This window comes from Triticum urartu, chromosome 7A (assembly GCF_056163025.1).
Source record: "Triticum urartu cultivar PI428250 chromosome 7A, HENAU_Tu73, whole genome shotgun sequence".
Classification (NCBI taxonomy): domain Eukaryota; kingdom Viridiplantae; phylum Streptophyta; class Magnoliopsida; order Poales; family Poaceae; genus Triticum; species Triticum urartu.
Window position 1 is genome coordinate 638,705,175 of NC_141879.1, and position 72,089 is coordinate 638,777,263.

The 72,089-nt window shown below is 45.3% G+C and overlaps 2 protein-coding genes and 2 long non-coding RNA genes across 6 annotated transcripts; all 4 read right to left on the reverse strand.

The window, feature by feature from the left end:
- Window positions 1–200: 200 nt before the first annotated feature.
- LOC147960940 (uncharacterized) lies at window positions 201–3,683 on the reverse strand. The gene is made up of 2 exons (XR_015612089.1): window positions 3,394–3,683; window positions 201–471 (listed from the first exon to the last, which is right to left on the reverse strand). It is a non-coding gene; the product is annotated as an uncharacterized LOC147960940 (long non-coding RNA).
- A 3,502-nt stretch (window positions 3,684–7,185) lies between these two features.
- Window positions 7,186–23,690, reverse strand: LOC125522340 (glutathione synthetase, chloroplastic). 3 transcript variants are annotated; one of them, XM_048687400.2, is made up of 13 exons: window positions 23,195–23,690; window positions 14,153–14,322; window positions 13,986–14,061; window positions 13,711–13,841; window positions 11,990–12,112; window positions 11,835–11,915; window positions 11,613–11,693; window positions 11,456–11,525; window positions 11,113–11,234; window positions 10,619–10,758; window positions 10,350–10,542; window positions 10,149–10,276; window positions 7,186–7,506 (listed from the first exon to the last, which is right to left on the reverse strand). In XM_048687400.2, the coding sequence occupies exons 1-12, from the start codon at window positions 23,510–23,512 to the stop codon at window positions 10,153–10,155; spliced, it is 1,629 nt and encodes a 542-aa protein (XP_048543357.1). In that variant the 5' UTR covers window positions 23,513–23,690; the 3' UTR covers window positions 7,186–7,506; window positions 10,149–10,152. The 3 variants fall into 3 exon arrangements, with proteins under 3 accessions (XP_048543357.1, XP_048543355.1, XP_048543356.1); XM_048687398.2 differs by lacking the exon at window positions 23,195–23,690 and adding an exon at window positions 18,425–19,372; XM_048687399.2 differs by lacking the exons at window positions 7,186–7,506; window positions 23,195–23,690 and adding exons at window positions 9,904–10,077; window positions 18,425–19,373.
- A 1,235-nt stretch (window positions 23,691–24,925) lies between these two features.
- On the reverse strand, window positions 24,926–28,509 carry LOC125525435 (uncharacterized). The gene is made up of 2 exons (XR_007291298.2): window positions 26,594–28,509; window positions 24,926–25,221 (listed from the first exon to the last, which is right to left on the reverse strand). It is a non-coding gene; the product is annotated as an uncharacterized LOC125525435 (long non-coding RNA).
- A 32,427-nt stretch (window positions 28,510–60,936) lies between these two features.
- On the reverse strand, window positions 60,937–61,933 carry LOC125519209 (uncharacterized). Its single transcript, XM_048684082.2, has 2 exons — window positions 61,527–61,933; window positions 60,937–61,439 (listed from the first exon to the last, which is right to left on the reverse strand). The coding sequence occupies exons 1-2, from the start codon at window positions 61,893–61,895 to the stop codon at window positions 61,056–61,058; spliced, it is 753 nt and encodes a 250-aa protein (XP_048540039.2). The 5' UTR covers window positions 61,896–61,933; the 3' UTR covers window positions 60,937–61,055.
- Between the last annotated feature and the right edge of the window lie 10,156 nt (window positions 61,934–72,089).

Here is a 72,089-nt window from a genome sequence, read left to right on the forward strand (position 1 = left end):
AGTTAAGTGCGTCGATGCAGTAAGCTCTATGATGGTTAGGATATATTGGTAGGAAAGGTGGTTGAATTCCCATGCCACTGTGAGTTGGTAGCGGGTTGACTCGGGGAGGGTGGCGGGGGTATGTGTGACGTTTCCGATTTGACCGTACACTAATCATACACGTAAATGTGTATGATCAAGATTAAGGACTCACGGGAAGATATCATAATACAACTCTAGACACAAATTAAAATAATACAAGCTTTATATTACAAGCCAGGGGCCTCGAGGGCTCGAATACATAAGCTCGAATACAAACGAGTCAACGAAAACAACAATATCTGAGTACAGACACAAGTTAAATAAGTTTGCCTTAAGAAGGCTAGCACAAAAGTAGCAACGATCGAAAAGGCAAGGCCTCCTGCCTGGGACCTCCTAACTACTCCTCGAAGTCGAACTCCGCGTAGAAACATCTTCGGGATTCTCTGGCTCCTGGACTCCAACATATGATCGCAATAGCCGGGAAAGGGAAAAAAACAAATAGCAAAGCAACCGTGAGTACTCATCCAAAGTACTTGTAAGCAAGGATCTACACTACATATGCATTGGTATAAATTAAAGAGGTAGTATATGTGGACTGAACTGCAGAATGCTAGAATAAGAGGGGGATAGCTAGTCTTATCGAAGACTACGCCTCTGGTCGCCTCCATCTTGAAGCATGTAGAAGAGAATAGATGGTAAGTTCACCAAGTATCATCGCATAGCATAATCCTACCCGGTGATCCTCCCCTCGTCGCCCTGTGAGAGAGTGATCACCGGTTGTATCTGACACTTGGAAGGGTGTGTTTTATTAAGTATCCGGCTCTAGTTGTCATAAGGTCAAGGTACAATTCCGGGTCGTCCTTTTACCGAGGGACACAGCTATTCGAATAGATCAACTTCCCTGCAGGGGTGCACCACATTTCCCAATACGCTCGATCCCCTTTGTCCGGACACACTTTTCTGGATCATGCCCGGCCTCAGAAGATCAACACGTCGCAGCCCTACCTAGGCACAACAGAGAGGTCAGCACGCCGGTCTAAATCCTATGGCGCAGTGGTCTGGGCCCATCGCCCATTGCACACCTGCACGTTGCGTATGTGGCCGGTGAGTAGACCTAGCAACCTCCATTACAAAGGAAGTTGCGTTAGGCGGTCCAACCCGGCGCGCGCCGCTCAGTCGCTGACATCACGAAGGCTTCGACTGATATCACGACGTCGAGTGCCCATAACTGTTCCCGCGTAGTTGGTTAGTGCGTATAGGCCAGTGGCCAGACTCAGATCAAATATCAAGATCTCGTTAAGCATGTTATTTTGAAGTAACCGCGAACACCGACCAGGGCCAGGCCCACCCCTCTCTTGGGTGGTCTCAACCTGCCCTGTCGCTCCGCCTCAAAGATCCACCCAGAGGGCCGTCGGGACAAAGGTCCTTTTAGCCCCCAATCTGTGAATCACTCGCAAGTACTCTACGAGCCGACCCGACTTTAGTCACCACATGTATCATGTATAAAGTATATAGTATATACCCATGATCACCTCCCGAGTGATCACGGCCCGATAGTATAGCATGGCGGACATACAAGAATGTAGGGCCACTGATGATAAACTAGCATCCTATACTAAGCAATTAGGATTGCAGGTAAGGTATCAATAACTGTAGCAACAATGACAGGCTATGCATTAGGATAGGATTAACGGAAAGCAGTAACATGCTACACTACTCTAATGCAAGCAGTAGAGAGAAGAATAGGCGATATCTGGTGATCAAAGGGGGGGCTTGCTTGGTTTCTCTGGCAAGAAGGGTTCATCGTCGATGTAGTCGATCACAGGGCTACCGACAACGGTCTCGGGGTTTACCGGAAAGAAGTTACGGAGGGGAACACAATAAATAACAGAGCAATCAAAGCATCACAAAGCATAACATGGCAATACGTGGTGCTAGAGGTGACCTAACACAGTAGGAGGTGATACCGGCGAAGGGGGAAAACATCCGAAAAAGTATCCCCGGTGTTTCGCGTTTTCGGACAGACGGATTGGAGGGGGAAATTTGTGTGTTCATTATGCTAGGGATGTGTGGCGGACGAACGGGTGCGTATCCGGATTCGTCTCGTTGTTCCGAGCAACTTTCATGTAGAAAACATTTTCATCTGAGTTGCGGTTTAATTACTATGATTTTTCAAAGTTTAAAAGATTTTTTGAAATTACTTGATTTATATTAAACGAATTAAAAACAGAATACACTTTTTATACCCAGGAGGGGCTAGCCACAGTCAATGACATGTGGGGCCAGGGGGCTGGGTTGACCCAATCAATTAGTCCAGTCAGCAGTTGACTAGTCAACTATTGACTGGTCAAACCTAGGCAGTGGGGCCCATGTGTCATTCTCATAGCTTTAGTATTTTCTTTTTTTTTAAGATAACTAGAGGTGGGGTCTACCTATCAGTGTCAGGGGTACTTAAATTAGTTTATATATCTAAACTAAGTTAATGGCCTTGGGCCCACGGGTCATTGGCAGTGGAGGGGTCAATGGTGTTAGTTTAGGGGGGGTTTAACCTCCTAGTTAAACCGGGTCATCCCCCGTGAGCAGAGGCCAAGCCGGCGGCGACCTCGGCTGTGCACGCCCGGGCCGGAGGGTCCTTGGCGATGGGCGGCGGGCGGCGCCGGAAATGGCCCGACGCAGGGCAGAGGCGGCGCGGTAGCTGGGCGAGGGCCCTGCCGGTGAAGGGGCAGCGCGGTTGCGGCCGGCGAGCAGGGCGCAGGCGCGGCGTACGGTGGCGACGGCAGCGTTAGAGGCAGATGGCGGGGCACGGAGCGCCGGTGCGCGCGATGCGGGGCAGGGTGATAGCAGAGGGGTGAGGCGGAGGTGCAGCAGCAAGGGATGCGGCAGGGCGGAGCTCCGGCCGAGGCGGTCTCGGCGAGCATCGGCGAGGCACGGCACAGGGCGGCCAGCGGCACGCGGCGACAGAGGAAGCGAGCAGCAGCGAGCGGAGTAGGAAGCGGCGACGGTTGCTGCAGGGGCGAGGGGCGAGAGAGAGGGGCGCAACCTGCATCGGTGCGGGGTTGCACAAAAGGGCCATCCGCCGTTGGAGTGGGGGAAACGCCGGGCGCGGGGAACCGAGCGAGCTGCGGACGGCGGCGGCACAAGCCAAGCAGCAGCAAACAAAGCAGCGGCAGCGACTAGGCGTAGCACGGGCGGCAGCGGGTGGACGGGCGCGCGCTAGCGTGCGTGGGCGGGCACGTGCGGCAGCAGGCGCGCGTGGGTGCGGGGTGGCTCACACGACGGGGCTCAGGACGGGCGCGGTCATGGCATGCTCGGGGACGGCCCACGACGACTGAATCGAAGCGAGGGAAGGGGATCCGGGGGGGAGGAGCTCACCCTGGTTCTTGTGGATGATTTTAGGAGGTCGGGGGAGTCTCGCAGCAGCGGCAACGACGACGAGGTGGTGGCGGCCGTGCGTAGAAGATGAAGATGACGACGGCTACGCAGCGCCTCGGCTCGAATCGATGCCCGGAACGGACGAAGGCAACCTTGGTGGACCTCCTGGACGTGCTCCCGAGGGACAACGATGATGGTGGCCGTGGTAACAAGGGTGAGACAATGGTGACTGCAGAGCTTTCGAGCTCGAAAATGAGCAGATAAGGAGGGGGCGAAGGGGGGATCCAGGGGGCTGGACAAGGTGGGGGCTTGGGTTTCGATCGACGTCATTATAAGCCCAGGCGGGCAACGTGGAGGGCATCCACGGCCATGGCCGTCGTGGATGTGCGCCACGCACACGCTCTGTGATGTAGTGGGAGGCAGGGGAAGGTTTTGGTGGGCTGGGCCGTGTGGCCACTTATGGCCCAGTGGCACCTTAGATTAGGTCTGTTTCACCCTTTCCCTTTTCTTTGTATTTTTAGATCCTATTTTGTAATAGGTTGGGCCATCAAATGAATTTTGTTATATATGAAACTTGGCACCTAATTCAAGCACAATATTTTGGAGTGGCACATAAAGTTTGGAGGCAATTGGAGTTAAGTAAATAACTAATAATTTTGCAAAGGCCATTTTATTTACTGTTGGAGCACTTATTAATTTCCTAGGGTTTTATCTGTGACTCAAATGATGTTGGTTTCTACATCGTAATTCCTTAGTGAATATTTGCAACCTAACGAACATTTTTAATTCACTGTTTTATGAAACTATACTTTGACTTGTTTTTTGAATTTGTATTTGAACTAATTTTGAAATGAGTGAGGTTTAGCAAAATTTTAATTACGATGACCTGGCATCATTAACAGGGGTTTACTGTAGCTTAACTATCGGGGTGTCACGGTATGGGTCCACTTGAAGTTGAACCGACCTGATACCTATGAGGACAATGATGGTAGATATTTATGGATCTATATATGGTAAACGGGTGAATGGTTGTTGGATCCTTTGAATACAAGGTTGCGTTAGTGCTCGATCGGATCCGACCACTCAAAGACAAGGATCCTCTATTTGGCAGCCGGGGGGGGGGGGGGGGGGGAGTGAGAGCCCATATCTTCCCAATTTTCTAGTTTCAATGGAGAGAAGAACCTATAATTAGCTTTTCGGGAAATTTCCAAACGACAGAAACCAAAAACGAGTGGAGGTTCGATCTCTCTCCCAAACCAATTGGGGATGGTGGAATCTCTTCGTCTGATGACATAAAAACATCCCTTTCCATGTCTTCGGATACAACCCAGAAAGGCTGTAATGATGAAGCTATAGGAGAAGAAAAAGCGTTGGGGGGGGCATGATTGCGGGAGGTGCTTGATATCGGAGAGGCGGGGGTAGGGATGATGGGATCATCCTCCTCTAATGCGCAGGGATATGCTTGATTTGGAGTTTAAGATGATATATGAAATTTGATTCAACAAGTGTGGTGATCCAGCGGCGGAAGCTCGTCGCTACATTATGCATGAGATTTTTATCATTAAATTGTCGATGAGTGGGGTGTTAAATTCTGGGGACGTGGTGGGTGATGCACAATTTATGACCGGTCTGTCAATTAAATAGTTATGTTTTGGGCGAAAATGCTCTTTAGAGCTCGGGCTCCATGGAGCCCGAGTTTGACTTGATCAAAATTCAAATTTTCACATTTCATTTAAAAAAACACACACATACTTAGACATAAAGCATATGTGTGTAAATTTTCAGGACGAAACACCTTAAATTGAGTGCTACACAAAAAGAACAAATCTGAGGCTTTTTAGTAGATGCACAATTCATCCTCAAAGTCCATGAATTTGTCTTTTTTGCAGAGATCGCATTTTAGGGTATTTCATCCTCAAATTTTACATACATACACATAACATCCTTGTTTACTTGTATGATTTTTTTCAGATTTTTTTGAAACTGAAAAGTGCAAATTTTGAATTTTTCAAAAAATCCAGCCACCATGGAGGCCGAGCTCCAAAACGCCCTACTCTGTTTTGGGGCTCGTTGAGGCGTAGTTACCCAAACAACAGGTGGCTTGGCTGCCCCCGAGCAAGTGGAAACCCTATATTAAAGCGCAAGTTTGTCGTTTTTGCCACCACTGTCTATTGAGATAGGGTCACCGGGTTAGTATCCTCCTGGCTTAGCCCAGGGGCGGAGCTGGGCCCCGGGCACCCAGGGCCCAGGCCCGGGGCATGGAATTTCTGCTAGGCTGTTATATATGTATGATATTCTGCAGGCCCGGGGTACAGCCCAGTAAAATGAAGGACCAGAGCGTCATGGGTTATCTCACCGCATGCCAAGGGACGCACGCACGAGGAGACCTCCCACTCGCGCACGCATGTGACAGGAAAATAGGAAACTGACGGACGCACGCACAACACGAATCTGTCGATTTCTCAAAGAAAGAAAAAACCCATCACGAATCTGTTAGGAGACGCCAGCGACCGCGTAGCCGCCGCCGATCTAACTCGCATGCGACGCACGCAAGATCAATCTGCAAAGTCCAAACTCCAGCACTTGCGCCGACACCGCCGTCCATCGGCGTCTCGGCCACCGCCGTACCGCCCTCCTGTGTGGCTCTGCGCTGTTCACCCAATCGCCTGGCGCGCCTAGCTTCTTGACTGCCATACCTACCTTGATATTTTTTTGATGCTTTCCCGGTTTCCCCTCATGCTTCCACTTGTATCATGTTCTACAATGTTAGTGTGAAATCTGTCTTAGTGTGTATCACTCCAAAGTAAAATTTAATTGGAATAATGTGAGTATCAAGTCATATATCTAGTGTATTATTGAACTCATATTTATCTAATTGCCCATTTCATTTCATATTGTAGAAAGAGAAGATGAAAAGATTTTTTTCACCGGTCTCCGGAACGAGTGTGTCTACACTTATCTTTTCAGATGGAGGGAATCAAGCAACTGAGGGGGTGAGTTTTTAGATTTATATCAATCATAATTGTTTCACTTGATGTTTACGCCTTCTCTTATGAAGTTTTGCTTTTAATGTCTTGAAGGTGTTGGCCCTTCTTCCACCGATGATGAGGTTATGTGAGGCACTGATGAAGCAAACCATTGATTTGATACTCTTTTTTATCACATACTATTCTTTGTAGTTCTTCACATGTTTTTACCTATTTTGTTGTATCGTTAAGCATTGAGCTAAAATTCTTAATTTTTCATGCAATTGAGCCATATTTTGTCTGGGTATCTTTTGTGGTAGCTAAAAGCCTTGTAAACGTCAAGTTTTTAACTTTGGGAAAAAATCTTTTTTTTGGCCCGGGGCTTGCTCCAATCCTGGCTCCGCCACTGGCTTAGCCTACAAATCTATTGCACAAGAGTCTTTTGCATAGGAGAGAAGGGAATAAATCCCCGAGACACCACCTCACCGGGAGAGTGACCATCGAGCTATCCTGGCATGAAGACCTTGCCATGTTTAGGCTTAAAGCATCTGCTCGGCACCTCTAAGTGGGCAATGAATCCACCTAGTGTTACCACTAAAAGGCCAGAGATGGCAGCTGACGAGGAAGGTCGAGCTTCCTCCACGTCTTCGTTGGCGACACTCACAATTACCCCACATCTTTAGTCATTCCCATCCACACACCCCTAGATCAATAAAAGTAGAGAGACAAACCAATGTGGTGATGCCCTCTCACATCGTCTTCCCAATATCCAAATCAGAGTTGTTCACTTACTATTTGGTCCATACATGTCAATATTCCCCCCTCCTAAAGATTATGCCCGATTATTTGCCTTTTGGTTATTTTTAGAAAAGGAGGTGTGTTACACCGGGCATCAACATCGATTGATGCGCATAGCCATTTATTATACAATTTTTAGGGCATTACATAAATAGATAAAAAGGACACAACCAAGAACAATACATTTGTACATAAGACTCTCATGCATTACTAAACCTAGTTCTATGCTACCATATAGCCCGTACGGCCATCTCCAATTGCTGGCATCCAAAGTCTAGAAGCCCCGAGCCTCCACATGCTGATGTAAGTACTACATATGGATCCGGTGCGTAGCTCGTGGATAACCGGCCTGCAAAAGAAATGGAAACTTTGTCATTGTTAAACATAAGGCTAATAATATCACTTGGATTTCAGCCTTAAGTTTCTCATCCACCCCACACAACTAATTCCCTAACATATTAGAGATACTAGTAGGCGCTGGAATATTAAACAAGACATGGACCGTCTACGATAACAAGCGCATGAATGGGCACAATAGGAAGAAGTGCTCGATTGTTTCATCCTCGTCACGAAAACATCACTTTTTACTACAATTCCAGATATATTTTGCTAAGTTATCCTTAGCCAACATGATTGCCCCGCAAAAAACATGATTGTACAAATATATACCTACTAATAAAGCAAGGTGCGTTTCGCCAATTTTTTCATCCGTTCACCGCCGAAAAGAACTTTTTTTGCTATCCGAGGTGGTACTAATTTTCTATGCCTTTGTTTGCTAAAAAAGAATTTCCGTACATGGGCTGCGCACTCTGGCCCAGCGAAGCCAGCCCACTTATTTGTCTGGCCACGCAGCTGATGAAATACTATTTCCCGCACTCGGCGATAAATAGTCGAGTTCTACACAGGACAACGAATATTGGGCTAGCCCATTTTTCTTTCTTTCTGTGTTTTACTTTTATTATTTTTATTTTCTATCTTGTTTTTCCCTTCCAATTTTATTTTTATTTTATCATTTATTTCGTAATTTAAAAATTCTCAAAATACATTCAGAATTAAAAAACAATTTTTTGAAAATGTTCAGAATTCCAAAATTTTCTTGCTATTTTAAAAAATATTCAGAACATGCAAAAAGTTTCAGATTTTTGCAAAAAAAATACTTTTCAAAATTATTCGAGATGTCTAAAAAGAAACTGGCATTTCAAAAAATGCATCAAATTAAGAAAATATTATTGATTTATTTAAATTGTCACAACTAAAAATGATCTTCATTTAGAAAAGATACACATTTTCTAAAAATCTTATGAAACACATGTTCCAATTTAAAAAAAATCAAAAATTCAAATAATGTTTTACTTCTATTTTATTCTCCTTTCCCTATCTCTTTCTTCCCTTCCAAGTTTATTTTTCTTTTAGTATTTATTTCTTAAATTAAAAACTCTCAACAAAATTCAGACTTAAGAAAAACAATTTTTTGAAAATGTTAAGAATTCCGAAATTTTGTTGCTATTTTGATAAATGTTCGGAACATGCAAAAACAATTCCCGTTTAGAAAAAAACAATTATTGTTTTAAAAAATTATTCGAGATGTGTTAAATGAAAATGGCATTTAAAAAATGCTCCAAATTCGAAAAATATTCTTTTTTAGTGAAATTTGCACAATTAAAAATAATGCTTTGTATAAAGATACACATTTTCTAAAAATCTTATGAATCTTCAACGCATGTTCCCGTTTTAAAAAAATGTTCACAAAGTCAAATAATGTTAATGTTTTTATAAAGAATTTGGTATTTTCATAAAATGATTTTGAATTTTAAAAGATGTTCCTTTTCTTATTTTGTTCGTGTTTTTTTAAAGTGTACATAACTAAAAAAAACTGTTCCGTATTTAAAAAATTGTTCATGTCTCCTAGAATATTTAGAAAATTCATACCTTAAAATCCCCTCGATCGAAAGGATTGAAAGGAAAAGTAGATTGAATAACTCATGTGCCTTATGTGACGTATGGTGACGTAACAAAACTCCTAAATGCTCTCGATTAATGAATGGAAAAATAGCGGATTGATTCTTTCACACGCGGCGAAACCGAGAAGCTAAACGTTCTTTTTTTTCGTGTGCACATAAGATTTTGCTTGCACATATAATTGCACTGACTTTAAATACATAATATTTATCTTCCGTTGCAACGCACGGGCATATGTGCTAGTATATACCAATCCAAAATCCTGATCTTAAGGGGGACTTTTACCTTCCTTTTTTCCCAATAAAATATTGTCATTTGTCAAATCAGCGTACATATACTAAGAGGCGTATCTCTGAGCCAAAAATCCTCGCCAAACCTATCATTGTTACCATTACCAACTTGGAAGGAACCCTTTGAAAGAATTCCACTTTAACTCACACGAGACCTTTCCAGAATGGAGAATTTGTAGGTTTCACTATCACTTGTAACAGCGTTTTGGAATTAGTGATTTAATTCGCAACAGCTCTTACTATATATATGCCCATACCCATCATTTAATAGTTTGAACATTTGGTGAGCAAACATTTATTTATTTTATCTCCGAATCTCCACCCTGAGACCACCTGTGTCTTAGGTCGGAAAGTACTGTTTTAAATAGTTAGCTGTACGTTATTTGCGCCAGCTTATGATTGTCAGATTAACAGAAGAATCTGGTTTTGTAATATTCCAGTCTTTTGCGACCTTCCTTATGTACCTTGGAGAATGACAACATGAACATCGACATCCCTTTCGCTGTCGAAGTTGACTGGAATATTTTTCTTAAACATGTCCTCTATACCATCCCACTCCTTATTCAGGAGCTTACAGATGTGGAACCAATATAATGAAACAGGAACGTCCCCACTTCGCCTTTCTGATAGCTCACATGAGTAGGCTCTACCTTTTTTAAATTCCTCTGGTCCTGTTCAAACTACCTATATTCGACATGTTTTCATATATGATAAATGAAACATAAGTATGTAATGTATTTACCTTGTCATGTCAGAAATATGCTATTCAAAAACGCATATCCAGCGACCACCCCACCTTCATTTAGTGAAGCTGCTTTCGTCCTCAACAAATAACCGCACTGATCATTTATAATGACCTTGTCTTTGTTCCTATATCCATGAAATAAACAATTTTATGAAGTGTTAAATATGTCAAATATTACAATGGCTGATAATGTATTACCTCAGGTAGGCTCCAAATATTCCAAACTCAGAAACCACATTATCCCTAACAAAAGTTCCCTCACGGACAAGATAGCTGGGGGATGTTGGTGGGAATATCCTTTGCATTAAGATGTATGCTGCAATTTCATTGCTTCCATCCTTCCGAAGGCGAATCAACGTTTCACGCAGATTATCACCGTAAATGTTGTTCCCTGAATGGAATATCAGGTTTACTCATCGATCATTAGTGTCCAACATTTTGGCTGCGTAGTGAGATTGAGGTAATACCTCCACCCTCCCTTTGTGGTTTGAGAACAAACAACTCCGGTGATTCAATAGCGGAATTGACTATATTGTCAGTCTCCAAACTCCACAATCCTGCGAAGCATTTTCGTACATTTTCGATGTCGGATTTGTTGTCAAGAAACCTAGTATGAAATGCAGGGTCAGAATAGCAATCATGTGTAGAAGGAACCATTGATAAAAATAAATAGCAAGTACCATTAGATATTTTGTTTTATGTTCTTTTTTACTTGACTTCCAATTATCTGTGTAGTCAAACTATCTGAACTTCTGAAGTTTGACCATGAATGGACTGAATGCTATATAGACTATTTACAAAGAAATCATATCATTATATTAGTTTTTTTCTTCATATAATTACATTTTTAACAATATATTATTATTACAGTAAACCTGATAGTTACATTTTTATTATGTGGTTTGGTATTAAGTTTTAGCGAGTCATGTGTCACTATGCAACAATAATGAAATGGGATTACCTTTCAAGCACTTTTTCCTTTGCCAGTTCTTGCTGAATCTTCTTTGTACCGACAAGATGGTGTGCTATTGATGGGCACTTAATAGAAGAAGAACGCTCGATCAAGAGTCTTGCTCTCCATTCCTTCAAGAAAAAATGCAGCGGTTGTTTGAATAGCAGCTACTTCAGTAATTCTGTTGAACTACGGTAAACAGTACTAGACAAAATCAATGCTGAAGTTTTATGTTTGTGCTTGCACATCTATGTTCAAAGTTTATATCCCATCAAAAGAATGAACCATTCAACACATCAAAAGATTAACCGTATATCAAGTTTAATCATAGTAAAACGAAAGATAGACATACAGCTTCTGATGGGTAATCAGCCGGTGAGTAGCCTGCCCTGAAGTAAACTACTGCAACTGGGCGTCCATTTCTGAATGACAAAACAAACAGAGTTATATGTTGCTCAAATCATGCATGGCGACATCGCAAGTAACATTCTTGTAGAGAGAAACCTTACATCACGAGCGTCCCATCAGGACGAAGATCCCCCTCCGCTTCTATTTCTGCCATTGTCTTGCGAATAGTCGTGACCCCATACGTGAAAACAGAAGTTAAGGAAAAAAATTATACATATGCATGTTGTGACCTTTTTTGAAATCGAACGAGATTCCTTTGCATTTTGTATTAGTGGCATTTAGTATAAAGCTACAAGATGGCATTAGCATAGACTGAAGGATATATTTCTCTCAGCGCGACCGTGATCCAGTACTGGTCATACATGTACCTTTCTTCTGCTTGAACAACGACCAGAACTACTGCGCTGAATGAGGAAAACTTTTAGTTAGTATAGAAGTCTTAAGAAGGTACATGTCTGCATCAAATTAAACACGTAACCTTTGGTTGTTGTACTCGGCCCATGCAGTGGCTAATGCTTCGGCGTGCTGGGTTATCGCAGTGTTTCCAACAACACTAGCTGGATCCAAACCAAGTTCCCTCTCATGGTGTCTGATCAGATTTCTGCACGTTGCATTCAGATTGGTATTGTCATCAAATGGTTCAATCAGCTACCCATTTTAAAAAGGCAAGAGGTATTCACGGGGTGACCTCCCCCCTCCCCCCCCCCCCCCCCCCGTGCGGCCGCGCCGCGCCGCACCGGGGCCTCCCCGCCTGCCCCCCTCTCCTCCCCGCCGCCGCCGCCGAGGGCATCGCAGGCTAAGCCCGCAGGCCGCAACGGCGGCGGCGGCAATCTTCCTCGGCTGGCGATCGGATCTGGGTGGCGGCGACCCACTCCGGCCGATCCAAGGGCGATGGCGCAGGCCGGTGGCGACCAGGGTTGTCGTGCTGGTGGCGGCGACAAAGAGATCACGTCGATGGTTAGGAGTGTCCGATCTGGATCCCATTCGTATCTGGATGGTGGTTACTCGAGCCGTCGTGCGCATCATTTGTTCCGGCGCGGCAAGCGGCCTCTGGACTAGGCACGCGACACGGGGACGTCAGGGGCTCCGGCCCTTGGCGTGGAGGTGGTGGCCATCTTCTTCGCCGGAGGTGGTCGGCTAGATGGTTGTGGATTCTCGCATCCAGTCCCGGCGTACAGTGGAGAGACGGGGCTGCCGGTGAAAACCGTGCTATGACTCGGGTCATGGCGGGCGATGGCGGCGTTTTTGCGTCGTTATCTTGTTGAAGACATCGCCTCTGCAGCTTCTGTCGACTTGCCTGCGCTGCTCTGGGTGAAAACCTTGATCCGGAGTTTTCGGATCGGACGATGGCGGTGCTTTTGGGGTGTCGTTTTCCCTCATGGGGGCATCGTTTTTTGAGCAGCAGCTGGATGCAGGATCAGAGGACGGACTCTTTGGTGGAGCGGTGCGGCATCTCACTCATTGATGGCGGCAGGTCTCGGCGGCATGGCGCTGTGGTGACTCTGCGTCTGATGCGCGGAGATGGACTCGCGCAGAAGGGTGACGCGGTTTGGCGTCGACGGCAGTTAGACCGAGCAATGTAGATGCAACAGTACAACTCTGAAGATGGATTGGTGGCAGGTGGCTGCGGCGGCCTCAGACCCGGCAGGCGTCCTGATTGAGGAGTGCACCGGACTAGTAGGTGACCCATACCCGGCAGGCGTCCTGGATGGGACCTCAAGTCTTAGATGTTAGGTTTGGCTGCAAGGTCTGTTTGGTATTAGGCCAGACTATCAGCATTCCTTCATCTCTTGGATAGGAGTAGCGACACTTTTGTTGCCTAGACGGTTGCTTCAGTCTTACTGTTGTATGACTTTGTAAGGTCTTGTGTGAATAATTAATAAGGTGGCTGCATGCATCGTCCAGATGCAGAGGCCGGGGGTCCTCCTCCATTTCCAAAAAATCAAATGGTTCAATAGAAATATCCAAATATACTTCCACAACATATGTGAGAATTTGCGCAGAGACAATAAATAAACTCCGATATACTCCCTCCGTTCCTAAATATAAGTTTTTTTAGAGATTTCAATACGGATTACATACGGATGTATATAGACATATTTTAGAGTATAAATTCACTCATTTTGTTTCGTATGTAGTTTATATTGGTATCTCTAAAAAGACTTATATTTAGGAACGAGGGAGTATATGGAATCTGACCTGTGGAGCTCAGATACACCACAAGCAAGACCATTGGAGGATGTGGAGATCGTGTTGAGCTCCACTTGAAGAAGCTTGTCCGTTGCCCCATCTACCATGTAGTCTGACCTGGTTAGACCCAACTGAATGTCCTGAAATATGTATCCAAAACCACATCATTGTGAGTTTTTGATAAAAATCTCATTGCTGGAGTTAACCTAAGAATAACATTTAGTTGGATAGAGTTAGCACTTAGTAGTAACCTTATACATTTCACGTGTAAGCAACACACTTACCTCTTTCTTGTTCAGTTCCATCATCTTCGAGTGAATATCTAGAAGCCTCCTAGTGAATGGATCCACTTCTTTTGTCCTGGATGAGAAATATTGATTTTCACAAATTATTTGAATCCAAGAGCATATACACTTTTAAATTCTGATGTTTGATTCTCTGAGAAAATAACCTCGCCAAAGTCTGCTGCAAGAAGTCTCCATCGAGGCTGACACGGTGAACGAGCTCATTGAAAAGTGGAGCCAACTCAAGCGCCTGCTCCCAGTAAACCTTTGGGAATGACATTGGCAAGAGAGCAAACGGAGCATGGAGCAGACCAACACCGGGTGCCTTTCCTGATCTCTGCATGCACCCCGTGACAAATTACGTCACAATTCTAAAAAATAATTCGTGAAAAACTCAAAAACCTTGTGTCTCAATGCATTGATAGAAAGATGAGTTTGTACAAGCATGAAGAATGGCGAATGGCAACACCCAAAGATTACAACATGATGCCTCTAATCGTTGGAGACTATCATCATGGGAAGCAACGCCACGGCACCCCTTTGTACCCACCGCCGCCCATTAATTGCCTCACTTTTGTCTTGAACATGTGAAGTAGGTGAGCTAAGATGAGTTGAGCGATGTCAAAGATGATCGTGTTGCGATGCTTTCAAATGCACCAGGTTTTTGTCAATCTTTCACATGCCCATCCAAAGAAAACCTCTCAAGTTTTTGTCAATCTGCTTATGGGTCTTCTTATTTATGACTAGGAACACTAATTGGCGCAGATTTTTGACAAAGAGTAAACTTTTATTAGCTCAAAATGAAGCATCAAAAGGATACAAACATAATGAGCATACATGACCTAGTTGACCAAAGTGTTGCGTCCTGCCTTTGACATCATCTACCATCATGGATGCTCTGCAAGTGGGAAGGTGATTCATGATCTTGTCGATCAAGGATTGGAGTGCCTCACTCGAGGGCTTCCTGATCGGCAGAAGAATCCAGAGGTATCTGGTCGGAAAGGAATAGTTCTGGCTATAAACCTGGGTGCATTGCACCCTTGATGAACAGTAAAAATGAAAAAAAAATCTGAAATTTGTTGCATCTGAGATGCTCAAATACTTTAGGTTCTTGCAAAAATTCATGGAGAAATGACATCCAAGAAGCTTCACACAAGAAAAACAAAATCAACACTCAAAAGTGCTCAAAGCTTTGAGCACTATTTTCGTTTCTAGAGCTCCCCTGATGTCATTTTGCCATCAGATTCTCCAAACGTAAACATTTGTGCATCTTTGAAGCCACAAAATTTCTGACTGATTGTTTTTGTTTCTTTTTATATATATTACTGTCAATCAAGGGTGCAATGCACCCAAGTTTACAAAAACCAGTCTCGATCGGAAAAGGAACTAGCTGACACTCAATAACCGATGGAGACAACGAGTCACCGAGTCAGGTGCCGAACACTTGACAAAGCTATAACCTCCCGGGGCCTCATCCTCTGAACAACCGATGGAGTCACCAAGCACATAGCAAATCTGTAATGATTGACCTGTTACAGTAAAACGAAGGCAATCCCCATGAGACCGTCCATGGCATGAACATTTTACACTCTTTCCAAGAGCAAAAACATTTTGCACGCAAAGATGAACAACACTAGCTAGGCCAGTTCATCAAGCTATTGTGCTGCACCATTCATGCGTCCTTTAATGTTTCTCCTCCCAGCACTTTATCAAATTTATTTGGGACATGGTTAAATGAGGTAGGTCCTAAGACAGTGGCACATATTCGAGCAGGAGTGTGTGCATTACTTTGGGCCATATGAAATTGTCGAAATGATGTTGTCTTTAACAGACAAACTACCACAAATTTTGTGCAGGTTATCTTCAAGGCGTCTGCTTGGATCCATGTGTGGTCGTTACTCAGCCATGCAAACCACAAGGAGCTTATGGATATTGGGTGCAACCGTTGGGAGACGGTCACAGGGGATACTTACAAGTTACAACCGGTTTAAATGCCGGTCCAACAATAGGATATGTGTCTAGTCATCTTAACCTTTTCGTTTCATCGGATTGTTTGAGACCTTGCTTTGAACCTGTTATTTTGTTTAGTAAAATAGATGTGTGCATCATGTGATGCAGAGGCCGAAGGTCTTTCTCCTTTTTGAAAAAAAAGCCAGTTCATCAAGCTACCTTGACGTACGATTAATTTGCATGGCCGGACGAGAATGGTCCCTACGTCTACTCTCTATCACCCATATGCTTCTAGAGTAGTATAGGTTGATTGAGAACCAACATAAATCAATCCTCTCTTTGCCTATTTTTAGTGTGTGGCATTAGTTTAGTCCCAAAATGCACGGCCAAATATTCCCCTTTTGTTGCCATCACCAGCAGTCACTGTCGTTATGTCGTTGTTAGTTGTTACACCAACAAGTTGGTGCTCCTCGTGCGCCTCGTGCGCCTTTTTTTAATTGTGCTGAGAGATACATATGGATCACAAATCGTCTATCTAAAAAATTGATGTGGATGGCAATACTCCTATATTGGGCAAGTTGTTTTCGTGCGGGTCTACCAACAATTTCTTTACCTGGCATAATTTCAGCTTGTTGGAGTTAATTAGAACCTGAATCTCTAGTTCTCTTTCTTCCTTTTTTGCAGGGAGAATCATTAGATGTTCTTCACTTTCTCCCCAGAGGTGTGTCAGCTTAGTTTCTTCAAAAAATGAAAAAACGAAGCCCATCGATGCAACAAATTATAAGTACTCTTCAGTGTAGTACTACCTAATCATTTCAAACTTCACCTCTAAACAAATTACTTAATGGACGAGGTGCTCATAGGAATAGTGTGTGCGTGTGTGCATTGATAGGGGTGAGTCACTAGTAGAAAAGGGGGCTTTGGTCCAGGCCGGGTAAGCCCATTAGTCCCGGTTCAGTCCAGAACCGGGACCAATGGGTGCATTTATCCCGGTTCGTGCGGCTAAGGCATTAGTCTCGGTTCACCTGGGCCCTTTAGTCCCGGTTCGTGCCAGGAACCGGGACTAAAGGGTGCGATGCCCATTAGTCCCGGTTGGTGGCACCAACCGGTACTAAATGTTAGACCTTTAGTCCCGGTTGGTGCCACCAACCGGGACTAATAGGCTTTGAGGCATTAGTACCGGTTCATGGCACGAACCGGTACTAAAGGTCCCATTTTCAAACTCTCCCCCCCTCCCCCCCGTGGACCGCCTTTTCAGTTTTAGAAAAAACAAAAAAAATGATGGAAATGTCAAAAAAATAAAATAAAATAAGTTTCCCATGTGATATGTGGTCTAGTTGTTGGGAAAATTTACAAATATGAATTTCGACTTTATTTACAAAATCTCTCTGGAATTTGTAAAATGGGCATAACTTTTGCATACGAACTTGGATTAAAAAGTTTTTTATATGAAAAATCATCTACTCGAAAAGTTACATTCAATGGAAACCGCCTACGGCCTGTTTGCAAATTTGTAGAATCCTCAAATTCCAAAAGGAAAAAAAGTTATGCTCAAATTTCAGTTTTTTAAAATTTTCATTAAATCTGGTCAAACTATGGTCAAACTACTTATTCAAGAAGTATTAGTGTTACTAAACAATTATTCAAGAATATTAGTGTTATTAAATAATTATTTCAGTTTTTTTGAATTTTGGTCAAATCTGGTCAAACTGTGGTCAAACAATGGTCAAACTACTTATTTAAGAAATATTAGTGTTACTAAAAAATTATTGTTTTTTAGAACAATAGTTTCAAAGTCAAACAGTGAAATGTGTGACTTCATGCTCAAGCTAAACTCCTGAGGGTTAATAGGATTGACATCTTACTATTGTTAGGAAAACAACGAGTGCAGACTTCGAAACGAGGGAGAATAGAACCCGGAAGTTAAGCGTGCTCAGGCTAGGGGAGTGGGAGGATGGGTGACCGTTCGGGAAGTTAGAGGATTTTGAATGATGAGGGGTGATTAAAGATTAGAGGTTAAAAAAATTTAGAAATTTGAAAATAAAAAAAATCAATTTTTTTTAAAAAAAATTTAAAAAAATTTAGAAAATTTCCTTTAGTACCGGTTGGTGTTACCAACCGGGACTAAAGAAGGACTAGTGTAAGTGTTAAAAACGCTCTTATATTATGGGACGGAGGGAGTAGTTACTTAATAGACGAGGCAAATCTTATGCCTCTGTTTCAAAAAATAATAATTTGTTCCAAACTTCTATGAAGCGCATAAATGGTTTCTCGAGCTTCTATCAAAACTAAGCCAGCCGGTCAAGTATGCAAAATAAAATGATTGCTCGTTTCACAATCATTGTATGCTCCCGCAAACAGCCACAGATGTATCAATGGTAGTACAGGAGATTACTGCGTTAATAACCATGCAGCTTGTGCTCTGCAGTCTGCACTCGTAGCAACGGGCAAACTCCAACGAAAGAAATGGGCTAGGAAGGTCACGTCACCGGGTGGTTCTTGTCGCCGACGACGAGGCCGTGCTGCGAGCACCAGACGAGCGCCTCCTCCACGAGCTCATCCACCAGCTCCGGCGGGACCGCCAGCTGCTCGAACCGCCTCTCGTCACCCTCCGACGTTGCCGCCACGGGCGCTGCTGTCCGGACGGCGGCGCACCGCGCAGGACGCAAGCACGACGAGGGCGACGTCCTCGCGGCAGCCACGGAGCGTGGGCACACGGCGATCACATTGGCAGAGCCGCTCAGGCTCGCAGCGCAGGGCATGGAAGCGCTGGTAAATGCGTTGGCGGCCGCCATGGTCAATCGCCGGTGGTCGTGGGGGTGTCTTGCTTGATTCGTGGGGTTCCACACTTCCACTGGAGTGAGGAGCAAGCGGAAGCAGCTCATATATAGAAGAAAGTGGGGGCAGATGAGATGGGAGAAGAGAAGGGGCAATTATATGAGGTATACATGGAAGGCATGTGTTATGATAGAAACGAGACGTGGATGCACGTAACGTAGGGACAAGCAGGGAGAGTGAACGTCAGTGCTCATTAGCCACGCGTGATGATAGTTGACAATGTCGCACGCGGATCGCCACACACCGATTCAGTCCACATCATCCCTTCCAAGTGAGGTGACTTGCTGATAAGTATTTTGTCGATCCAAACAAATGCGTGTCTCCCTGCCTTCCGTTGTTGTGGTGCAGAATTTCAGATTATTGCGCCAACATCGACCACCAACCCGATTATTCTCAAGGCCTGATGGTAGCGAACAGGGCAATGATTACGAAGGTTGAGAGCCTGACAGGAAGGAGTGTGCTCCGCGCATTTGGAAGGACTGGAATGCTACAATTTTCATGAATGATCACAGTTCCGTTACAGCCTATTTTCAACACCCGTGAGGATATGAGAGTTAGAAGGCTGGCCTCTGGCAGAGTAGTGTGTAGTGCAGGATGTTGGACCACCCCCATTTGGAAGGACTGGAATGCTACAATTTTCATGAATGATCACAGTTCCGTTACAGCCTATTTTCAACACCCGTGAGGATATGAGAGTTAGAAGGCTGGCCTCTGGCAGAGTAGTGTGTAGTGCAGGATGTTGGACCACCCCCCCCCCCCCCCCCCCCCCCCCCAGCTAGGCAAAGACTAGTGTATATGGAGCATATATTGGTTCGCTTCTTCTCCTCTAATAGATACTACCTCTATAGCTAATTAAATATAAGACGCTTTTGTACAAACTACAAAAATGTCTTATATTTAGTTAGAGAGGAAGTGCTAGAATGCTCCCGTGAAGTTTTCAGAAAAAAAGGTGTACTATCATTTAGTTAGATTTGTCAGTTTACAAACACCCACTCTCCCTCATCCGTTGTAAGTGGTGATGACATCGATGCACATGATGACATGTTGGCAAACTACTCCCTTCGTTCGGAATTACTTGTCTCGGATATGAATGTATCTAGAACTAAAATACATCTAGATACATTCATTTCTGCGACAAGTAATTCCGAACGGAGGGAGTATGTCTTAATAGTTGTAATGCTCGTGTTTCTTTTGAAAATAACAATAATGAAATGACTGTGACAGGTTGAACTCAACTAGCAAAGTCAGCAGGTGGCAGCACGCAGTGCTTCAAAGTAATCATATGTTTACTGAATTTTGAGAACAAAATGTAGCTGGCGCAATTATGATCGCCTTGAGGAGCTAGCCAATAGTTTTACATATATATCCCCTCCAAATCTACGCGGTTCAGTGGTGGGCTGGGTTTGATTCGCTCTTGTTTTGGCTAATGGATCTGTTGTACTTTTACTAGACAAAACGAAGCCAAAATGACAAACAGGTAGGTGTACCCCCATGGGACGGTCCTGCATGCATGGCATACACATTTTACACTCTTTTCCAGAACAAACCATTCTAGAATCCGTCGCCTATCTAAAAAATTGTCTCCGTCAACCTATCACCCACATGCTTCTGAAGTAAAAGATGTGATTGAGAAATTTTCCTATTTTTAATTGTGGCATTTTTTATATTAGTCACACAATGGCATCGACAGGTTTCCCTTTCTTGCACTGCTGCTCTGGCCCTGTCACTAGTCGGTCATTGTGCTACTTCGCTGTCACACAAACTAACAAGTTGGCAAAGCTGTGACTAGGACACGAGCCCCCCTCATGCACCTCGTGCGCCTTTTTTTATGCCCCAGGATATGTGTGGAGCAACCGTCTATCTAAAAGTGACGCAGACGTACAATCCATCCAGCGACGCATCATACCATGTTGGGCCCTCGATACTGGACAAGTTGTTTTCATGCAGGTCACCCCTCAAAAAAAAAAAAGCGACCCTCGAGAATCAATCAGTGGTTGGATGATCAGAAGGGTGTGGTTGTATCATAGTTTTGGGTACCGCCTGAGAAAAACGGATACAGAGCGGTAACCGAGTTTCTCGCTGCCCCACGAGAAATACCTATCCCGAGCAAAAAATACCGAAATTTTTGAATAATCTGAATTTGAATGCTCAAGGTCAAATAAATTGTCTTTGTTTCTCTTTTGAGACAACTCCCTTACTTTGGCGTAGTGGTGACCATATGTTATTCGCGTTGAGAGGTAGCTGGTTTGAGTCCTCCTTCCGCATTTTTTTGTTCTTTTTGTTATTTTTCAGAATATGCAGTAAAAAACGTGAAAAAATGACGGCCAAAGAATTGAACTCAGGACCTCTACACAGATAAGAGCATCTTCAATAAATGGTTCATATATAAAAATACCTAATTTTTGAATCGTTTTGAACAAAAAACGCTGCTCCAACAGACGGTCCATATGCAAGAAAATTTGGACCGCGGGCTCCTCGTGATATAAAATACAACACCCAGCGGTGCAAATATACATCACAAGATGCATCTGGTCCAAAACCAGCCGCCGCCCGCGAACGCCCAACCGCCACTTCATTTCCTTTCCCGCCCGCGCCCGTCCTGCCGCCCGAAGAACAGGCCGGCCGGAATCCGCCGCCGCGACCGCCCAAAACCTCGCCGTCGGCGCCGCCACCATCCCACATCCCCGCCGCCGTCGCCCCCGTCGCCTCCCCGCCGCCGCCCGGACGCCACCGAATCGGGTGGCAGCCGGCGCGGGATTCGGTCCCTCCGGTGGTTCGGCTGCCGCGGTAGGCCTTCGCCGGGTCTTATAGGCTGCCGCCGACCTCCTCCCGTCGGCCGTGAGCATGTCCACGGCCGTTGCACCGGCCACACGACCGCCGCACCAAGCCCTCCACCCGGCTGCCGAACTAGTCTTCGCCGCCCGCCGAGCTCCTCTTGGCCGGCCTCCTACCTCATTTCTTATCACCGCCGCCATCCGGAGCCGACCGCAGCCGTCCGCAGCAGCCAATCCAACCGGTGGCCAGCGGCTGAACAACAGTCGGGCGGCTGCTGGCCAGTTTTGGACCATGAATTCGGACCATCTATTGGAGTTGCTTTTTTGGACCATGAATTTGGACCATCTGTTGGAGTTGGCCTTTTTTCGGAGCTCCAAAACGCGCTTTTTGGCGGTCCAAAATTTACATTTTCGATTTTGGACCGTCAAAATTTGGACCATCTATTGGATATGCTCTAATGGCGCACGTAGTGGATATCCACTGAGCTATACTACCTCCTTTCTGAATCAGATTAGTTCAATATATTATTATACCTAATTTAAAATTGTTTCAATTCAAAATTCAATGTAAATTTCGTTCGAATTTTTTTCGGTATTTCTCGGTAACCGTGGTTATTGGGAATATCGCCCACCCACAAGAAAATTTGCCTATTTGGGATCCAAAACCTTGGGTTGTATCCCACAAGGGCTCAAATCCTATATTGTGTTCTTTACATTACTGTGATGATGAAAACAATCTTAAATCAAACTATGGCAACGTGTTCAGTAATTTGTTTACCTTATGTTTCGAAAAAAGAAGACATCATTTACATGTCATAGTTTCAGCTCGCTAGAGTCTTACTTAGAAGCTGAATCTCTTGTTCTCTACTAGCTTTCCAGATGGTTGTCGGCCTAGTTTGTAAAAAAAAAAACCTTGCAAAGCCCATCTATTCAACTTCTGTGTATAGGCATGCAAATTTGGAAGCTTTAGGGTTTCCTCCAACCATGCTTGCTTCAACTAAATGAACTGAAGCTTGAGAATTTACATCACTTCTAAAAAGTTAATTCATTTCGTTGAACTAAGGTGGGGCAAGGTATTTCATTGAACTGATAGTTTGAAATTTACATCGATACCTATATACAATAGACTGTACTGAACTGTTCCATAGTAAATGGTCATTCAAACGAATAAATGGTTTCTCCAAATTCGAATATGCAGAATTTTAATGGTTGCTCGTTTTGCCCACAAACAGCAACAATTATATCAACGCAAAGCTATAGATATCCGTAGTTCGGTAGTTGGATAAGAGATGGGTGTGCGTCAATAGTGGTGGGTGCTTTTGCACTCGTGGTAATAATAATAGGATGTGAATATCCAGTGGACGTCAGATTTTTAGGCTTGGCAAATTGAATATTTTTCATGAAAAATTATGTTTGCCCAGGTGACAATTTTAGTTGCGAACATGGTAAATCCACCATGGATGATCATTTTTCTGCCAGGAAATTACCATGCTCCCAAACTAAATTTGTCATACTCGCATCAACATAAATTGCCATGAAAAATATTTGATTTGCCGTGTCAATTTTTTTTGTCATTTTTGTAATAATAAACAGTGACGGTAAACTCCAACGTATAGGAAATGTGCTAGCAAGGTAAGGTCACGTCACCGGGTGGTTCTTGTCGCCGACGACGAGGCCGTGCTGCGAGCACCAGACGAGCGCCTCTTCCACGAGCTCATCCACCAGCCCAGGCGGCGCCGCCAGCTGCCCAAAACGCCTCCCGTCGTCGCCCTCCGCCGTTGCCACGACGGGGGCTGCCGTCCCGACAACACCGCACCGCACGGGACGCAAGGACGACGTCCTGGACGTTGGTGCCGCTGCCACCACGGAGCGCGGGCACACGACAGTCACAGAGCCGCTCATGCTCGCACCGGCTCCGCGGGACACGGAAGCGCCGGTGAGGGCGTTGGCGGCGGCCATGGTCATTTGTCGATCGGGGGTGGCTGCCTGGGTTTCCTGCTTGATTGGTTGAGTGGAGGTCCTCCAATGGAGTGAGGAGTGAGCGGAAGCAGCTCAGAGAGGAAAGAGTGGGGAGATGAGATGGGAGAAGGGGCAGATGAGGTAGCTAGCTCATAACGCGCATCCAGCGAACCCGTGGCCCATGGCATAGAAGAAGATAGAACGCATGTGCTCTGATAGGGAAGGAGACGTGGGTGCACGGCACCTAACGTAGGGACAAGTTCGCTGGCAATGCGAGTGCATGCATGCATGGCTCGCTCTCTCGGCCGGTGGGTGGCGAGTCGGCGTCAGTACCGCGCGCTCACTCGCCACGCGTGACGATCGCGGATCGCCCCAAATCGATTTCTCTCGTGTCTCACCCCCTTTTGGCCTAGTTGCAGTTGATCGCATATCCCGTCCAAACGTACCCGGCCCTCGTTGAGATCTTCTCCAGCGCGACGGCCCTAGGCAGCTGGCAGTGGTGTGGGATCGGTTCCGTGGCTCCGCGTTTGCTGTGGCTCGTCGGTAGGTGGGTCTCCTCAATTCCACGTATTCTCTGGTTGTGCTTCCTCTTTTTCTTTTTTCCTTTTTTGGATAGCGATATTTTAAAAAATAAGACCAACCTAAGGGCTAATCCTGGTTGGCTTTTTTTATAGGAAAACTCCGCGAGTCAGAGCCGAGGCTCAAACTCGGATGGGTTGGCTGCAACTCCAGCAGCACAACCAACGGGTCGACGCCCCGTCCTCAGGATAGCGATATTTGGTAACTAGAGTATGTGGCAGATTGGAAATCTACTAAACGAACCTGCCAGCAAGGCCGAGCGTGCTCCCGCGCGAGAGGGCAAGCGCGGTACCACACGCCAGACCCAGACAACAGATCGTGGCCCAACAGGAAACCACACACACCCCAACCCCATGCCGAATCATACCACCACTCCCCACGCCGTCCGCACCACCACCCTTCCCCCTCTACTTCTTAACTCCGACGCAAGTAAACTCCCCCCCCCCCCCCCCCCCCCCCGCCCAGTCTCTCAGATCGACACCAAAACACTACCGTAACTACAGATCGGGAGGATCAAGAACAATCCCCAGTGGCCTCTTCTCTTCATCCTCTATAGACGGATATCATCAGCTCCAAGACGGGGAAATTACCAGGGATCTGGCAAAAGATTCACCAGGAAACATCAACCACCCTAGCAAGATCAAGTTCATCCTCATACTCTCAAAAAAAAATAGCCTAGCAGAAATTTACCACCGCATTTGAACAAATCCTACCAGTCCGTGCACACTGTTATCACCAGCTATATAGATCAACAGCTCCCCCACCCTCCTGTTTCAATTTTGTGATGATGTGAATAGCAGCCCAAGAAATCAGGAATGTTACCCATGTAAGAACTAGAGATAAAAAAGGAACCTTTAATGATCACAAAATCACATAGTTCTAGACAAAAGTGTGTTGCAATAGGGTAACTTCTAGACTAGTATGCTAGGTAGCAAAAAGTTTTAAAAAATACATGAAAAAAAGGAGAAATTACCAATCTATACATGAGAAAAATCATCATCTACTTTGTATTAAAGCTACCAGGGAAAAATGTGGTGTCTTTTTTTGAAGTTGCTCATGCTGCACTGCATATATCCCGACTGTATAAAAAAAGTGTCCTATGCAATTGAATAAGGGAATGATCTCCCCTTTGATCCCTGTTGTAAGAAAAAGCATGAAACATAACAATGTGTCAAAATTTAGTGAACATGTGTAAAATTTCAACTTTTCTATACAGAGAAAATAAGAACATTGTACGTAATGATGATACTAATATGTGAACGTAAAAAGCATAAGCAGGTGGTACAAAATGGCTTCTAGCCAGGAAGATAATGCAGAAAGTGTATTGAGAGGTGGCCGAAAGAATCAACAGGAAGATGTTGCACGCACGGCAAACAACAATTTTGCAAACCCCAACATCCCGGACACAGGTAGTTAATCATGTGTGCTATTACTACCAGCCTTGATGTTTATAAAGCTACCATGATGAACTTATGTTGTTTACGAGTGTTCTTGGTAAGAAATTACCAGCATTGATGTTTATAAAACTACAATGATCAACTTATGTGGTTTACAAGCGTTTATGTAAAGGTCTTACTACACACTAGGTGTATAAACTAACAAGTTCACAATGTATGAAAATACCATTCCTTGTTGGAAAAAAATCACCATACTAGATTGTGTGGCTAAATTACCAGGTGAACACTATGCAAGTTAGCAGACATGTCGAGAGGAATTTACCACTCATGCTAGTAAGCATTACCAGCCTTCATGTTTATGAGATTACAATGATCAACTTATGTTGTTTACCAGTGTGTATGTAAGGGTCTTACCACACACCAGGTGTCTATACTACCAAGTTCATAGTGTATCAAATATCGGTATTTGTAAAATAAAAATAAAAATATCACCATACTAGATTGTGTGACTAAAGCACCAGGTGAAAACTATGAAAGTTATTAGACATGTTGAGAGGAATTTACCACACAAAAAGAAAAACTGACTGATATTTAGTTACTATGCCGCATTGCAGGTGCCTGGACGATTAGTGCACACAACAACTTGCCTAGTGTGGAAACAAATGCAAGCATGGGAGCAGCAAGCTTTGGGGGAGCAAACAATCAGTGAACTGGCAACTCCAGAATTAGCTAGGATCGACGATGATCAAGGGGGCTCTAACATGGATGCATATTCCATGCCTAAGCCTCCTATTCATGAATACAGTTTGATAATATGGAGAGTGCGCGTAGATCTTTGATTCGAGCAACTGAGAGTGTTTTGTCTTCACATTTTCATGCATGGGCAAGAAAGGGATAAAATGTCAAACTCACAAATCGGATATAGATTATCAAGAAGAAATAGCCTGCATACTAAATTTAGTGATAGTTTATAAAAGCGACAGGCTACTACCATGCAGGTTTATCGGCAATTCCCTCTATATCTATACAGTCACACCGGGCTATAGAGTATCAAGCAATATGTTTCACATGTTACTGTTTCTCATGTAGCTAAAAAGAGAGACAAATATACCGTTTGACATGGAGCATCATATATGTCAGTTGCATCTTCCCATAATCCTTTAAATGATTGGAGTGTAAAAAAATCAGAAGAAGCATGGGTGTTCAAGTTATGTTCTTTACCAAATGGTATCATCGCCCAACAAAGATTTAAAGAGCAAGAATGCATAAACAACCAACCATACCGCATATGCACAACTCATGAATATGGATCGGACATATAAAAATTCCTGCAGAATTCCCATATCATTAACTAAGCTAACCAAATACTGGAATTGGATGAAAAGAACTATTGCACAAGGATACAATTACTACATAAAATGGTGTATGCAAATCCATATTCCATATACCAATCAGAACTGATGCAAAAAGATAAAAGTAGCAACTATATTACGACTTAGTCTCGCTATGTTCTAAAACCAATATATAGGTCATTTTACTACAATCTAAAAGGTCTTCTAGATAAGACTGGACGCTCAAGCGAGCTTTTCGGCTCGGCCCGAAACTCGCTCCAGCTCGGGCCAACTCAGCTCGGCCCGACAAGAAAATAGGCCGAGCCGAGCTAGCAAATTTAGGCCCGTTCGACGACCGAGCCGAGCCGGTTTCCGCTCGGTCCAACTCGGTGGCTCGTTTTGCAGCTCAATTAATTTTTTTAGATAATTCTCAGCCCATTGCCTAGACATAGCAGCCTACAGGAGCAGCCCAAGCCCATTAAAAGCACCCCGACTCACATGTGCGTCCCCCAGCGAGCGAATGCAGCCGCCGCTGCTTAGGGTTTGCGCCTTGCCGCCCCGCCGCCGTCCAGCCAGTGGCCACCACCCTACGTCGTGCTCCTCGCCGCGCATGAAGCTCTATGGCTCGCCGTCGACACCGACGGCGTACGTGCCTGTTCGCCGCTGCGCCGGACGCCGTCGTTCGTCGTTGTCGTGATTCCTCGCCGGCAAAAGCAGGTATGGCCTCCAGTCCATGCCCTCCTCTCCCAACGATGACCCCAGCAGCCGGCCACGCGGAGGAGACTTTGCGAGCACACACACGCGCCCACACTTCACCGGCGGCGCGCACGCACACACCGGCCGCTCCCATGCATATTGAAGACTGAACATACACATCGGCACTCACTCACACGAGCCGCTCGGGCTGGACCGAGCAGGAGGCAAGACGAGCCGAGCCACTAAAAGTAGGCTCGTTCACCAACCGAGCCGAGCCGAGCCAGCTCGCTCATGGGCGAGCCAAAGCCTAGCTCGGATCAAACTCGGCTCGGCTCGGCTCGTGTCCAGCCCTACTTCTAGACACCCAATGAACAATAATGCCTGAAATTAAATACATCAGCAGAGGTGAGGACAACAAGCAGCGCATGAGCATCAAGAAAATAGGAGTACCAGGTGGTGGTAGGAAGTAGCTGAGTAGTTGGGGTCGGGCGGATCGGAGCGGTGATGATGAGTATATAGTGGGCATGGGGTACCCTGTTCGTATTGATCAACTAAAGAGCAATGAGAAAAGAAATTGAACAAGCAAGGAGAAGATAAGTCACTTAGTGGGGATCCAACGCGAAAGATAGGATTTAGTCTTGCTCCAGGGAAGAGGCCAAGCAGGGCCTTCCACTAGTTGTGGGCCGGACGTAGTCATGTACTAGCGGAGCCCCAGAAGCAGCATCTGTGCCGCGGGAGGTAAGGAACGCAGGTGGCGTGGGCGCGACCATGAGAGGGCTCAATATCGAGCCTAGGTCGACCCGCCCCCGCCCACTTTCCCGGATTCTCCCTGACCCGCATCCATCCTCGAGGGGATCGTCTGGCACACAACTTGTGAAGGAGGGGAGGGAGGGGGCAAGGAAGAAGAGAAGGAGCGGCGATGGCGATGACATGGAAGGCGTGGAGCGAGAGGAGGAGGAGGCGTGTCTGGTGGAGGCGATATTGATGTGAGAGATGAGAGGGGACGATGCCGTGCGATGGGGAGTTGCCTTTTTAACGAAGGAAACAAAGTCGTGTGGAAATTCTTTCGAGCAATTGCTGCATTTTTTCTCCCGCTATTATTTGCGTCGATGCACTGTTCCTACGCTGCAAACGTTGACACGCCTAGAGTGCGCCTTGGCTTTCCCTCTTGGGGACTGTAATGGTGTCCTTTTTCAAACATCCGCTCTCTCGTAGGTAGCAACTGGTGAGGGTATTGGTGTGTGGGGTATCGGAGCACACACCAGCAAGTTTGCAAACACTGGGTCCACTCGTTAATCTCCTTGTTCTTTGAGAGAAATTTTTTGCTACCAGTCGAACCCAAAGCAAAGCCCGCAAGTGGCACCATGTTGCACATCCGAGTGAGCATAGGCTTACTAACTTTTGATAACGAATGATAACCGACAAATTTATGATAAACCCAAGGGGCTAATGATCAATATTTTATATGTTTGGACCAAAACAACATGTGAAAGGATATTCTATTTTCACATTAACTACACTGTGTTAAATATGAAAACAACACACATAAACTTTGCTGAAATTAAATATGAAAACATCAAAGACATGGAGTACAGGTCCAAAACTCCAAACATGCAGTGCCAACTTCCAAGGATTCATTTCAGTATGGGTAGAAATGAAAAGGAGTTTTGTGCACAATGCCCACCAAGATGCAGGCTGCAAAATTCGAGAAACATGTGACTAATTGGGACAAAAGATTTGTGATCCAAGGGCACAAGTTTCGGTTACCATGTGTTCTACTGAAACTGAGTTTCCATTGGATTCTTTCTCTATTGAGATACCATATTTCCTCTTCATGATCTTCCGGTCAAACGTTCTGATGCCGTCTTCAAGGAAAAAAGTATTCTGTAAAATATTAACTGTGAAATCCAGTTAGATAGTTAAAAAAATTCATAATGCAAAAGTCAACTTTGTACAATGTTAACCATGAAATTCAATGATATTTAATCACAACAGTGTTGAACCTTGATTGTTTTGTTATTTAAACTGTTAAATGTGTCGACTAGTTTATTCATTTTACCATGTCACCTTTTAATTTTTCCTAGGCGTCTTAATTAAATTAAACTTCTCTTCCCAATAATTCATAGATGGAACTCATTTCATTGATGAATTGTTGTATATACTAAGCTAGCATGCATATGTATTAAGTAGCACCAACAGTTATACAGGTAAACTTGTGCTACTACAAAACTTGGTGAGATAGTTGAATCATAATCACTCAAGCTTTATCGTCCATTGATTTTTTATACTTACATTAGTTATTTAGTAATTCATTTATTTTCCATCTTTAATTTTACTACAAAATCATTCTTTTGCTGGATCATATTAAGAAAATTAAACTACTTGTTTTCCATTTTACAAATGATTAGTGTTTTCACGGTCGGCGATGGGCCATGTCAAGGAGTGTGACGGCCTAGGGCCCATCTCAAATAAGGGCCCAATGCATCAATATATTATGAAACTATGTTTTCAGAACATAAAACCAGCAATAATAAGAAGTTAAAATGAATTTGCTGATGGATACCTAACTCCACCACAATGAAGCATCAAGAAGAAGCAATCATCTTAGGCGATTTGAAATCTCAAGCACACGGGATGCATACAATATATCAACTTTATGGAAGATCTGCATATGATAAGTCCCACATAAATTTGAACTATTATTCTAATAAAGCCAGTGCCCGACAGAGCCCCTTTTTAATGTTGTGTTCATACTAAGCATCTGGAAACTAGGAACTACATTTCTGTAAATACTATGTTGGACAACATAGGAGAAGGATGAGGGCTATGGCGAGTTGGTGCATGAGTCAGCTCAGGTTTACACGAGAGAGATAGGCATCTTAAGAAGATGGTAAGCTCAGCCGAGCTTTCGGTTGAGGTGAGGTGTGAGGTTTTTTGACTGGCTGGAAAGAAAATATGAGTTACATAAACAGAATAAAAGATGAAAAAGCTATCTAGGCAAAAAAATCTAAACCATATTCCCTTGATAGTCTCTATTTTACTACTTTATAGCGACACTATAGGAGAAATTATAGAATAGGAGTGTAAGTTTTGGTAACTGTATTTCTTTGAGTTGAATGTTAGATGATGGTGTGACCTGCTTTTGGCATTGAACCTATAAGATATAGAAGAATATTCACAGTGGTCTCAAGAAAGTTTTATCCCACTCGTCTTATTGGAAGCTATTGTTGTTAATGTTGGTGCTGGGCAAACCACTCTTGACTCGACTATCTTTGTGAAGGAAATATGCCCTAGAGGCAATAATAAAGTTATTATTTATTTTCTTATATCATGATAAATGTTTATTATTCATGCTAGAATTGTATTAACCGGAAACATAATACTTGTGTGAATACATAGACAAACAGAGTGTCACTAGTATGCCTCTACTTGACTAGCTCGTTGATCAAAGATGGTTATGTTTCCTAACCATTGACATGAGTTGTCATTTGATTAACGGGATCACATCATTAGGAGAATGATGTGATTGACTTGACCCATTCCGTTAGCTTAGCGCTCGATCGTTTAGTATGTTGCTATTGCTTTCTTCATGACTTATACATGTTCCTATGACTATGAGATTATGCAACTCCCGTTTACCGGAGGAACACTTTGTGTGCTACCAAACGTCACAACGTAACTGGGTGATTATAAAGGTGATCTACAGGTGTCTCCGAAGGTACTTGTTGGGTTGGCGTATTTCGAGATTAGGATTTGTCACTCTGATTGTCGGAGAGGTATCTCTGGGCCCTCTCGGTAATGCACATCACTTAAGCCTTGCAAGCATTGCAACTAATGAGTTAGTTGTGTAATGATGTATTATAGAACGAGTAAAGAGACTTGCCGGTAACGAGATTGAATTAGGTATTGAGATACCGACGATCGAATCTCGGGCAAGTAACATACCGATGACAAAGGGAACAACGTATGTTGTTATGCGGTCTGACCGATAAAGATCTTCGTAGAATATGTGGGAGCCAATATGAGCATCCAGGTTCCGCTATTGGTTATTGACCGGAGACGTTTCTCGGTCATGTCTACATAGTTCTCGAACCCGTAGGGTCCGCATGCTTAACGTTTCGATGACAGTTATATTATGAGTTTATATGTTTTGATGTACCGAAGAATGTTCGGAGTCTCGAATGTGATCGCGGGCATGACGAGGAGTCTTGAAATGGTCGAGACATGAAGATTGATATATTGGAAGCCTATATTTGGATATCAGAAGTGTTCCGGGTGAAATCGGGATTTTACCGGAGTACTAGAGGGGTTACCGGAACCCCCCGGGGGTTAATGGGCCATAGTGGGCCTTAGTGGAGAAGAGGAGAGGCGGCCAGGGCAAGGGCCGCGCGCCCCTCACCCTAGTCCGAATAGGACAAGGAGAGGGGGGGGGCCCTTTCCTTATTCTCCTCCACCTCTTTCCCCCTCTTCTCCTAATCCAACAAGGAAAAGGGAGGGAGTCCACCGGGGCAGGGGGGCACCCTAGAGACACAACAATTGATCGTTTGATAGTTTAGCCATGTGCGGTGCCCCCCTCCACCATAGTCCACCTCGATAATACTGTAGTGGTGCTTAGGCGAAGCCCTGCATCGGTAGAACATCATCATTGTCACCACGCCGTCGTGCTGATGAAACTCTCCCTCAACACTCGGCTGGATCGGAGTTTGAGGGACGTCATCGGGCTGAACGTGTGCTGAACTCGGAGGTGCCGTGCGTTCGGTACTTGATCGGTCGAATCGTGAAGACGTACGACTACATCAACCGCGTTGTGCTAACACTTCCGCTTTCGGTCTACGATGGTACGTGGACGACACTCTCCCCTCTCGTTGCTATGCATCACCATGATCTTGCGTGTGCGTAGGAATTTTTTTGAAATTACTATGTTCCCCAACAGTGGTATCCGAGCCAGGTTTTATGCGTAGATGTCATATGCACGTGTAGAACACAAGTGAGTTGTGGGCGATATAAGTCATACTGCTTACCAGCATGTTATACTTTGATTCGGCGATATTGTTGGATGAAGCGGCCCGGACCGACATTACGCGTACGCTTACGCGAGACTGGTTCTACCGACGTGCTCTGCACACAGGTGGCTGGCGGGTGTCAGTTTCTTCAACTTTAGTTGAACCGAGTGTGGCTACGCCCGGTCCTTGCTAAGGTTAAAACAACACCAACTTGACAAACTATCGTTGTGGTTTTGATGCGTAGGTAAGAACGGTTTTTGCTAAGCCCAGTAGCAGCCACGTAAAACTTGCAACAACAAAGTAGAGGACGTCTAACTTGTTTTGCAGGGCATGTTGTGATGTGATATGGTCAAGATATGATGCTAAATTTTATTGTATGAGATGATCATGTTTTGTAACCGAGTTATCGGCAACTGGCAGGAGCCATATGGTTGTAGCTTTATTGTATGCAATGCAATCGCCCTGTAATGCTTTACTTTATCACTAAGCGGTAGCGATAGTCGTAGAAGCATAAGAATGGCGAGACGACAACGATGCTACGATGGAGATCAAAGTGTCGCGCCGGTGACGATGGTGATCATGACGGTGCTTCGGAGATGGAGATCACAAGCACAAGATGATGATGGCCATACCATATCACTTATATTGATTGCATGTGATGTTTATCTTTTATGCATCTTATCTTGCTTTGATTGACGGTAGCACTATAAGATGATCTCTCACTAAATTTCAAGATAAAAGTGTTCTCCCTGAGTATGCACCGTTGCCAAAGTTTGTCGTGCCCAGACACCACGTGATGATCGGGTGTGATAAGCTCTACGTCCATCTACAACGGGTGCAAGCCAGTTTTGCACACGCAGAATACTCAGGTTAAACTTGACGAGCCTAGCATATGCAGATATGGCCTCGGAACACTGAGACCGAAAGGTCGAGCGTGAATCATATAGTAGATATGATCAACATATTGATGTTCACCATTGAAAGCTACTCCATTTCATGTGATGATCGGTTATGGTTTGGTTGATTTGGATCACGTGATCACTTAGAAGATTGGAGGGATGTCTTTCTAAGTGGGAGTTCTTAAGTAATATGATTAATTGAACTTAAATTTATCATGAACTTAGTACCTGATAGTATCTTGCTTGTCTATGTTTGATTGTAGATAGATGGCCCGTGCTGTTGTTCCGTTGAATTTTAATGCGTTCCTTGAGAAAGCAAAGTTGAAAGATGATGGTAGCAATTACACGAACTGGGTCCGTAACTTGAGGATTATCCTCATTGCTGCATAGAAGAATTACGTCCTGGAAGCACCGCTGGGTGCCAGGCTTGCTGCAGGAGCAACACCAGATGTTATGAACATCTGGCAGAGCAAAGCTGATGACTACTCAATTGTTCAGTGTGCCATGCTTTACGGCTTAGAATCGGGACTTCAACGACGTTTTGAACGTCATGGAACATATGAGATGTTCCGGGAGTTGAAGTTAATATTTCAAGCAAATGCCCGGATTAAGAGATATGAAGTCTCCAATAAGTTCTATAGCTACAAGATGGAGGAGAATAGTTCTGTCAGTGAACATATACTCAAAATGTCTGGGTATCATAATCACTTGACTCAACTGGGAGTTAATCTTCCTATTGATTGTGTCATTGACAGAGTTCTTCAATCACTGCCACCAAGCTACAAGAGCTTCGTGATGAACTATAACATGCAAGGGATGGATAAGACGGTTCCCGAGCTCTTCGCAATGCTAAAGGCTGCGGAGGTAGAAATCAAGAAGGAGCATCAAGTGTTGATGGTCAACAAGACCGCCAGTTTCAAGAAAAAGGGGAAAGGGAAGAAGAAGGGGAACTTCAATAAGAACAGCAAGCAAGTTGCTGCTCAGGAGAAGAAACCCAAATCTGGACCTAAGCCTGAAACTGAGTGCTTCTACTGCAAGCAGACTGGTCACTGGAAGCGGAACTGCCCCAAGTATTTGGCGGATAAGAAGGATGGCAAGGTGAACAAAGGTATATGTGATATACATGTTATTGATGTGTACCTTACTAGAGCTCGCAGTAGCACCTGGGTATTTGATACTGGTTTTGTTGCTAATATTTGCAACTCGAAACAGGGACTAGGGATTAAGCGAACACTGGCCAAGGACGAGGTGACGATGTGCGTGGAAAATGGTTCCAAAGTCGATGTGATCGCCGTCGGCACGCTACCTCTCCATCTACCTTCAGGATTAGTTTTAGACCTAAATAATTGTTATTTGGTGCCGGCATTGAGCATGAACATTATATCTGGATCTTGTTTGATGCGTTCATTTAAATCAGAGAATAATGGTTGTTCTATTTATATGAGTAATATCTTTTATGGTCACGCACCCTTGAACATTTTGGTTTTGCCTAAAAAGTTTCAGGGCCAAAGGAATTGTTTAAGCATTTTTATAAATTTGAAAAGGTCATTTAATATGATGTTGGACCACTTTATATTTTCCCAGGGATTAAGTGGTGTGTCAAAGGAAGTTGGTTTCATCAAGAAGATGATCAGGGGAATTTATAGAATTACTTGAACATTTTAGTTTTCATGTTTGAAAACATTGAGTTTTGGATTTTCATTTGAATTTGAGTTTGAACAAATATTTGGATCAAGCAAGGATTAGCAACAGTAATGTGATGACATGGCACCATTAGCAGGGGTTTACTGTAGCTTAATCATCCGGGCGTCACACACCGCCCCCGCTCGTCGTCCGCGAGAAGGACCAGGCGGCGGAGGCCGCTTACCAGGCTGCCATTGCGGCGGTCTATCGAGAGAGGAGGTGGCGTACGAGGCGGCGGCTGAGGAAAAGGAGGCGGCGTACGAGGCGGCCATGGCGCATGCCATGGCCCTCTCCACAGCGGGCGACTGCATCCTGCCGCCGGTGGCCCCGCTGTCCTCTGTGAAAGCCGAGCCGGAGCCGGAGTCGCCCCCCATCGAGCGCTACTCCTGGACGGGAGTAGTACGCGAGTGGGTCAGCGCGCCGCCGGTCTGGGGAGGGGGGGGGAGAGGGCGACGCCGGCGCAGGAGGCGGCGTACCTCGAGCACTGGCGCCACATCCGGCTGGCCGGGGAGCGCCGCGACGGCGAGCACCTCGAGATGCTCAAGCGCGACGCCGAGGCCGAGCAACGCGACGCCGAGGAGGACGCACGCCAAGCCGAGGAGGAGGCGCGCCAGGCCGCGGCGGCACAGGCGGCCACACAGCCCGTGCCGGCGCCGGCACAGCCGGCGCCTGACATGAACGCCTCTGGAACTCGGCGTTCTCCTGGGCCGGCCCTGTGCCGACGTTCATCGATTGCACGGATCCCGAGAATGACGACGGCGACGCCTAGGACAGCGTGCCGCCTCGTAGTTTAGTTTATTTTTAGTTTTATTAATACAAAATGTGGACGCGTGGACTCTCGTTGGCCTTCGTGGCCGACTTTAATGTTTGATTAATGCATGTTTTTTTCTCGCGCCATGAAAAATGGGCCGGGCTAGTGTTGTGCACACGCGCCGACCCAAATACGAAAGCGGATATTCGTGTCTGTCTGGCCGACCCAAACGGATAAATAGCGAACAAAATCACCATCCGTTTGGGTCGGTCCGTTGGAGTTACTCTTACCCGTTTCATAACAGAAGTCTACCAATGTAATGAATGTTGTAAGCATGACAGTGAGTTCGTCGGTGTATAACGCACGCGCATGCTGTGAGCCTGTGAGCGGAGTGACATTCTGTGAGCTTGTCACTATCAGAATTCCACGGAGCTCGCCCTAAGCTTGTGCAGAATTTCTGTCGTACGTGCGTAGGCATGGCGTATAATCTCCTTGTACAAGATAGTTTTCGAACCGTACATACGCGTGTTGTTGTTAGCGTGAGCTTTACAAGGAACGGCGATACCAAAGGTTCCGGCAAAGGAGCGACGTGCCCAATGCCAGCCCGCTCATCCAAGACCACAGATACGCACCATGCAGCTGAGATGCATCGCCAACTCCAGCGCATATAAATACACACACGACCCAACTCCACAACCACACACAAGTGAAGCACTTGCCTTTGAAGTTAGGTCGGTCGGCATCGATCTGCTAGCACTGCTTGTTTTTGCGCCGTTTAATTTCTATCTCTTCCCAGCCTCTGAGTGTGACCATGGTCTAACGTTTTTGCAGACCGATCGAGCTTGCAGGTCCGAGGAGATCAAGGAGGAGGATGCCGTGGGACATGAGCAAGACGTCTTGGCCAGAGGTGGTGGGCTGGCCGGCGACGCAGGCCGTGACGCAGATCAACGCCGACAGACCCGACGTGGCGATAGAGGTGATCCCCAATGGCACCACCGTCGCCCCGGGGTACAATGCCGAGCGCGTCCGCGTCTTCTTTGCCGCCACCGGCCTCGTCGTGTCCACCCCTGCCGTCGGCTAGCTAGCGCCTTACCTTGCTGCCAGCAGCTCAAGGGTTGAAGCTGAAGAAAGGATGAAGATGCAATAAAAGCACACTTGAATAAAGGAAATTCCTAGAGCAACAAGAAATATAAAATCTCTTTTACTTTCGGCAAATTGGCAAAAGAATCATGATCGGGGCATCTCTGATTGATCTCAAAAAATAACTTGTTGTCTATATCCATGAAACACATTTAAGTCCCTAAAAATACAGGGGAGCCAAATACGGAAAAAAAATCCTATACAACCATTTCGTATATGCCTACACTGGAGACCCACTTCTACATCTGACACCTGTCAAACCGAATTTCAAAGCAAGAATCGTCACTTCCAACTTGCAGCTCACTCCGATTCCCATGTTTAGAAAATTAATCCCCATCTATTCACATCTCGCCGGCGACGTCGTAGCTCCGGATCAAGAACGTACGCAAACAGTCAACAGCCTCTCTACGCACAGCTAGCTCCTCCACACCAACGGGGACAAGCAAGCCGGTGCTCGAGCTGGGTCCCCGACGAACATGTAGGCTTCTGACGAGGAGGGAGTACCACAAGAAAGCAGGGGAGTTGCCACCGGCGTCAAGGAGCATATCCGCGGCTGGATGGGACGGGAGCTGGGCGTTGATGAGCGTCGCCGTTACTCAGGGAGGATGGCTTCGAGGAGCGCATCTGCGGCGAGCGTCGCCGGCGAGTTGTGCGTCGGCCAGCGTCGCCGTTACCGGCGAGGATGGCTTCGAGGAGCGGCGAGCGTAGCCGTTGCCGGCGACGATGCGTCGAGGAGCGCATGGGCGGCCATGTGGCGAGCATTCCGGCGTATCATACCGGTGGCTGTGGAGTTTGAGGATACAGAAATTGAGATTTGGCAAAGGGAAACAATGAGAAGAAGGGTTGCTGCTTTGAGATTCGATTTTGCCAATTGTCACACGTAAAAGTGGGTCTCCAGATTAGATTAGATGCGTACGACCCAGGTCGTACATGGATCCGGCTTGCCTGCTCCTTCTCCATGCTCTCAACTCATCCTACGGTTGTTTTTTTTTCTTTCTATTCTAATCATCTCCCCCTGATTTTAAGAGGGTGGGGTCAGGTTTTATTTTGTTCCAATCAAATCAAGCCACGTATGCGGGAGCACGGATAGGCGCACAAGCGAGGAGCAGGCAAGTTTCGTCCGTCGTACACTGCCCGCTTATGAAATATTGGGACAAATGGCACACAGCGGGAAAAAAATACCAGCCCAAGGGCATCTTCAACCCTAACCCCCAACCCTCCTGAATTTGTTCGGATCGTGTTGTCTGAACCGCCAAAACCATCTAACGCGGTCCTGTTTCGGTCCATGGCGCGGTTAGGGCATGTTTTCTCCGGCAAACCGAAGACAAACGTGGGGAGATTCGTAGGAGTCTGGACCGCTGTCACGCCCGCTTCTGGCCGTCCAGGTCCACCCAAAAACCCCGCCCGCACGCTCTTCCCGCCAGTCGCCCAGCAGCTCGCATTCATGCCATTGTAGAGCGCGCCGCTTCACATTGAAGGCAGATTAGGGCGAACGCGACGTCTCACTACCTCCGTCATTGAAGCGGCGTGCTGACCGAGGACGCCACCCGCTGCACACCCGGCTGAACACGCCTCCTCGCCGCATTCAAAATCCTCCATTAAACCCATGTGGAAGCCGAGAAACCTACTTCAGCCACATGTCTGTTCACGAGCGAGCCGGCATTAAACGCAACGCCGGGCAGGCTCCTCCCGTCCACCCTCTATTTAAACGATGCTAGACTGGGCAAGAATCGCACCACTCCGCCATTCCCCATCTCCTCTTTCCACCAATTACTCCAATCTTTCGATGGCATCCGACAAGCCGGAAGAGCAGTTCCCGCATAAAAACCAGCTAGGTGGCCCGCCAAGTCCGTCGGATACGCGCGAGGCAGCTCGCCGCTGCACCTCCCTCGCCTAGCCTGACGGAGCAAGTTGGCCCAACTTGCCGCTCGAAACCAACTCGCAGTCTGAAGCATAGACAAGGAAGAGTTCAAACATAAACATAACATGAAGTTCACGTGGTCTTGAACATCGGAGTGGGATCATCAACATCAGAAGGCGTCATTTCATTTGCTGGATCATGGCTAGCTAGGCGCTCACCAGATGGGGCGCTGAGAGGAGCCCATGTCTTTAATGTAAGCTGAGCCATGGGCGATGTCTTCTAAGGGCATAGAGAGAGAGGGGGGAGGGAGGAGGGAGAGAGAGGGTGGGCTAGCGGTCTTTGCGGACAAGTCCGGACTCTTTCGTATTGCGGCCAAGTTTGAGGTATGAAGGGGAGGAGTTTTGGAGAGCCCGATGGATGGCCTGTTTGTGCCGGATTGTCCTCACGGATAAATGGGGGAAGGGGAGGGGATGCCCTTGGAGATGCCATAAGCTTATTTGAAAACACTAATAGGAAACTATATACAAAAATTACAATATCATGCCTGGTTGATTGTAGAATAATGTTTGCACCAAAGTTTGCACATGATAAATGAAAGAAGTTTTAGACATGGTTTAAATGGACATAAAAACCACTATAAAATGCATTAGAAAACAATCGTTGTGGGTATAATTAAATCCGACAGAACAAAACACACATACAAGGAAGTTGCTCAAAAGAAATATCCACTCTACACTTTCTCTAAAAACATCTTTCACGAGATCCGCTTGCTTCCTATTATTTACACGTGTCCTTGTTGGTTCCACTCGCGATCCTCTTTTTCCACAAGAAGGCTCAGGCTCCACAATCCAGAGCGGGAGGGTGGGGGTCCACTCTGGCGAGAGCATGGTATGAGCGGCAAAATGAGATCCAGAGATTTCCCTTGGCGGCGAGTTTTCTTCCTTGTCGGTAGTCTAGGTTGCTTTGTGGTAGGGTGCGGACTCTCCTATTTTCGTGTAATTTTCTTTGATCTGCTTTGTAAGAGGATTGGTTCATCACCTTGTATCAGTTCGGATGTGATGCTTTATATATAAAGCAGGGCAAAGGGTTTTTTTTATAAAACATCTTTAACAATAAATAGCTCTGTACCCGTTTCTTAAAAGAAATCTACCAATGTAAGGAATGTTATAAGCATGACGTGAGTTCGTTGGCATCAAACACACACGCGGCCCTCCCCTTCCCCTCCGTCACCCATCGCGCGGGCAACCGAGGGGACCCAAACCTCTGCCGCGGGTCCCCCTCCTCCTTCCCGCTCTCCCCTCCGCCGCCGCCGGTGGTCGGCGCTAGGCTAAGCCCGCGCGTGCAACGCCGGTGGCGGAAGCATCACCCTCTCACTCCGGGCTCGGGATGCGCCGGATCCCCGATCTCGAGGATGAGGCCCCGATCGATGGTAGCGGCGCCAATCTGGCCCACGACGACCTCAATCTGGAGCGCGGCGGCGTGGCGACCGGCTGGTGTCCCCGTGGCGGTCGTGGCGGTAGGCTGGCTCTGCTCTACCCGATTTCGGGCGGAGGGCCATGGATCGGGGGCGGCGGCCCCTGGGTTGGCCTCCTCGTCCGGGCGCGGCGAGGCAGATGGGCTGTCGGGGATTTGATCGGGTGGCCGGTGATCCTCCGGCGGGTTGGTGTTGTGGCATCGGATCTAGAGAATCCCCTTTCTCCCGTTGCCTCTCTCATCGTCCCGGTGGTTTGCGGCTGCAGGCTCCGGTGATGGTGAGCCCTGGTGGTGTACCTTGGGTCCGAGGGAAACCTTGGTCGGTCTGGCCGGCCCGGCGGCGGCGGTGCCCATGGGTGCCGCTTTCCTTCATGAAGGCCCGGCTAAGGGCGCAATCTACCCACCCCTATCTTCTGCCGGGTGAAAACCTTTAATCCTCTTCGAATTTGGCGGCAGCGGCGCTGCTCGCGTCGTGACCTTCCTGGAGGTGTCCTCAGGGGCCTTGGGGCTCGGTTGGGAGTGCAGACAATTTGCAGGTGGAGGGGATGGGACCAGTGGCCGCAGGTGGTGTTCGCGCAGGAGGAGCGGTGTTGCATCTGACATGTCGACAACGACAGGTCTGAGCGGCATGGAGCCGCGGGGTCTCGCTGTTGGGAGTGTGTTGATGGACGAGCACAGGATGGTGGCTGAAGGAAATATGCCCTAGAGGCAATAATAAAGTTATTATTTATTTCCTTATATCATGATAAATGTTTATTATTCATGCTATAATTGTATTAACCGGAAACATAATACATGTGTGAATACATAGACAAACAGAGTGTCACTAGTATGCCTCTACTTCACTAGCTCGTTGATCGAAGATGGTTATGTTTCCTAACCATAGACATGAGTTGTCATTTGATTAACAGGATCACATCATTAGGAGAATGATATGATTGACTTGACCCATTCCGTTAGCTTAGCACTTGATCGTTTAGTTTGTTGATATTGCTTTCTTCATAACTTATACATGTTCCTATGACTATGAGATTATGCAACTCCCGTTTACCGGAGGAACACTTTGTGTGATACCAAACGTCACAACGTAACTGGGTGATTATAAAGGTGCTCTACAGGTGTCTCCGAAGGTACTTGTTGGGTTGGCGTATTTCGAGATTAGGATTTGTCACTCCGATTGTCAGAGAGGTATCTCTGGGCCCTCTCGGTAATACACATCACTTAAGCCTTGCAAGCATTGCAACTAATGAGTTAGTTGCAGAATGATGTATTACAGAACGAGTAAAGAGACTGGTAACGAGATTGAACTAGGTATTGAGATACCGACGATCGAATCTCGGGTAAGTAACATACCGATGACAAAGGGAACAACGTATGTTGTTATGCGGTCCGACCGATAAAGATCTTCATAGAATATGTGGGAGCCAATATGAGCATCCAGGTTTTGATATTGGTTATTGACCGGAGACATGTCTCGGTCATGTCTACATAGTTCTCATGGGCCAAGTTTACTCGTAGGGTCCGCACGCTTAAAGTTTCGGTGACGATTGTATTATGAGTTTATGTGATTTGATGTACCGAAGGTAGTTCGGAGTACCGGATAAGATCGGGGACATGACGAGGAGTCTCGAAATAGTCGAGACGTAAAGATCGATATATTGTACGACTATATTCGGACATCGGAAAGGTTCCGAGTGATTCGGGTATTTTCGGGGGTACCGAGGAGTTACGGGAATACGAGGAAGAAGTAATGGGCCTCATGGGCCAAGTTGTGGAAGAGAGGAGGCAGGGCGCGTGGCCCCCTAGCCCAAACCGAATTGGACTAGGGGGCCGGCCCCCTTTCCTCCTTTTCCTCCCTCTCCTTCCTTCTCCTTCTCCTCCTTCCTTTCCTCCTCCTAGTAGGAGTAGGAAAGGGGAGTCCTACTCCTACTAGGAGGAGGACTCCTCCTCCTGGCGCGCCCATAGAGGGCCGGCCGGCCTCCCCCCTTGCTCCTTTATAACGGGGGCAGGGGGCATCTCTAGACACACAAGTTGATCAGTTGATCTCTCCCAGCCGTGTGCGGTGCCCCCCTCCACCATATTCCACCTCGGTCATATCGTAGCGGTGCTTAGGCGAAGCCCTGCGTCGGTAGCAACATCATCACCGTCACCACGCCGTCGTGCTGATGGAACTCTCCCGTGAAGCTCTGCTGGATCGAAGTTCGTGGGACGTCATCGAGCTGAACGTGTGCTGAACTCGGAGGTGCCGTGCGTTCGGTACTTGGATCGGTCGAATCGTGAAGACGTACGACTACATCAACCGCGTTGTGCTAACGCTTCCACTTTCGGTCTACAAGGGTACGTGGACAACACTCTCCCCTCTCGTTGCTATGCATCACCATGATCTTGCGTGTGCGTAGGAATTTTTTTGAAATTACTACGTTCCCCATCAGTGGCATCAGAGCCAGGTTTTATGCGTTGATGTTATATGCACGAGTAGAACACGAGTGAGTTGTGGGCGATACAAGTCATACTGCTTTCCAGCATGTCATACTTTGGTTCAGCGGTATTGTTGGTTGAAGCGGCCCGGACCGACATTACGCGTATGCTTACGCGAGACTGGTTCTACCGACGTGCTTTGCACACAGGTGGCTGGCGGGTGTCAGTTTCTCCAACTTTAGTTGAACCAAGTATGGCTACGCCCGGTCCTTGCGAAGGTTAAAACAACACCAACTTGACAAACTATCCTTGTGGTTTTCATGCGTAGGTAAGAACGGTTCTTGCTAAGCCCGTAGCAGCCACGTAAAACTTGCAACAACAAAGTAGAGGACGTCTAACTTGTTTTTGCAGGGCATGTTGTGATGTGATATGGTCAAAACGTGATGCTATATTTTATTGTATGAGATGATCATGTTTTGTAACCGAGTTATCGACAACTGGCAGGAGCCATATGGTTGTCGCTTTATTGTATGCAATGCAATCGCCCTGTAATGCTTTTCTTTATCACTTAGCGGTAGCGATAGTCGTAGAAGCATAAGATTGGCGAGACGACAATGATGCTACGATGGAGATCAAGGTGTCACGCCGGTGACGATGGTGATCATGACGGTGCTTCGGAGATGGAGATCACAAGCACAAGATGATGATGGCCATACCATATCACTTATATTGATTGCATGTGATGTTTATCTTTTATGCATCTTATCTTGCTTTGATTGACGGTAGCACTATAAGATGATCTCTCACTAAATTTCAAGATAAAAGTGTTCTCCCTGAGTATGCACCGTTGCCAAAGTTTGTCGTGCCCAGACACCACGTGATGATCGGGTGTGATAAGCTCTACGTCCATCTACAACGGGTGCAAGCCAGTTTTGCACACGCAGAATACTCAGGTTAAACTTGACGAGCCTAGCATATGCCGATATGGCCTCGGAACACTGAGACCGAAAGGTCGAGCGTGAATCATATAGTAGATATGATCAACATAGTGATGTTCACCATTGAAAGCTACTCCATTTCACGTGATGATCGGTTATGGTTTAGTTGATTTGGATCACGTGATCACTTAGAAGATTAGAGGGATGTCTATCTAAGTGGGAGTTCTTAAGTAATATGATTAATTGAACTTAAATTTATCATGAACTTAGTATCTGATAGTATCTTGCTTGTCTATATTGATTGTAGACAGATGGCCCGTGCTGTTGTTCCGTTGAATTTTAATGTGTTCCTTGAGAAAGCAAAGTTGAAAGATGATGATAGCAATTACACGGACTGGGTCTGTAACTTGAGGATTATCCTCATTGCTGCATAGAAGAATTACGTCCTGGAAGCACCGCTAGGTGCCAGGCCTACTGTAGATGCAAATGACGACGTTAAGAACGTCTGGCAAAGCAAAGCTGATGACTACTCGATAGTTCAGTGTGCCATGCTTTACGGCTTAGAACCGGGACTTCAACGACATTTTGAATGTCATGGAGCATATGAGATGTTCCAGGAGTTGAAGTTAATATTTCAAGTAAATGCCCGGATTGAGAGATATGAAGTCTCCAATAAGTTCTACAACTGCAAGATGGAGGAGAATAGTTCTGCTAGTGAGCATATACTCAAATTGTCTGGGTATAACAATCACTTGAGTCAACTGGGAGTTAATCTTCCAGATGATAGCGTCATTGACAGAATTCTTTAATCACTGCCACCAAGCTACAAGAGCTTCGTGATGAACTATAACATGCAAGGGATGGATAAGATGATTCTCGATCTCTTCACAATGTTAAAGGCTGCGGAGGTAGAAATCAAGAAGAAGCATCAAGTGGTGATGGTCAATAAGACCACCAGTTTTAAGAAAAAGGGCAAAGGGAAGAAGAAGGGGAACTTCAAGAAGAACAGTAAGCAAGTTGCTGCTCAATAGAAGAAACCCAAGTCTGGACCTAAGCCTGAGACTGAATGCTTTTACTGCAAGCAGACTGGTCACTGGAAGCGGAACTGCCTCAAGTATTTGGCGGATAAGAAGGATGGCAAGGTGAACAAAGGTATATGTGATATACATGTTATTGATGTGTACCTTACCAGAGCTCGTAGTAGCACCTGGGTATTTGATACTGGTTTTGTTGCTAATATTTGCAACTCGAAACAGGGACTACGGATTAAGCAAACACTGGCCAAGGACGAGGTGACGATGCGCATGGGAAACGGTTTCAAAGTCGATGTGATCGCCGTCGGCACCCTACCTCTACATCTACCTTCGGGATTAGTATTAGACCTAAATAATTGTTATTTGGTGCCAGCGTTGAGCATGAACATTATATCTGGATCTTGTTTGATGCGAGACGATTATTCATTTAAATCAGAGAATAATGGTTGTTCTATTTATATGAGTATAATATCTTTTATGGTCATGCACCCTTGAAGAGTGGTCTATTTTTGATGAATCTCGATAGTAGTGATACACATATTCATAATGTTGAAACCAAACGATGCAGAGTTGATAATGACAGTGCAACTTATTTTTGGCACTGCCGTTTAGGTCATATCGGTGTAAAGCGCATGAAGAAACTCCATAGTGATGGACTTTTGGAACCACTTGATTATGAATCACTTGGTACTTGCGAACCGTGCCTCATGGGCAAGATGACTAAAACACCGTTCTCCGGAAAAATGGAGCGAGCAACAGATTTGTTGGAATTCATACATACAGATGTATATGGTCCGAGAATATTGAGGCTCATGGTGGATATCGTTATTTTCTCACCTTCACAGATGATTTAAGCAGATATGGGTATATCTAATTAATGAAACATAAGTCTGAAACATTTGAAAAGTTCAAAGAATTTCAGAGTGAAGTTGAAAATCATCGTAATAAAAAAATAAAGTTTCTACGATCAGATCGTGGAGGAGAATATTTGAGTTATGAGTTTGGTCTACATTTGAAAAAATGCGGAATAGTTTCGCAACTCACGCCACCCGAAACACCACAGCGTAATGGTGTGTCCGAACATCGTAATCGTATTTTACTAGATATGGTGTGATCTATGATGTCTCTTACTGATTTACCGCTATCGTTTTGGGGTTATACTTTAGAGACGGCTGCATTCACGTTAAATAGGGCACCATCGAAATCCGTTGAGACGACGCCTTATGAACTATGATTTGGCAAGAAACCAAAGTTGTCATTTCTTAAAGTTTGGGGCTGCGATACTTATGTGAAAAAGCTTCAACCTGATAAGCTCAAACCCAAATCGGAGAAATGTGTCTTCATAGGATACCCAAAGGAGACAGTTGGGTACACCTTCTATCACAGATCCGAAGGCAAGACATTTGTTGCTAAGAATGGATCCTTTCTAGAGAAGGTGTTTCTCTCGAAAGAAGTGAGTGGGAGGAAAGTAGAACTTGATGAGGTAACTGTACCTGCTCCCTTATTGGAAAGTAGTTCATCACATAAACCGGTTCCTGTGACACCTACACCAATTAGTGAGGAAGTTAATGATGATGATCATGGAATTTCAGATCAAGTTGTAACTGAACCTCGTAGGTCAACCAGAGTAAGATCCGCACCAGAGTGGTACGGTAATCCTGTTCTGGAGGTTATGTTACTAGACCATGACGAACCTACGAACTATGAAGAAGCGATGGTGAGCCCAGATTCCGCAAAATGGCTTGAGGCCATGAAATCTGAGATGGGATCCATGTATGAGAACAAAGTGTGGACTTTGGTTGACTTGCCCAATAATCGGCAAGCCATTGAGAATAAATGGATCTTCAAGAAGAAGACTGACGCTGACGGTAATGTTACTGTCTATAAAGCTCAACTTGTTGCGAAAGGTTTTCGACAAGTTCAAGGGATTGACTATGATGAGACTTTCTCACCTGTAGCGATGCTTAAGTCTGTCCGAATCATGTTAGCAATTTCCGCATTTTATGATTATGAAATTTGGCAAATGTATATCAAAACTGCATTCCTGAATGGATTTCTAGAAGAAGAGTTGTATATGATGCAACCAGAAGGTTTTGTCGATCCAAAGGGAGCTAACAAAGTGTGCAAGCTCCAGCGATCCATTTATGGATTGGTGCAAGCCTCTCGGAGTTGTAATAAACGCTTTGATAGTGTGATCAAAGCATTTGGTTTTATACAGACTTTTGGAGAAGCCTGTATTTACAAGAAAGTGAGTGGGAGCTCTGTAGCATTTCTGACATTATATGTGGATGACATATTGTTGATTGGAAATGATATAGAATTTCTGGATAGCATAAAGGGATACTTGAATAAGAGTTTTTCAATGAAAGACCTCGGTGAAGCTGCTTATATATTGGGCATCAAGATCTATAGAGATAGATCAAGACGCTTAATTGGACTTTCACAAAGCACATACCTTGACAAAGTTTTGAAGAAGTTCAAAATGGATCAAGCAAAGAAAGGGTTCTTGCCTGTGTTACAAGGTGTGAAGTTGAGTAAGATTCAATGCCCGACCACTTCAGAAGATAGAGAGAATGTGAAATATGTTCCCTATGCTTCAGCCATAGGCTCTATCATGTATGCAATGTTGTGTACCAGACCTGATGTGTTCCTTGCTATAAGTCTAGCAGGAAGGTACCAAAGTAATCCAGGAGTGGATCACTGGACAGCGGTCAAGAACATCCTGAAATACCTGAAAAGGACTAAGGATATGTTTCTCGTTTATGGAGGTGACAAAGAGCTAGTTGTAAATGGTTACGTCGATGCAAGCTTTGACACTGATCCGGACGATTCTAAATCACAAACCGGATACGTGTTTACATTGAACGGTGGAGTTGTTAGTTGGTGCAGTTCTAAACAAAGCGTCGTGGCGGGATCCACGCGGGAAGCGGAGTACATAACTGCTTCGAAAGCAGCAAATGAAGGAGTCTGGATGAAGGAGTTCATATCCGATCTAGGTGTCATACCTAGTGCATCGGGTCCAATGAAAATCTTTTGTGACAATACTGGTGCAATTGCCTTGGCGAAGGAATCCAGATTTCACAAGAGAACCAAGCACATCAAGAGACGCTTCAATTCCATCCGGGATGTAGTCCAGGTGGGAGACATAGAAATTTGCAAGATACATACGGATCTGAATGTTGCAGACCCGTTGACTAAGCCTCTTCCACAAGCAAAACATGATCAGCACCAAGGTTCCATGGGTGTTAGAATCATTACTGTGTAATCTAGATTATTGACTCTAGTCCAAGTGGGAGACTGAAGGAAATATGCCCTAGAGGCAATTATAAAGTTATTATTTATTTCCTTATATCATGATAAATGTTTATTATTCATGCTAGAATTGTATTAACCGGAAACATAATACTTGTGTGAATACATAGACAAACAGAGTGTCACTAGTATGCCTCTACTTGACTAGCTCGTTGATCAAAGATGGTTATGTTTCCTAACCATTGACATGAGTTTTCATTTGATTAACGGGATCACATCATTAGGAGAATGATGTGATTGACTTGACCCATTCCGTTAGCTTAGCGCTCGATCGTTTAGTATGTTGCTATTGCTTTCTTCATGAATTATACATGTTCCTATGACCATGAGATTATGCAACTCCCGTTTACCGGAGGAACACTTTGTGTGCTACCAAACGTCACAACGCAACTGGGGGTTTATAAAGGTGCTCTACAGGTGTCTCCGAAAGTACTTGTTGGGTTGGCGTATTTCGAGATTAGGATTTGTCACTCCGATTGTCGAAGAGGTATCTCTGGGCCCTCTCGGTAATGCACATCACTTAAGCCTTGCAAGCATTGCAACTAATGAGTTAGTTGCGGAATGATGTATTACAGAACGAATAAAGAGACTTTCCGGTAACGATATTGAACAAGGTATTGAGATACCGACGATCGAATCTCGGGCAAGTAACATACCGATGACAAAGGGAACAACGTATGTTGTTATGCCGTCTGACCGATAAAGATCTTCGTAGAATATGTGGGAGCCAATATGAGCATCCAGGTTCCACTATTGTTTATTGACCGGAGACGTGTCTCGGTCATGTCTACATAGTTCTCGAACCCGTAGGGTCCGCATGTTTAACGTTTCAATGACAGATATATTATGAGTTTATATGTTTTGATGTACCGAAGATTGTTCAGAGTCCCAGATGTAATCACGGACATGACGAGGAGTCTCGAAATGGTCGAGACATGAAGATTGATATATTGGAAGCCTATATTTGGATATCGGAAGTGTTTCGGGTGAAATCGGGATTTTACCGGAGTACCGGAGGGGTTACCGGAACCCCCTGGGGGTTAATGGGCCATAGTGGGCCTTAGTGGAGAAGAGGAGAGGCGGCCAGGGCAAGGGCCGCGCGCCCCTCCCCCCTAGTTCGAATAGGACAAGGAGAGGGGGGCGGCGCCCCCCCTTTCCTTCTTCTCCTCCACCTCTTTCCCCCTCTTCTCCTAATTCAACAAGGAAAAGGGAGGGAGTCCTACTCCCGGTGGGAGTAGGACTCCTCCTGGCACGCCCCTCCTGGCCGGCTGCACCTCCCCCCTTGCTCCTTTATATGCGGGGGCAGGGGGGCACCCTAGAGACACAACAATTGATCGTTTGATCTTTTAGCCGTGTGCGGTGCCCCCCTCCACCATAGTCCACCTCGATAATACTGTAGCGGTGCTTAGGCGAAGCCCTGCGTTGGTAGAACATCATCATCGTCACCACGACGTCGTGCTGACGAAACTCTCCCTCTACACTCGGCTGGATCGGAGTTCGAGGGACGTCATCGGGCTGAACGTGTGCTGAACTCGGAGGTGCCGTGCGTTCGGTACTTATCGGTCGGATCGTGAAGACGTACGACTACGTCAACCGCGTTGTGCTAACGCTTCCGCTTTCGGTCTACGAGGGTACATGGACAACACTCTCCCCTCTCGTTACTATGCATCACCATGATCTTGCGTGTGCGTAGGAATTTTTTTTGAAATTACTACGTTCCCCAACACTTTGTACTAATCATTTTTATGAGACACTTTGTTATGGTAATATTGATCATAATGAAACTTTTATTGACTTTTGGGAGAACTCGTTGAGCCATAAATTCTACCCGCAGATCTATCTTCTTGTAACTAAAGATCATGTTTAACGTTATCGTCCGCCATTACTGTATTCATGATGACTCATTAGAAATGGATGTCAATACGAAAAGCTTCCAAAATAGGCACATCTGCATATCATGAACCTATAAATAAAGTGCAAATACTAATGCAATTAGCACTTCCAGTGTGTGGAGCATGCATTGGTGGTTAGCTGCATATTTTCTAAAGCATAGCAGACAGAAGTGGTGCTGACGGGACGCTCCTACCACAAAATATATTGATGTCATATGTGGTACACAACTATCGTCATTTTATGTCCTCATTTGACATCAATATCAAGGCATGAAGCCTAGTGTACCATTATGTCTCTCACAAGAAAGGAACACAATGGAGATTCGTGAGTGTTGGAGAAGACAACATCAACATTAGAGTTACACTGAATGGAGCAAGGCAAGCACATGACCCAGATGTCTACATATTGGGGTTTGTGGTGCTTTGAAAAATTATATTCATGACTTTGTTGTCTTGTGGTATTCAACTAGACAAAGGTTTTCACGATTAAATCCTCTTATCGACAACATTGGATCCCTCCAACCTAAAGCAACAAGTTGCATTAATTGCTTGAACACCTCGCTCCTGGTTGTAGGAGAATGATGACATAAAGTGTGTTTCCAGGGAGAGTTCCATGGTCTATCCTGTCGCTATAATCGATGATTGGGCAAGTCTATTGAAGGAAAAGGTAATGTAGATATCCATCAAGCATCCAGATGGAGGCCATGAAAGCTTGAGGCCATGAAAGCTGATGGAGGTGTTTGATCGGACAAAACGATTGTACCAGACGGTTCAGGGAAGACATATGGCTTAACGGCGACGTACTTTGAAAAACACCATCTGCCTTTTATTCCGAAGGGGTACGGGGTAATCTCGGTCGTACATGTGTTTAGGCGGGGGGGGGGGGGTGCGTGCGTTGTACCCAAGTAGAGGCCATTTCCTTTGCACATCCACAGTTTTTTTTATCAGAATCGACACACTAGTGACACCATATGTCTTCCCTGAAACATCTGGTACAATCCTTTTGCTGATCAAACACCTCCATTGGCTGCCATGGCCGCGAGATTTTTGGATCCTCAGCGGAGATCTACATTGCCCTTTCCTTCAATAGACTTGCCCAATCATCAACTATAGCAACAGATAGACCACACGAACTCTATATGGAAACACACTTTATCCTATCATTCTCCTACAACCAGGAGGGAGGTGTTCGAGCAATTAATGTAACATTTTGCTTTAGGTTGGAGGGAACTGATGTTGTCAATAAAAGGATTTAACCGTGAAAACCTTTGTCTAGTTAAATATTGTTGGAAATATGCCCTAGAGGCAATAATAAAAGCATTATTATTATATTTCCTTGTTCATGATAATTGTCTTTTATTCATGCTATAATTGTGTTATCCAGAAATCGTAATACATGTGTGAATTCATAGACACCAACATGTCCCTAGTAAGCCTCTAGTTGACTAGCTTGTTGATCAACAGATAGTCATGGTTTCCTGACTATGGACATTGGATGTCATTGATAACGAGATCACATCACTGGGAGAATGATGTGATGGACAAGACCCAATCCTAAACATAGCACAAGATCGTATAGTTCGTTTGCTAGAGTTTTTTCCAATGTCAAGTATCTTTTCCTTAGACCATGAGATCATGTAACTCCCGGATACCGTAGGAGTGCTTTGGGTGTGCCAAACGTCACAACGTAACTGGGTGACTATAAAGGTACATTACAGGTATCTCCGAAAGTGTCTATTGGGTTGGCACGAATCGAGACTGGGATTTGTCACTCCGTATGACGGAGAGGTATCTCTGGGCCCACTCGGCAATGCATCATCATAATGAGCTCAAAGTGACCAAGTGTCTGGTCACGGGATAATGCATTACGGTACGAGTAAAGTGACTTGCCGGTAACGAGATTGAACGAGGTATTGGGATACCGACGATCGAATCTCGGGCAAGTAACGTACCGATTGACAAAGGGAATTGTATACGGGGTTGCTTGAATCCTCGACATCGTGGTTCATCCGATGAGATCATCGAGGAGCATGTGGGAGCCAACATGGGTATCCAGATCCCGCTGTTGGTTATTGACCGGAGAGCCATCTCGGTCATGTCTACATGTCTCCCGAACCCGTAGGGTCTACACACTTAAGGTTCGGTGACGCTAGGGTTGTAGAGATATGAATATGCAGTAACCCGAAAGTTGTTTGGAGTCCCGGATGAGATCCCGGACGTCACGAGGAGTTCCGGAATGGTCCGGAGGTGAAGAATTATATATAGGAAGTGCAGTTTCGGCCATCGGGAGAGTTTTGGGGGTCACCGATATTGTACCGGGACCACCGTATGGGTCCCGGGGGTCCACCGGGTGGGGCCACCCATCCCAGAGGGCCCCATGGGCTGAAGTGGGGAGGGGAACCAGCCCATAGTGGGCTGGTGCGCCCCCCTTGGCCCACCCCCTGCGCCTAGGGTTGGAAACCCTAGGGTGGGGGGGGAGCGCCCCACTTGCCTTGGGGGCCACTCCACCCTTGGCCGCCGCCTCCCCTAGGATATCCCATCTCCTAGGGCCGGCGCCCCCCCTTGGGGAGCCTATATAAAGGGGGGGAGGGAGGGGCAGCCGCAACCTTGACTCTTGGCGCCTCCCTCTCCCCTGCTACACCTCTCCCTCTCGCAGAAGAACGGCGAAGCCCTACTGCGGTGACTGCTGCATCCACCACCACGCCGTTGTGCTGCTGGATCTTCAACAACCTCTCCTTCCCCCTTGCTGGATCAAGAAGGAGGAGACGTCACGCTGACCGTACGTGTGTTGAACGCGGAGGTGCCGTCCGTTCGGCGGTAGGATCTCCGGTGATTTGGATCACGTCGAGTATGACTCCCTCATCCCCGTTCTCTTGAACGCTTCCGCTCGCGATCTACAAAGGTATGTAGATGCAATCCGATCACTCGTTGCTAGATGAACTCATAGATGGATCTTGGTGAAACCGTAGGAAAATTTTTGTTTTCTGCAACGTTCCCCAACAGTGGCATCATGAGCTAGGTCTATGCGTAGTTCTCTTTGCACGAGTAGAACACAATTTGTTGTGGGCGTAGATGTTGTCAACTTTCTTGCCGCTACTAGTCTTATTTTGCTTCAACGGTATTGTGGGATGAAGCGGCCCGGACCAACCTTACACGTACGCTTACGTGAGACCGGTTCCACCGACTAACATGCACTAGTTGCATAAGGTGGCTGGCGGGTGTCTGTCTCTCCCACTTTAGTTGGAGCGGATTCGATGAAAAGGGTCCTTATGAAGGATAAATAGAAGTTGATAAATCACGTTGTGGAGCCATAGGAATCACGACTTGCATGTCGATGAGTATGACAACCGGCAGGAGCCATAGGAGTTGTCTTTATTTTTTGTATGACCTGCGTGTCATTGAGAAACGCCATGTAAATTACTTTACTTTATTGCTAAATGTGTTAGCCATAGTAGTAGAAGTAATAGTTGGCGAGAAACTTCATGGAGACACGATGATGGATATCATGGTGTCATGCCGGTGACAAGATGATCATGGAGCCCCAAGATGGAGATCAAAGGAGCTATGTGATATTGGCCATATCATGTCACTATTATTATTTGATTGCATGTGATGTTTATCATGTTTTTACATCTTGTTTACTTAGAACAACGGTAGTAAATAAGATGATCCCTCATAATAATTTCAAGAAAGTGTTCCCCCTAACTGTGCACCGTTGCGACAGTTCGTTGTTTCGAAGCACCACGTGATGATCGGGTGTGATAGATTCCAACGTTCACATACAACGGGTGTAAGACAGATTTACACATGCAAACACTTAGGTTGACTTGACGAGCCTAGCATGTACAGACATGGCCTCGGAACACAGAAGACCGAAAGGTCGAGCATGAGTCGTATAGAAGATACGATCAACATGAAGATGTTCACCGACGTTGACTAGTCCATCTCACGTGATGATCAGACACGGCCTAGTTGACTCGGATCATGTTATACTTAGATGACGGGAGGGATGTCTATCTGAGTGGGAGTTCATTGAATAATTTGATTAGATGAACTTAATTATCATGAACTTAGTCTAAAACCTTTACAACATGTCTTGTAGATCAAATGGCCAACGTTGTCCTCAACTTCAACGCGTTCCTAGAGAAAACCAAGCTGAAAGACGATGGCAGCAACTATACAGACTAGGTCCGGAACCTGAGGATCATCCTCATAGCTGCCCAGAAAGATTATGTCCTACAAGCACCGCTAGGTGAAGCACCTGTTCTCCCTGCAGAACAAGACGCTATGAACGCTTGGCAGACACGTTCCGATGATTACTCCCTCGTTCAGTGCGGCATGCTTTACAGCTTAGAACTGGGGCTCCAAAAGCGTTTTGAGAGACACGGAGCATATGAGATGTTCGAAGAGTTGAAAATGGTTTTTCAAGTTCATGCCCGGGTCGAGAGATATGAAGTCTCCGACAAGTTCTTCAGCTGTAAGATGGAGGAAAACAGTTCTGTCAGTGAGCACATACTCACTATGTCTTGGTTACATAACCGCTTGACTCAGCTGGGAGTTAATCTCCCGGATGACGCGGTCATTGACAGAATCCTTCAGTCGCTTCCACCGAGCTACAAGAGCTTTGTGATGAACTTCAATATGCAGGGGATGGAAAAGACCATTCCTGAAGTATTTGCTATGCTGAAATCAGCAGAGGTAGAAGTCAAAAAGGAACATCAAGTGTTGATGGTGAATAAAACCACTAAGTTCAAGAAAGGCAAGGGTAAGAAGAACTTCAAGAAGGACGGCAAGGGAGTTGCCGCGCCCGGTAAGCAAGCTGCCGGGAAGAAGCCAAAGAATGGACCCAAACCCGAGACTGAGTGTTTTTATTATAAGGGAAGTGGTCACTGGAAGCGGAACTGCCCCAAATACTTAGCGGATAAGAAGGCCGGCATCACGAAAGGTATATGTGATATACATGTAATTGATGTGTACCTTACCAGTACTCGTAGTAGCTCCTGGGTATTTGATACCGGTGCAGTTGCTCACATTTGTAACTCAATGCAGGAGCTGCGGAATAAGCGGAGACTGGCAAAGGACGAGGTGACGATGCGCGTCGGGAATGGTTCCAAGGTCGATGTGATCGCCGTCGGCACGCTACCTCTACATTTACCTACGGGATTAGTTTTAAACCTCAATAATTGTTATTTAGTGCCAGCTTTGAGCATGAACATTGTATCAGGATCTCGTTTAATTCGAGATGGCTACTCATTTAAATTCGAGAATAATGGTTGTTCTATTTATATGAGAGATATGTTTTATGGTCATGCTCCAATGGTGAATGGTTTATTCTTAATGAATCTCGAGCGTAATGCTACACATATTCATAGTGTGAATACCAAAAGATGTAAAGTTGATAATGATAGTCCCACATACTTGTGGCACTGCCGCCTTGGTCACATAGGTGTCAAACGCATGAAGAAGCTCCATGCAGATGGACTTTTAGAGTCTCTTGATTATGAATTATTTGACACGTGAAAACCATGCCTCATGGGTAAAATGACCAAGACTCCGTTCTCAGGAACAATGGAGCGAGCAACCAACTTATTAGAAATCATACATACTGATGTGTGCGGTCCAATGAGTGTTGAAGCTCGCGGTGGCTATCGTTATGTTCTCACCCTCACTGATGACTTGAGTAGATATGGGTATGTCTATTTAATGAAACGCAAGTCTGAGACCTTTGAAAGGTTCAAGGAATTTGAGAGTGAGGTTGAGAATCAACGTGACAGGAAAATCAAGTTCTTGCGATCAGATCGTGGGGGGGGGGGAATACTTGAGTCACAAATTTGGCACACACTTAAGAAAATGTGGAATAGTTTCACAACTCACGCCGCCTGGAACACCTCAGCGTAATGGTTTGTCTGAATGTCGTAATCGCACTCTATTAGATATGGTGCGATCTATGATGTCTCTTACCGATTTACCGCTATCATTTTGGGGCTATGCTTTAGAGACTGCCGCATTCACTTTAAATAGGGCTCTGTCGAAATCCGTTGAGACGACACCATATGAATTATGGTTTGGGAAGAAACCTAAGCTGTCGTTTCTAAAAGTTTGGGGATGCGATGCTTATGTCAAGAAACTTCAACCTGAAAAGCTCGAACCCAAGTCGGAAAAATGCGTCTTCATAGGATACCCTAAAGAAACTATTGGGTATACCTTCTACCTCAGATCCGAAGGCAAAATCTTTGTTGCCAAGAATGGATCCTTTCTAGAGAAAGAGTTTCTCTCGAAAGAAGTAAGTGGGAGGAAAGTAGAACTTGATGAAGTATTACCTCTTGAACCGGAAAGTGGCGCAACTCAAGAAAATGTTCCCGAGGTGCCTGCTAGAGAGGAAGTTAATGATGATGATCATGAAACTTCAGATCAAGTTGCTACTGAACTTCGTAGGTCCACAAGGACACGTTCCGCACCAGAATGGTACGGCAACCCTGTCTTGGAAATCATGTTGTTAGACAACGGTGAACCTTCGAACTATGAAGAAGCAATGGCGGGCCCGGATTCCGACAAATGGCTGGAAGCCATGAAATCCGAGATAGGATCCATGTATGAAAACGAAGTATGGACTTTGACTGACTTGCCCAATGATTGGCGAGCCATAAAAAATAAATGGATCTTTAAGAAGAAGATAGACGCGGATGGTAATGTGACCATCTATAAAGCTAGGCTTATCGCTAAGGGTTATCGACAAGTTCAAGGGGTTGACTACGATGACACTTTCTCACCCGTAGCAAAGCTGAAGTCCGTCCGAATCATGTTAGCAATTGCCGCATTCTATGATTATGAGAAATGGCAAATGGACGTCAAAACGGCATTTCTTAATGGTTTCTTAAGGAAGAATTGTATATGATGCAGCCAGAAGGTTTTGTCGATCTTAAGAATGCTGACAAGGTGTGCAAGCCCAACGCTCGATTTATGGGCTGGTGCAAGCATCTCGGAGTTGGAACATTCGCTTTGATGAGATGATCAAAGCGTTTGGGTTTACACAGACTTATGAAGAAGTCTGCGTTTACAAGAAAGTGAGTGGGAGCTCTGTAGCATTTCTTATATTATATGTAGATGACATACTTTTGATGGAAAATGATATAGAACTCTTGGACAGCATTAAGGCCTACTTGAATAAGAGTTTTTCAATAATCAACTATAGCAACATGATAGACCACCCGAGCTCTATATGGAAACACACTTTATCCTATCATTCTCCTACAACCAGGAGGGAGGTGTTCGAGCAATTAATGCAACATTTTGCTTTAGGTTGGAGGGAACTGATGTTGTCGATAAAAGGATTTAACAGTGAAAACCTTTGTCTAGTTGAATATCACAGGACAACAAAGTCATGAATATAATTTTTCATCCAAAGCACCACATACGCCAATGTTTAGATGCATGGTGTCATTATGTGTAAATTCTGGTAAAACAAACTGTAGATGTGCAAAAAAAGGCTTCTGCTTGGATACAACACCCCACTCCCCCGCGGCCGCCTAAACGCATTTACGACTGAGATTACCCCGTACCTCTTCAAAATAATGGGCAGATGGTGTTTCTTAAAGTACGTCGCCGCGTTGGTACGTGAGCTACTAGGCCGTAAAATATAAATATACATAAAAATAAAAGGAAAGCTCAAAACCTCCAACTTAAGGCGCGCACTGCTAGCCACTTCACATCATCACTTGTGCTGTTCTATAGCGCGAAAAATATATAAGAACACACCACAATGTTCATATATACGAAATCCTTTCCGAAAAATTAGAAAATTCTAATGAAAAAATATGTGAACTATTTTGAAATGCCGAATTGTTGTTGAAATTATGAACAAAATTGGAAAACACAAACATTTTCAGAAATTTGAACAAGATTTAAAAATGAACTTAAAAAAAACCCGTACATCTTTCGAAACATGAACAATTTCCGAACATCTTTCAAAAGATGACTTTTTTATTTTTTAGGGAAAAAGATGACTTCTTTAAAAATTTATGATTTTTTTAGTTTTCGTTTGTCCCGTTTTCCTTTTGTTTTTTCTCTTTCTTTTACTTTACTTTTTTCAAAATTCGTGAACTATTTTCAAATCATGAACTTTTTCTTAAATCCGGATCTTTAAAAAATTGTGAACATTTCTTAAATTCACATGCTCTGCTTAAAAAAAGGACAACGCTAACGCCCACACGTGTGGTGGGAACAAAACCTGCCCACTGCGCCATGTCACTGCATGCATGCATGTGATTTTTTTTTTGGATTTTCAGTTTTTAAAATGTTTTATCTCTTAAATGAAAAATCCGATTGAAGATCCGTTTTCACCATTAAATTTCTCGCGACGAGATCTTCAAAACTAGATCTCATATCAATATGTTTCGACAAATTTTTTTGAGGGTTAAAAGTTGTCATGTCTATTGCACATGAATTACCATGGTGTTTGCACTGAAGTTGCCATGATATGTTTCAGCTATTTTCGTCTACATTTAAAAATAAATTTTGACATATTATAAAACATGGAATTAAGAAACTAGACTTACCATGAACCGTAAACTAAAATTGCCATGATACATGCAATTAAAATTGCCATGGTTCATACAAACAATAATTTGCATGGTCGAAGCACTGGAATTGCCATCATCAAAATATTAAAATTGTCATGCTCTACAAACTAAAATTGCCACATGGCAACTTTAGTTTAAGCACTATGGTAACTACAGTGTAAACATCGTGTCAATTTTTGGGCAAAAAAATTTCGTCGAAACATATCAACATGGGGTCTAGTTTTGTAGATCTCGTCGGGACGGATCTAATTGTGAAAACAGATTTTTAATTCGATTTTCTAATTAGGAGATAAAACATTTTAAGCCAAAAACTAACAATATTCCTGCTGATGTCATCTGTTCACACATCACAAAATGAGTGGTAATGGAGGCGTGTGGGCGATGTGCAAGATGTCACACGTGTGGGCGTTACTTTTTTCCTAGAAAAATTGTTCATAAATTAGGAAAGTGTTCACATTTTCTAATTTTATTCAGAGTTTAAAATTTATCTCTTTTTTGAAAATTTGTTTGCGAACCGAAAATGTTCTCTTTTCTGGAAAAAATAAATTTTTAGAAACATACCTTTTAAAAAATTTATTCACAAATTTTAAATATTCTTGTTTTCCAAATATTGTTCACAAATTTTTAAAAATATTTGTGGAATTTCAAAAAAGTCATGTTTTGAAAAATTGTTCCTGGTTTTAATTTTTTGCAAAACTTCGAAAAATCTGCATGTTGACAAATTTTGTTCATAAATTAAAAAAATGTTCATGAATTTTAAAAATTGTTCTCATTTCTTAAATATTGTTCATGTTTCGAAAGATGTTCGGAAAGTTCAAATTTCAAAAATGTTTGTGTTTTCTAATTTTGTTCATAAATTTAAAAATAATTCAGTATTTTATAATTGTTCACTTGTTATCCAATAAAAGTTTTGATATTTTTCAGAAATGTTTTCTTATATGAATGCTGCTGTATGCTCTTATATATCTCGCGTTGTAGAACATCACAAGCAGCAGTGAGGTGAAGTTGGTAGAAGCGCGCACGTTAAGTGGGTGATCTTGAGTTTGAGTCCTCGTGAGCTCACCCTTTTCTCTGTAGTAGGAAGTTGCCCGTGGGTTACAACAGGGCATACATATGCTAGTGATTTCACGCCGATTGTGTCTAGCATATGACTTTCTCCACTCATTATCTCTGTCTAATACCTCTTTGAAACACTTAAGACCGTCCAAGTGTGAATGCTCACCCAATGCAAACTTGATCCCAACAAAATACTTGCTCGTGCTTGAGCTGCATCTCATCAAGAGGCATCATCAACAAACAAAATTCTAAAACGCAAGGGCAATTCGGTAGCAATAACAAAATATAGCTCTAAAAACCGACCATAGTACTCAAGCATCGTTGCCTCGTTGGCGCCGGAGAGCGCACTGGTGCACAAGTTAGAGTCGAGCATGAGCACGACAACATAGTACTCGAGCACCTTGAGGTTCTTGCGAGCGTTGGCGAGGGTGTAGAGTGTCTGCTCCTCGACGTTGAAGTAGATCACTAGGGTGGCCAAGGTCCCCGGCGCGGCTGCCGAACCCTTATGCCACCACGTTGAATGTACAACGACTGCAGGCCCCGGCATGGCAGCGAAGGCCTCCCGGATGCATAGGGAGTCGAAGCGCTGGACGTTGTGACCCACCCAGTCACAAAGGACGGTGCAGCGCGGGGAACGCGACCAAGAGGACAGAGGAAGCATTTGGAGATTGTAGAGAGGTCCCCTGGCGGGATGAGGGTTTTCTAGCGCTTCACCGTCAGTAGCTGGACACCTCGACAAGCAGCGCCGGATCGTGACGAGCAAGGCAAGAGACATGGCGAGTGGCAGGTGGGATAAGTGATAAAGGAGAGCATCGAGGAGACGGGATCCACGAAGGCGAGATAAGGGAATGACTAGAGGAAATAAAATTTCGATGAGATTTGGTAAGGGCAAAAATTTCGTACGTTCTTTTAGATAGGAAGGAATTGAATAGATTTTTTTGGATCAGGAACAGGAGAGATTATCGTGCGTGATTGACCTGAATTAATTGCGTTATGCGTTACCAAATAACATATGAGTTACCAAATAAAAGACCCTTACGTTTCTTTTAGGTCCTATATATAATATATATATAAAGATCTTTATGTCGCTTACATAGAACGTGGTAGAAGCGACATGGCTTCATGAGCCGGCCCACTCGCTCGCGCCCGTGCAATTCTTATACAATGTTCCGCGTATACATTTTGCCAAAGGCCATTATTATTCTTTATACGTTAGTGAAAGGGGTGTGCAAAGCGGGGTACATGCAAAATTGAGATTCTGTGTCATAGATTTTTCTGCCCTAAAGTGTACTAATATGACTCCTTTAGGGGTCTAATGCTAAATAAAGAAATATGTCCTCGGGATATCTTCTTAAAAAGTAGTTTAGTCCTATTTGCTATAGCTTGAAGCAGACCCAAGGGTCAGCATATTCAGGACCAAGGGGCTTGTGCAAAATTGTGATTCTGTTCGCAGCCCTACAGACTAATGAGCGTGTATCTCTTGCTAATTTCCTTTAGGCGATGGCTGTCAAGTATCAAACGTCTGATGATTTAGATCCTCAAAAAAAACGTCTGATGATTTCAGGGGAGAAATCCCTTCATTAAAAGATGAAAAGAAGTTCCTCAAAGAGTATGCGAGACTGTACCGTCGGCTGCCTGCTGGTGTCCGGGTCGGGGCTGCCTGCTGAGACGCTGCCGTCGCCTCGCCTTGGTCCTTGCCGAACCTGTTTCTCACACCGTCCAGGAACTCGGTCAACACCGGATCTTGGATCGGCGATTCCTGCACGCAGCAGACCACCTCGACGCCCACCTTGTCCCAGCAACCGCGGCGCGGCCCCTCCATCCAGCGCACGGTGAAACGGCATGCGCACCACTCCACGCCGTCCACGGTGCCGTGCCCTGCCCTTTCTACCTGCATATTTGGTCGGCGCCTATTATTACTGAAGCATATGCGTGTGTTGAGGAACGCACTAAGTAGGGTGAGAATAGGAGGACTTACGGTCTCGAGGACAACGTCGTAGTACTTGAGCTCGTCGGCGTCGCCGTAGATATCGCAGGCGAGGCAGAGCTGGTCGCCCGGGCGGAGGTCTCCGCAGCGGGCGTCGTTGAGGGCCGGGCTTTCCCGGCGGAACCTGGCGCGGAGCGCGTCCACGTCGCCCGGGGATGCGAGGTCAGCCACTGGATCGTACCACTCGTCCGCATCCTCGAGGAAATTCTCGAACATGACGCGCAGCCAGCTGTCCTGCACCACCACACGCGCGGGGTACCATGCTTCGTCGGACCGCGCGCGGTACTCCATTCCGGGTCGTGGGTGGCGCGGCGTCGGCGCCGGCGCGACGGTGGCCTGCCGCTGTTGCGACTTCGGCATTTCCGCGGTACTGTGGGAGTGGCGGCGCCCCGGGTGGTCCGTGGGATTTGGGCCCTCGAGAGGACAGGGCGGCGGGTTTCCCAAAGCTTTATACCGTCCAGATTGCGGTAATCTTTCTAGGTTTTAAGTTTTTAGATTTCGTCGGCATAATGTGCATAAACGTCCCTCAATAAAAAGAAAATCATAATATGCAAATACAAAAGGGGATAATTATATAAGGGATATCTCTCCAAATTGCCTAAAGGTTGTTTTGACCAAGATAATCACATTTCAGATTACACACTTGTTTTGTAAACTAAGATTTGGACCCATTACTAATAATTCATCTATGGAGCCTTCGTTTCAAAGATGTGCTTCGATTGAGCACCTATTGATATGGGAAATGCTTCGGTATCATACTCCCTCCATGCGGAAATACCAGATGGAGAAATGAATGTATCTAGACGTATTTTAGTTTTAAATACTTTTATTTTTTATTCATTTCCCCGACAAGTATTTCCCGATAGGAGTAGTGTTGGATTATGGATGGGCTTAGGCCCATATAAGACACTAATCTCTGGTTAATTTTGAGACCCATGTATGAGATGGCAGGTGGTGGGAAGTTTAGTCCCACCTTGCTAGTTCAGGAGAGTTGAGACCCCTTTATAAGGGTTGCTCTACCACTTGCCATTGGGAGCTTGGGAAGAGGAGTGGTACACGCGCTCCTCCTCCGCCGCCGCCCACCTCGCCACGCCATGCCACGCCATGCCACGCCACGCCACGGGTTGCGGGAATGAGCCGAAGCTTATGTTTGCCGCTCAGGAATGAATTAATTAATCAGGGATTAATTAACGCGTCGCTAACATGTGGGCCACTATCCAAGACGTTGGACTGTGGGCTGACTTGCATTGCCGGGATTCGTCGACTTGCTTGCCGGGGGTGCGACCCTTGCCGGGACCCGCGTATTCGTCGACTCCCTTGCCGGGAACAACGACTCCCTTGCCGGGAGTGGGCCGACTCGGTCGTGGGCCTCGGCAAGGACCACGACTTTCTTCCTTACGGACTATATAAGAAGGCTCTGGCCAGTGAAGTAACCTAGTTCGGTTCACTCACTCCCTCTCGCGCGACCTAGCCATCATCTACTGTTCCTCACTCTGTGCTGCCTCCGGCGATCCCATCCCGACGACCGCGTGCACGGCTGGTCGGGACAGCAGGTGCCTTCGGAACCCTATCGTTCGAGATACTGCCCGGGAGAACAGCAATAAGGTTTTTGGGGAGCGTCTCGACGTGATTGCTCCCGATCCGTCCCCAACTCTGTTTTCCTCTGCTTCAACTACTTCCTCTGCATCGACACCATGGCCGACGCCGCCACCGCTAAGAAGAAGGCCGCGGACGACGCCGAGGCTGCTGCTGCAGCCGTCGCGTTGGCATGTCCAACCGGAGGGTATGATCTGTTCTTCCCTCGTTTACTCGTACTTATGCTAGCCGTATATGTGCTGCTCATAGAAGGTTCGGTTCTATGTTCTGCACGCGCTAGTATGCTTAGGTATCGCTATGAGATGCATACCTTTTATGCCTTGCTTACTGTTTACTCGTGGATAAGTCTAATCAGAAAAGTGCTAATATTTCCAACAATCCAAAAACCTTATTTTAGGCACTTTTCGATTCAAGGCTTTGCTGCTACTCTAAAACCGGAAAAGTTTACCGGGACGCATTTTAAGCGTTGGCAGACTAGAACCACCTTGTGGCTCACAGTGATGAACGTGTTCTGGGTTGGTGGTGTGTCCCTCACAGAAACGATTGCTCCTGAACAGGAGAAGGCGTTTAGGGAGGCAACCACAATCTTTCTAGGAGCAGTTCTGAGTGTGATTGGAGACAAGTTGGTTGACGCCTATATTCATATGGGCGTTGCCAAAAATTTATGGGATGCGCTCGAAGTCAAATTCGGCGCAACTGATGCTGGCAGTGAGCTGTATGCCATGGAGCAGTTTCATGATTACAGGATGGTTGATAACCGTTCTGTATTGGACCAGGCTCATGAGATAAAGTGCATTGCTAAGGAGCTGGAGCTCCTGAAGTGTGAGTTACCGGACAAGTTTGTCGCGGGTTGCATTATTGCAAAACTTCCTCCTAGTTGGAGGAACTTTGCTACTTCTCTCAAGCACTTGAGACGTGAATTCTCTGTTGAGGATGTCATTGGTCATCTCAGTGTTGAGCAGAACTCGAGAACAAAGGACTCACACGTGAAAGGGGCAGAGGGTTCTTCTAGCGGCAATGTGGTGCAGAAGAACTTCCACAAGTTCAAGGGAAAGAACTCTGTCTAGCAGAATACTACCTTTAAGAAGAAGGGTAAGAAGAAAGACAAAAGGAGAGATGGCTGCTTTACTTGTGTTTCAGATGAACATTGGGCAAACAAGTGTCCAAACAAGTACAAGAAGCCAGCATAGGACTCCAAGTCTGTGAATGTCACTCTGAGCAACAATGATGCGGCATCTGGGTATGGTAATCTGTTTACCATACTTTCAGTTTGTCAGTCCACCGATTGGTGGATTAACACTGGGGCCAATATTCATGTGTGTGCTGATGTGTCTTTGTTTTCTTCCTACCAGGTCGCACGAGATTGTTCCGTCCTGATGGGGAATGGCTCGCATGCTTCTGTTCATGGTGTTGGCATGGTAGATCTGAAGTTTACTTCGGGAAAGATCATGCAACTGAAGAACATGCAGCATGTCCCCGCCATAAAGAAGAATCTCGTTAGTGGCTCTCTTCTATGTAAAGAAGGGTTAAAGTTAGTATTTGAGTCGAACAAAGTAGTCGTATCTCGGTATGGACTATTTTTGGAAAAGGATATGATTGTGGTGGTTTGTTCCGCCTTTCCCTGGAGGATTTCTGTAATAAAGTCGTGAACCAAATTCATTCTAATGTGAACGAATCTGAGGTTTGACATTCACGTCTCTGTCACATAAATTTCGGTTGTATGACGCGGCTAGCTAAGATGGATTTAATCCCGAGTTTCACTTTAGCCAAAGGCTCTAAGTGCCATGCGTGTGTGCAAGCTAAGCAACCTCGTAAGCCTCACAAGACCGCGAAGGAGAGACACCTGGCACCTCTAGAGCTCATACATTCAGATCTTTGTGAGATGAATGATGTGTTGACTAAAGGTGGAAAGAAATACTTCATGACTCTGATTGATGATTCCACTAGGTTTTGCTATGTGTATTTGTTAAATACTAAGGATGAGGCTCTACACTACTTTAAAGTCTATAAGGCTGAAGTTGAGAACCAACTTGAGAAGAAAATAAACCGAGTCCGTTCTGATCGTGGTGGAGAGTACTTTTCTATTGAGTTTGATTTATTCTGTGTGGAACATGGCATTATTCATGAGAGGACGCCTCCCTACTCACCCCAGTCAAACGGGGCCGCCGAACGAAAAAACCGTACTCTAACTGATTTGGTTAACATCATGTTAGATACATCGGGTTTATCCAAGGCATGGTGGGGGGAGGCTGTATTGACATCTTATCATGTCCTGAATAAAGTTCCCACAAAGGATAATGAGACTAATCCCTATGATCCATGGGAAAAGAAAAGAACTACACTCTCTTACTTGCGCACTTGGGGCTGTTTGGCGAAAGTCAATGTGCCGATAATCAAAAAGCGCAAGTTGGGACCAAAGACCGTGGACTGTGTTTTTCTTGGCTATGCCAAGCATAGCGTTGGCTATAGATTTCTAGTGGTGACATATGAGGTACCTGACCAGAAGGTCGGTACAATTATAGAGTCTAGGGATGCTACATTCTTTGAGGATATTTTCCCCATGAGAGATATGCAAAGCAATTCTAGACTGGAATCTGATGAGACTCCTGAACCTGCTATTCCGATGGAATATTATGAACATAAAAGTGATAAGAGTTCCACGAAGGATGACGAGGAAGCTCCTGTTAGGAGCAAGAGACAGAGGACTGCAAAGTCCTTTGGTGATGATTTCCTCATGTACCTCGTGGATGATGATACTCCCAGCTCCATTTCAGAAGCTTATGCATCTCCGGATGCTGACTACTGGAAGGATGCGGTCCGTAGTGAGATGGATTCCATCTTGGCTAACGGGACATAGGAGATTACTGATCGTCCTTATGGTTGTCGGCCATTAGGATGTAAGTGGGTGTTCAAAAGGAAGCTTAGGCCCGATGGTACTGTTGAGAAGTACAAGGCTAGGCTTGTGGCCAAGGGTTATACCCAGAAAGAAGAAGAGGATTTCTTTGACACTTATTCACCTGTGGCTGGACTGACAACCATTCGAGTGTTACTCGCTTTGGCTGCCTCGCATGGTCTTCTCGTTCATCAGATGGACGTTAAGATGTCTTTCCTTAACGGAGAGCTAGACGAGGAAATTTACATGCAACAACCGGATGGCTTTGTAGTAAATGGTCAGGAAGGAAAGGTGTGTAAGCTAGTGAAATCTTTGTATGGCCTGAAACAAGCGCCTAAGCAATGACATGAGAAGTTCAACACTACTCTGACATCTGCTGGCTTTGTTGTGAATGAAGCTGACAAATGTGTATACTATCGCTATGGTGGGGGCGAAGGAGTTATACTGTGTCTGTATGTCGATGACATACTGATATTTGGGACCCACCTCAAGGTCATTGAGGAGGTCAAGTCTTTTCTATCTCACAACTTTGAGATGAAGGACCTGGGTGTGGCTGATGTTATCCTGGACATCAAGCTACTAAGAAATTCTGAGGGTGGAATTACACTTTTGCAATCCCACTATGTTGAGAAGATTTTGAGCCGTTTTGGATATTCGGACTGCAAACCTTCTGCAACACCATATGATCCTAGCGTGCGGATTCGAAAGTTCGAAGGCACGGCTGTAGATCAATTGAGATATTCTCAAGTGGTTGGTTCACTGTTGTACCTAGCATGTGCTACTCGTCCTGACATCTCGTTTGCTACTCAAGTGGTTGGTTCACTGTTGTACCTAGCATGTGCTACTCGTCCTGACATCTCGTTTGCTGTGTGCAAACTGAGCCGGTTTGTTTCCAATCTGGGAGATGTGCATTGGCATGCTGTTGAGCGAGTGATGCGTTATTTGCAAGGTACTGCGAACTATGGAATTCACTATTCTGGTACCCGACGGTACTTGAGGGGTATAGTGATTGAATTGGATATCTGATGCTGATGAGATGAAAGCTACAAGTGGACATGTCTTCACACTTGGTGGTGGTGCTGTTTCCTGGAAGTCTTGCAAGCAGACGATCTTAACCAGATCGACTATGGAAGCAGAACTCACAGCATTAGACACATCATGCGTCGAAGCAGAATGGCTTTGAGAGCTTTTGATGGATTTGCCGGTGGTTGATAAACCAGTGCTGGCTGTCCTTATGAACTGTGACAATCAAACAGTGATTGCCAAGGCTAAGAGTTCAAAGGACAACATGAAATCCACAAAGCACATAAGAAGAAGATTGAAATCTGTCAGAAAATCAAGAAACTCCGGAGTAATAGCGTTGGATTACATCCAGATGGCTAAGAATCTGGCGCACCCTTTTACGAAAGGGCTATCACGAATTGTGATAGAAAATGCATCGAGGAAGATGGGTATGAGACCCACGTAAGTTGCCATGGGGGTAACCCAACCTATGTGATCGGAGATCCCGTGAATTAGGACCTGGAAAAACAATCCAACGGTCAACTGAGGAGAGTATCCTTAATTAACCCACTCCATTGGAGATGCATAATACTCTCAATTCTGTAAGGTAGGCTAACTTTTGTCTTAATGTGTTCCAAAGCTTGTGTAAGCAAGATGCTAACCTACAGAGCATTCTTTGGAGGAACACACCTATGTTAGCCCGACTGCTGCTCACAGTCTATGAGATTGGGTAATCTCTAGTAAGCTCATGAGAAAGTACGGAGTATGACTGATAGGCTCCACCCGTGGGGTTTAGCCTTCGGCAGCCATGTATCAGCTGACAATAGGCGAAACTTCTGCATGCCAAACTGACAATTCAAGGCATAGTCCATTGTTCAGTTGTGAAGAAGTCTAATCAGGTTGCTCTAGGTGGAAGTTCAACTTAACAGTCTCCACTGAAAATTCTGGTATATCAAACATTGTTTGGAACAGTTGACAAACCTATGTGCCTCGAGATCTGGTGGGGGATTGTTGGATAATGGATGGGCTTAGGACCATATAAGACACTAATCCCTGGTTGATCTTGAGGCCCATGTATGAGATGGAAGGTGGTGGGAAGTTTAGTCCCACCTTGCTAGTTGAGGAGAGTTGAGACCCCTTTATAAGGGCTGCTCTACCACTTGCAATTGGGATCTTGGGAAGAGGAGTGGTACACGCGCGCTCCTCCTCCTCCTCCTCCGCCGCTCGCCTCGCCACGCCTCGCCTCGTCACGATGCGCGTGCGCCGCGGGTTGCGGGAATGAGTCGAAGCTTATTTTTGCCGCTCAGGAATGAATTAATTAATCAGGGATTAATTAACGAGTCGCTAACATGTGGGCCGTTGTCCAAGACGTTGGACTGTGGGCTGACTTGCGTTGCCGGGATTCGTCGACTCCCTTGCCGGGGGTGCGACCCTTGCCGGGACCCGCGTATTCGTCGACTCCCTTGCCGGGAGTGGGCCGACTTGGTCGTGGGCCTCCGCAAGGCCCACGACTTTCTTCCTTACGGACTATATAAGAAGGCTCTGGCTAGTGAAGTAACCTAGTTCGGTTCACTCACTCCCTCTCGCGTGACCTAGCCGTCATCTACTGTTCCTCACTCTGTGCAGCCTCCGGCGATCCCATCCTGACGATTGCGTGCACGGCTGGTCGGGACAGCGGGTGCCTCCGGAACCCTGCCGTTCGAGATCCTGCCCGGGAGAACGGCAATAAGGTTTTTGGGGAGCGTCTCGACGCGACTGCTCCCAATCCGTCCCCAACTCTGTTCGCCTCTGCTTCCACTACTTCCTCTGCATCGACACCATGGCCGACGACGCCGCCGCTAAGAAGAAGGCCACGGACGACGCCGAGGCTGCTGCTGCAGCCGCCGCGTTGGCCTGGCCAACTGGAGGGTATGATCTGTTCATCCCTCGTTTACTCGTACTTATGCTAGCCATATATGTGCTGGTAATAGAAGGTTCGGTTCTATGTTTTGCACGCGCTAGTATGCTTAGGTATCGCTATGAGATGCATACCTTTTATGCCATGCTTACTGTTTACTTGTGGATAAGTCTAATCTGAAAAGTGGTAATATTTCCAACAAGTAGATGCTAAGAAGTACATGTTCCCTCATTATTTGTTTCATAATAAGGAAAACTAGCTTGTGTCTCACACAATTGCGCAAGGAACTTCATCCGTAATATCTAATTTGTGTGGACTCGATCACACGGGTATATTCCAATCATTCATGTTACAAAGTTAGCAAATTAACTGTGAGATGTCGTTTTTGTACTTGAAATATGATTAGTTCACATAAGTAAAGAATGGGTTATGGGATGTTGGTTCATTATTTCTATAACATATTAGCTCGACAACATGGCATTGAAGTATAAATCCCGATGAACTATTCAGATCATATTCAACCTTTGGTACTAACATAAGTATGTCCTATATAGTTTCCTACTCGCCATACCCGAGCGGTGGCAAGCCACGCGCCGTTGATATGGTAGAAAAGTATGTGAATCTAGAATGCTTTTTTATATATTACAGAGAAGTAGTACAAAAATTAGAAATAGACAGAATGATGAACTTAAATTAACCACAGAACTAAACAGTGCCCAACATAGAAGATTAAGATTCAGCCCTTGAATCTGAAATTGTAATCAAAAGAATTTGAATCTGAAATTGTAATCAAAAGAATCATCCCTTGAATCTGAAATTGTAATCAAACGAATCAACCATTGAATCTGAAATTGATACAAATCGAAAGGAGTGAAGTATCCAAACCGAAAGCATTGAACTGTCTAAATGAGAAATCTGAGCTAATGAACTGTAGGACAACCAGAGACTACTATATGACCACATAGAATTACAAGACATGGTCAAGGGAATGAAGTTGCAGAGATGGAGCATGACTGATGAAAACCTGGAGCATAAAAGGAGGCTATTTTGGAATACGATCACTTTATGAACTATACACTTAGTCAAAGCGAGTTGAAAAGTGGATGGCTTTGAAATGCAATGAAGCATCCAGCTAGATCAATTAATCTTTACTAATCAAAATGTTATATGTTATCTGTAGTCCGATTACAACATATGTTTATCAGTCTGCTTTAATAAAAGGCACACCTAAAACGGAACCGTGTTCATCTCTAACTGTGCTATATAAACAAAACTGAAAAAATAGACATAAAGCAAAGAAATACATTCTCATTAGATTGACTCTATCTTCTTTTATCAACAATAGATCCTTCAAAATTGTCTTAATAGCAAGATAATCCAGAATCTAAGAATCTTCTTCGAGAGGAAATACTGGCTATTTCCAACTTTTGTACCCCAAAAGAATATATAGCACTATGTCTGCACCCTAATATTAATTTCCCCATTGAATTAACATCAGGATAATCTTCAGAAAGAAGCACCGGTATTTTACATTTCTTTCCACATCCTACAAATGGAGCAATGCTTTTTATTGTAAAATTAGGTCACTAAATTAAATGGACAAAAGAAAATTCAGTAAGTACAAATGAAAATTCAGTAAGTACAAATGAACCACATTTACATGTCGTATTACTTTATTATTTGACAAAAATTACAGAGTATCAAAATCAACTTATACACTAAAATTAAATTTAGGTACTCATGTTAATGATTTAACCGAATAATAAAAATCAAAGCTAGCACTGCTACTTTTGCCCACCTTGTTTAGGCTAAGCCAAATAATATCTTAACTTCAAAATGATATCTTAAATTTTTTCTAGAATACGCACGAGTGTGTATATCATGCATTAAAGAAGGAGAAAGGGGAGAAGAGCCCCGTCCACCAAAAGTTTACATGTAGTTACATCACTACTACACCACACGACCCACAAAGGGCAAGAACAAAACACCTAACTATTCACCCTATAACACCTAGCAAGCATGGCCTGGAAGTTTGCGGTGTTATGCTTGAACATCCCTGCTAGCTTCCACACTACCCTTTCCTCGGTCTCAATTCAAGTAACAAGGGCAGCGGCTGAGGGCGATGCCCCCTCAAAGACAACCTTGTTTCTATGCTTCCAGAGCTCCCATAAGCAGAACCCGCGGATGTACATGTGTTGCACCATTCGACTAGGATAGCATCCTGGGAAGGAGTCCACTCAGGTTTGCCCAAGGCCGAGAGAACGACAAACCATACTGTTCTGGCAAGCACACAAGTCAGAAGGATGTGATTGCTCGTCTCCTTGCCCTGGTCATAGGAAGGACAAGCCAACTAGTGAGGGAGCCCACGCCGGGCTAACCGATCCAAAGTCCAACACCTATCCCGACCAGCCATCCAACTAAAGAAACTGCACTATAAGGGAGCTTTCAATTTCCAAGCCAAATTAGCATATGGTGCCCCCTAGAGGCCCCAGAACTTCGTCGCACACACCAAGCTTGCGGAGTAGGTGCCATTGTCTTCCCACGCCCATCTAATAATGTCACGCACAACCACCACAGGCTGAAACATTATAGTGGTGGACCATAGGGCAAGGTACTCCCATAAGATGGGCTCCTCCATGTCTGGGCCAACATCCAAGGCCAAGAACCCCCCTTCCAGTGCATGAGATACATGCCTTGCCTTTCTAAACCTCCGTGGAATTCTCTAATACAGGTTCGGCGCCAGATCCTGCACCCTGAGGCTATTAATCGATCTGTCCTCCCAGAATAGTGCCTGATGGCCATCCCCAACAATAGTGATGGTGGCTGCTTAATATATCCTTGTTGTCTCCGGCGGAACCCTAATGTCAAGCCCCTTCCATGATCTGGAGTTATTAGTTCTCTGCAACCAAGGCCACCTCGCTTGCAGCACCTGGTTCAGCCACTCTAGGTCGAGAACGTCGAGGCCACCCGCCCACGTAGGCATACATATTGATTTCCAAGTCACCCATGCATTACCCGCCATTGGCCTCTCCAGTGCCGGCCCATAAGAATCGTCGACAGATCTTATTAATCACCCTAATCGTCTTAGGTGGTAGTTGGTGGGCGAGCATGGCGTGAATCGGGATGGCGTAGAGGACCGATCGGATGAGCACTAACATGCTGCTCC

Bases quoted from the DNA above. Each gene is read 5' to 3' on its own strand.
- LOC125522340 (XM_048687398.2), bottom strand. From the start codon at position 18,820: ATGAGCTGCTTCCGCTTGCTCCTCACTCCAGTGGAAGTGTGGAACCCC. The intron at 11,916-11,989 runs GTTACGTGTTTA...TTCCTCATTCAG, and splicing joins GCCGAGTACAACAACCAAAG to CGCAGTAGTTCTGGTCGTTG. The intron at 10,759-11,112 runs GTAATCCCATTT...ATTTCATACTAG, and splicing joins AAGGAAAAAGTGCTTGAAAG to GTTTCTTGACAACAAATCCG.
- LOC125519209 (XM_048684082.2), bottom strand. From the start codon at position 61,895: ATGCCGAAGTCGCAACAGCGGCAGGCCACCGTCGCGCCGGCGCCGACG. The intron at 61,440-61,526 runs GTAAGTCCTCCT...CCAAATATGCAG, and splicing joins ACGACGTTGTCCTCGAGACC to GTAGAAAGGGCAGGGCACGG.